The sequence below is a fragment of the Gastrolobium bilobum genome, unplaced genomic scaffold (assembly GCF_033153095.1).
Source record: "Gastrolobium bilobum isolate Gb01-03AN ecotype WA unplaced genomic scaffold, APGP_CSIRO_Gbil_v1 utg5789, whole genome shotgun sequence".
Taxonomy (NCBI): Eukaryota; Viridiplantae; Streptophyta; class Magnoliopsida; order Fabales; family Fabaceae; genus Gastrolobium; species Gastrolobium bilobum.
In genome coordinates this window covers 450-72,538 of record NW_026900101.1, presented here as the reverse complement: position 1 = coordinate 72,538, position 72,089 = coordinate 450, and the positions used below count along the sequence as shown (strand labels likewise).

The following is a 72,089-nucleotide window of genomic DNA, read 5'->3' as shown; positions in this document are numbered from 1 at the left end:
GAATATGAATAGTAGTGAGTAGTGACAAACAAACCATTCAACACTGTAACCGAAGAACTAAAGTAGATTATCATGATTCATGATTGAGGGGTGCTTGGTATCTTCATCTTGATGCAATTAATGATTCTACACCCCAATGTCACATGTTGAGAATTATATACGAAGCCTTTATTCTTTGTTGGACCCTCTTAAGATTCTAGCAAAATGGTGCCGCGGTTTAAGGTGTGATTGAGTGAAAATCTCACTCTCATTTTTTAGAGTCAACGCAAATCATACAGATAAACATCTAGAAAGCACAGCTATACAAATCAGGTGGGGGCATGAGCAATTCAATCTCATGATTTTATGATCCATATGTTGATCCGGCCTGCTTACACGCAGCCCAAATTCACCCACCGCTGATGGATGGACATAACTCTTTGTTTGGGCCGTTTTGTTTGCATAGGAAAAAATGTTACAAAATTAAATAGCTCACAAATTGATCTATTACCGTGCACAAATTCTCAATTCTTCAAAAAATTCCCAATCTCCAAAATTGCCAATCGACGGGGAGATCAACCTTTTTGTCCCTGATTAAAATAAATAGGGAAAAGTTCACCAATACCATTGTGATTTGCTTCAGAATCTCCTATGCTCCTGTGCTTTTAGAAAAATAAAAAACCACAAGGGCATACGTGATTAAAACATATCATTTTGCAAATCACAGGGGCATATGTGATAGAAAAAAATCACAGGGCATAGATGATTCTGAAGCAAATCACAGAGACATTGATAAACTTTTCCCAAATAAATATTACAAATTTACCCCCTCATCAAAATAATTTACTCATTTGTCCCTATTTGACCGTTGAGTGAGTTAAGTACTCAAATACATGAGCTTTGTAATCGAGTACTTTTCGGAACATTAAGATACTCGGATACATTGTGAGCTGGATTTTTTTTATAAAAGCCCCGTTCAACTAAAAGGGGTATATGAGATACCTAAGTACCTCTCGTACAATCGGCTCAAATTCACGCGTTTTGGGAGAAATCTAGCTCAAATCAATCGTGGGTTCGTTGTTTATCATTAACACCTCCTTATTCAACCGATTGGAATTGAATTTATGTTTGATTTTGGGTTTAAGATTTTGGTTATGAACCCTAACCTAAAATTACATTAATTTTCCTCGAATTTTTGCTTTCTTTCTTCTGTTTCTCGGTTGTTTGCTTGTTATTAATTTTGATTTTGCAATGAACCCTAAGTTACGAACCTTAGGTTGTTGCCAATTATTTTATTTTATTTTTTTGGGCAATTTCCTCATTGATTTTTGGGTTTTTCTTTTTTATTATGTTGTGTTTTGTGTTGTTGATTAATTTTATGTGTTTTTGCAAGTTTGCAATATTATTCATGGCTGAAAGACATTCCTATGTTATCAAAAAAAAAAAAAAAAAGACATTCCTCAAAGTGACCCTCCATCGAAAGAAGGTCTAAGCGTATGCATAACAGGTCATCTTCAACAAGGTAGGTTGAGGAGGAAAGGGTGGATATGTCATTTGGTTACTTGTTTGATAATGATCCGATGACACATGCTCGTTTTGTCAAGAACTTTATGAGTAGAGGCATATGAAAGCCAAAGTAATTGGGTTGCCCTTGGCTCGCCCTACACTAACTGTGTCAAAAACACTCACAATATATTCATAACTATATAAGAAAACTCCACTTAAATGAAACTAAACAAAACACACCAAGAAAACTCAATCTAAGGTTTAACTTATATAGTTCGAATCACAATTAGACCAAAATAATATGATAATATGAAGATTATCACTCAAGGCCCCTAACACAATGGTAGAGACCTATATTGAATGTGTATCCCTTTTGGTGCTTGCAAACAAGAGCTTCACCCCTACAGTCAAATGCAATCCAATGAAAAGGGAAAACAATCGTACTTCAGGTTCGGATGAGGGACAAATTTTCATGAACATTGCGTCACTAACGAAATTAGTATTCATGTTATCAAAAAAAAAAAAAAAAAATTAGTATTCAGTCTCTGATTCCTCATGCAAATACTATATTTACATATGAAACAACAGTCCAAGGCACCCCAAGAAAATCATAAACCTAAGTGAATCAAAGACATCATGATAGAAACAAATAAAAGTCCAAAAACCGATTTTCAAACCAGTCTTAGCACACAGACTAGAGTAATAGGTAGACTCAATGGTTCAATTACTGCAACACGTACACACAACCACTATGCCATGATGCTGCCAATAAAAAAGTTCCTAAACATAAATGAGTTCCCTAGACTTTTCATCAAACAGGTGGTATACCAGAACTAGAATACACCAAATCCATTAAAAATTGCAATTATGCATCATTGGTGTTCAATCATCAATATAGACAAACGTCCAATTACCTCTTTCATTCACGTTCAGAATGAAAACATAGATGGAAATAGAATTTAACAAAAAAGAACGACTTACCCACTAATTTACTTCATGTAAAATTCTTGCTTCTTTAAAGTAGAGAACTCTTAACCTCTGCTTCGTGCTCGTGCCTAGCCCGTGCTACTCTCTGCTCATGTCTCTTTCTCCCTCACCTTCTTTTCCTCTCAATGTTTGTTTTTCTAATTGGGCTTGTCCATCATCTAAATATAGTTATGCGAGGCTATGTTTTTTTTTTAAAAAAAAAAAAAGTTAAAAAAAAAAAATCTATCAATTCTAAAAGTTTTATTTCTTCAAGAATAATAAATAAATAAAAAGTTTTCTCATTTTTTTTTATAATTTATTTTGTATCCAAACGAAATCCGATGTTCACAATGGACCCGACGGAGAGCATCACCAATGGGTATATACAGAGTTTGCTCAAAATTTGCAATATCTCCATTACATACAAACTTTACTTGTTCCATTAGGTTTCTTTGGGAATTTGTCCCATCATCTGCACGGCGTTTCCTTGAAGGAAAATAGATTTTTGATACACCAAAGTACTTCGACTACATATAATATCATGCACATAAACTGTTAATTCAACATAAGCTATGGCCCTGAATCAATGGGATAAAAAGAATCAAAATCCATAGCAAGATTTTTATTGATGATCAATGTCTACAGAAATGAAGAGGGAAGTCATCTAACTCTAACCTACGTACGAATCGAGATTTTTGTTTTAACATGATAGATTCAAATACCTTCACCAATGTACTAAATATAAAAAGAGTGGGGGAAATCAGCATTGCGATAAACATTAACAAGACAATTGCGATTACTGTGTAGGAAATAATGTGCTTCCTTTAACAAGAAAAGGACTATGTTAAAGGGGGCTTCCTTTTATTATTATTATTGTTGTTTTCCTATGTTAAAGTGGTAATCAATACTAATCTTCCTTGTCTTTCCTAAGTATTGTACTCCACAAAGTCCTTTGGCCCAAGCAATTTTATTAAAGTTAGTTGGGTTATTGATTCAATCGAGGTACTAGATTACTGAGTTATTAATTTAACCAGTGGGTTACTAGTTCAACTGCATGACCGGTAAATATATGTAAATTTATAATTTATATTAAAAAAATTATAAATAATTAAATATACTCAAATATATGTAAAAAAGAAGAAGAGATAAGATATTGTAACAACTAATTAATGTTACTATCAATATTACTATCAATCAATTTCACTGTTAGATCGATTATGTTGATCCAACGGTTATATTTATTTTCATCTTTGTATGATTATGATTCCCCAAATTTAATGTGAAAACATTAAATATGGGAAATCATAACCATACAAAGGTGAAAATAAATATAAAGTATTAAATTTGGAGAATCATAACCATACAAAGATGGAAATAAATATAACCGTTGGATCAACATAATCGATCTAACGGAGAAATTGATTGGTAGTAACATAGTAGTAACATTAATTGGTTGTTACAATATCCTACCCCAAAAAAGAATACAAATTCCAAATATTTTAATATGAAAAACAATAAATTACACATCATTGTCTAATAAAAGATCAATCAAACATATAATACTTGTGATACTGATGCTTCAGGTTTAGTAAACGATATCTTTAATTATAAATCAAATCAAAATTCACTGCATATTGCATAATCAAGATAATAATTAGTGTTGTAGGTACATAACTTATATAATTCAATAAGTAACAGATTACTTAAATATTTCAAGAGAAAACAAACTATTTGTGTGTTACAGTGAAAAAAAGAAAAACATGAATTGATGAGAACAAATTAAATTTTTTTATGAACCAGACAATACAAGGTTAGCGGTTTTTACAAAAATCGGCCGGATAGCACCAGGTCTATTACATAACCGATCCAATATAAAAATCAAATCGATTATATAATCGATTCACCAATTTTCAGGTCTACCGACCGAGTCGTTCCGATTTTTATAACATTGGGCATATTGACCTCCACTTTTTATCTCTCTCTCTATCCCAAAATAGGTAGATTGTACGGTAGATTTCATTCAGGCCAAAACAATTCGCATTCTCTTAATCCAGACCATGCATTACCAATCACCAGACAATTGCACTTTGAAAGAAACCCACAAAAGAGAAAACTAATTTTGACAGACCCCGCCCATAGTTTTAGAATTTTCTTACAACTTAACAAGCTTTGAAGTGAGCCGAAGGTGTCACAAAATATACTTGATTTCTTAATGAGTGTCATGGATTCAGGTGTTCATCACAGGACAGAATTAGAACGTCTCCTAATTCCGAAACCTATCATACAAACTTTTTGAATGAAAAGTTTACAATTTTCAAAACATACTTTTTTTTTTTATCAGAATCATAAAATATCACGAGTCAAAGTTGATTTCATTCATCCATTCAAAAGTATTTAGAATAACAAAATTTTCAAAGTTAATATTTGATAAAGGAGACTTAAAAACAACAACAACTACAAATCTTCATTGAGCAAGTGTAGCATGTGGTGCGGTTAATGTGTGCAAAGTAATAAACGTTTAAAAAAATGAGTTTTACAGCACAATAAAGAAGCCACCTATTCTTAAGAATTTAAATATTGAAAGTAAAACATGAATTGGAAGTGAATTCAAAATCATTTATAGTCGAATAATGAACATGTACTACACATTATCTATACTCAGGTTTTCATAAATGGAAAGCTTGTTTTTTAATACTTTTGGAAGGAAATCATTTTAATTTTTAAAGCATGACAACCTAGAGGCAGTTATTTAGAGTCCTCCACTCCGAAGTTGAAGATGCCTTCTGCTCAGACGGAGAACCCGTCAACATGAATGATTAGAAGCTGCCACAGAGTATAGTATCATAGCGATAAGAAAGCATATTGCAGCACGAAAAATTAAGCCTCTAGATGCTAGAATAATCGATTATTAGGAAAAATAATCAATTATTGAATTTTAAAACCTTCGAAATTTTCAGAGATTCCACATTCCTTCCATATAATTCCTCGAATAAGGCCAGTTGGATACTGCCTCCAAAATTGAGTATTAATCAATTTATTTGAGTAGAACTAGAGCTTAAAAAAATAATAAATAATTTAGTTTGTTAATTTTCTATATATGACTTTAAAGAAAAGTTCAAGCACTATACACTATTAACTCTGCATACATCCTATGTGTTAATCCTACCTGTACTTGAAAGCGTGCTTTTAGGATTGCTTGATAACACTGGAAAGCTTCCCATTGGTTTATCATAGCGATCCCTGGTTGAAAACGGGATGAGATATTTCCAAAGACACTCTGACACTTATTAAGTGATTCTTAAAAAAAATAGAGATTTATGTGTATGTAGAGAATTCGAAATACCTTAAAGTGCCTCTTAATGTGTGCTTAATTAAATAAGGGTGGGAATCTTAAAACTAATGGACTTAGATTAAGTGTGCATTATTGGGCCTCTAATATTTATATTAGCATTAATACATAGAATTTTTTTAAATGAAAATGTTGATCATACAAGCATTCATAATTGAATACTTTTCTTAATTAATAAAATGCTAATTGTCTGCTAGTATATAAGATATATAATATCAAACTTAATTTGATTCTGTTATATCCTTTTTCTTATAATAATATAGATCAAGCATCGTCCTTTTCATTTGTTTTATTTTGAGACAATAAGAGGAACAACACTTTGTCATTGAAGAATATAATTCAGGCATTAGGAAGATAACATATCAAATTTTTGGGGGCATCGTACAATGAAACATTTGAAAAATGACTAATCTTTACGGCAAAAGTCACACTCATTACAGGTTTGTACTGTCTATTTGTTAGCTTCTCCTCTCTTTATTAGGAAAGTTGGCCAAACATTTTTACAAAAAACTCAAGTTAATATTTCCAACAACAATAAAAACTCAAATTAAAAGCTCCTAAAAGGAGTTTTTCTTAAGATGTATATCACTTTTTGGAGTTTTTATATTTTTTTTCCAACTTCATTTTTATTCTGAATTTGTATTTATACATTTTACCCTTTATCTAATAACAAATCATTTTATCTTTCCCTTTTAAAAATCTCATAACAATTTTATATAGTCACCAAATAGTTTTTAACTTTATTAATTATTTAATTTTTCTTTTAAATTTGACTTAAAAGTAACTTTGAGGTTTAAAAAAAAAATGCCAAACAGGCCCTCAATATTCAAACCCCCACCCCCCGCCGGCGGCCACTCAAGTGTTTGATTCTAATGTAAGCAAAATTAAAATTAGTATTATATAAAATTACAACACCAAAATGTTTAGACTTATTTGTTGAAAACATAATTCTTGATAGCTCAAAGATTGTTGTTATTACACTGATAATTTTGCAAAGGTTGAAAGATTTTGATTTTCTTCTGCAGTTCATACCATTCCTAATTCACAATGGTTAATGGGACAAGTTGTGAAATGACTGTTTAATATATTGTGAATGCAAAATAGATCGACCTAGGCAAACTTATAAATTCTAGTTTTTGTCCCATCATGAACGTATGAATTAGGCATATATTATTACTAATACTAATCAGTGTTACAATATCCAAGTTCAAACAAAAAAATCACCTAATCGAATGGGCTAATTATATAATGCACCTTGTATTAATCATGACTTAGTTCATTTTTATTAAAATGACTGCTATGGACAATAATTATTATAAAAAAAAATCTACCATCTAAAACTTTCATGCATGTATCATATAATGACAATAGGACTATAATGTGTTTTTTTTTTAAAAATATTTCAATTGGTTCATTGCTTCCAACTAATCCGATTCGAGGCGAGTCCATGATTAAAATTTTAAACCCCTCCCAAAGGTGGTACTGAGGAGATTCGAACACATACTCTCACTCCCACCTTCTTAGTTCTTAGTTCTCATGCGCCAACTGAGCTACCATCGTTTGGTTATGACGTGTCTTCTATATAACTCATGATAAGGATTAAGGAAACGAGTAAGATTAATTTAGATAAGGACTTCATTTTTGAACTAGCTTGATATTATACCCGTGAATGTTACATTGATTTCCAACACTGCACTACAAAAAAAAATCTTATTAGTGTCACAAATTTCGTCACTACATATGAAATTTCGTCACAAATTCCTGAGTCACAAATTTATTTATGACGAATTTTAATTATTTGTGACTAAAATTGTCATTTGTGACGAAATTTGTTGTCACAAATAAACTTTTTTCTTGTAGTGACTGGCCCGGCTATATTGCCCATTCACGGGGATGGTGTTGTGGGATTTGCACAGCTTATTCACTGCTTGAACCTATTCCAATACATACAGTTGGGTTATTATCTAAAAAGAATAAAGGACAAGAAAATTAGGGCGCCTGAAATAAAGAGAAAGAAAATGAGAGAACGTACAGCAAACTCGTACTCGGGAATGTTCGCATTTGCTGAAAACAATATTGAATGTAAGAGAACAAAGATGGAGGAGTATTATCTCATTAGCATCGAGTGGCGAGTCACGACTATCTTTTTTTTTCAGAGTAAATATCATTTTCGGTCTTCATCAAATTGTAGGATACCCGCTTTAATTCCTAGCAAATGAAAAGGTTATTTGTGGTTCCTAAAAAATACAAGGAAGACTCATGTAGATCTTTTTTGAATTTAGGAGGGACCGTGGTTTCAACTAAATGGGTCCATTTTAAATTTCTTAGTATCACGAATAGCCTTTTTATTTGCTAAAGACTAAAGCGGGCATCGTGAAATTTGCTGAGAACTAAAAAAGATATTTACTCCTTTTTTATTAATCATGGGTATTCTCCACGGGTAAGAAATATCTACGTCATGATGAGGCTAACTCTCGTAAAGAGAATTTTTTGCATTCGAATAACTTGAATCCAAGACTTGCTTAGACTGAATCTAATATATGTCACTTAAACCAATACCATTTGGTGAGTCACGACTAATCTAATTCTAAGAATTTGTCCAAATCTTGTACCATTTGGGTAATTTAAAAAGTAAATTACGTTATTACGGTAAAAAGAAAAAAGAGAAAGAATAAGTATCTTTTTTATTATTTTTAATATTAATAATAGAATTAGGTTATACTTACAACTTTTTTTTAAACCTCTTACAACCATATCTTAACACCGTTGATTTTCGCCAATCAACGATTATGATTTTTGTAAATTAAACTCATTAATTAATTATTAATTCACAATAAATGATAACCATTGATTGGCGGAAATCAACGGTATTAAGATATGATTGTAAGAGATTGTAAAAAAAAAGTTGTAAGTATAACTCTTATGTAATAATAATAATTAAAAAAATATATATCTTTCAGACGAAGTGAAACTATATATATCTTTAAGTCGAAGAAGATCTTTTTATTTGCTCATCTTATCAGCAATAAAGAGGGAAACATTCTTGTCTGTTCGAATCCCACTAAAAGCTGTGATGATTTAATTTATTATAAAAGCTTTAACATTTTATATTTTTTTAAAATTTTGAAGTAAAATCTCATACTGATCTCACTATAACAGCTATTAATATCATGGAGTTAATACAAAATTTCATCAAATAAAAAAAAGTGTCAGATTTTACCCCCAAAAAAAGTGTCAGAAAAAGATTTTCCTTAATTTATACTATTGAATATTCTTTAATGGTTTATAGAAAAACCATTAAATAGAGTAATTTTATATAATATTAGATAGATAATGTTTATAAAAAATATTTACAAATTAAAAATTAAATAATATTTCAATTTTTTTATTTTATTTAAACTTATAATTTTTTTTTTACAAATACGAATAAATATTATTAAATGTACATACCAATAAATGTTTAATTTATCCAAAAATTAGTATTTATGATTTTCAATAGGGGTGTTCATAAACCGATCCAAACCGATTTAAACCGCAAAAACCGAACCGAAAACCGAAATAACCGAAAACCGAAAAAACCGAAAAAAATTACTGGATTGGATCGGTTTTCGGTTTTGATGTTAAAAACCGATCCAATCCAAACCGATCCAAACTTTTTTTTACCAAATTATACCTATTACCTATCCCAAATAATAGCCGGCCCAAAGTTTTAAACACACCCGTGCGTTAGCCTATCAGTTTTAAACCCACCCAAAGTTCTAAACCTAATCCATCCAAACTCACTCTTGTCGTCCTCTTAGTCTCTCACTCTTCTCAGTCACTCACGCTCTGGCACCAGTAGCATATCTCTTTCTTCTCAAAAATCAACGTTTGTCTCTTCCGTTAAACAGCCAAATAAACATATAACAAAGGTACTATAACACTTGATTTTATTTGCATCAAGGGCATGATAAAGGTATAGCAAAGCAGATTTCTAAATTTCTTCCCGTTATTCATGTGATAAAGAAATAATATTTTCCTTCATTTTTCGTTGGTTTCAAACAATCGCCTTTTATTTTGTATGGCTGTGACATAACGTTTTTAAGATCTCTCGCGTTCTCTGCAGTTCTTCTGCTTCTAATCCATGTGAACCAATTCTGATAACTGTTTCACATAATCTTTGATTTTGTGTGGCTGTGACATAATCTTTGAGCCTTTAACTGATGTACAAGACATGTGAAGCAATTCTGATAACCATTTGAATTTTGAAATGTTTTGAAACATCGTCACTTTTTTAAAAATAATTCTTTTAAGTTTTGTTTTTTTGGCTTTTCAAAAAACCGAAAATCGATCCAATCCAAACCGAAAAAATTGGATCGGATTGGATCGGATTTGAAAAAAAAATCAAACCGATCGGATGATGTAATGACCAAACCGAAGGAATTGGATCGGATGGTTTTTTGCTTCAAAACCGATCCAATCCAGACCGCGAACACCCCTAATTTTCAAGATTATATATATATATATATATATATATATATATATATATTAATAAATGTACATACCTATAAATTATAACCGTTGGTGGGTGGAAATCAACTATTAAAATTTAGTGTAAAACTTAAACTTTTAAGTTTGACAAGGATCCTATCATATATGTGTGTGTGTGTGTGTTTTTGTTTTTTTCTTTCTTTTTGTGTGTATGAAATCTTCTTCTCATCAAATAATCCGGGAGAGAAAAAGATTAAATTTGAAGTTCGTAATCCTTCAAAAATGATCTAGCCACGGTGCATGAAAAGTTAGAGGAATTTGAAAGAGTAATGCAGGTGGTGCATTTGGTTTTATGATCTTACCCAATTATACGTGTATAATTTCCTATCTAACCTGGCCTGCCCGCCTTCTTTGGTTTGGCTTTCTACTTCACTTTTTGTTCTCTCTTCTCTCTCCTTCTTTAATCTTAATTGGGTTATTAATAAGAGAAAAACTACCGCATATAAGAGTAGTTTATTTCTTGTAGACCTATTGAAAATTATGACATTTTTTTTTTTTTTTTGTAAATAATAGACCCTACCACATGTGTCTTTACAACATGTAAGATATCTTTTCTCGTATACCATGAGATTAGATGAACTCTATTAATAATTAAATAATTTATCTTCAAGTGACTTTTTTTTGCCTCGTATGGGTAAAGGTTTGCACATTTACATTCCCACACTACTACATCCTTTTCGCCCTTTCACATTCATAACCCTTCTCTCTCACTGTCCCTCTCGCTATTCACTTTGAGTTTGACCCGTTGCCAGCCACCGGCAACTCTTTTCTTTCTACACCAATGGCGACCCCACCCTGCACTCTCTAGAGGATCTTCATCTTCTAAAGGCCTCTTTTTCTGAGCACAAACACAAAGGTTAAATAACCTTTCCATTCATTTCTTTCCCTTTTTTTTCTCTCTCTCTCTCTTTCCCTTCTCCTGAAACCCTAACTCAAACACACCCCACTAAAATAGCCAAAGTGAGATATCTACACCTCCTTCGAGGCTCTGGCCTTTTTGTAATTTATCTCTCAAGGCTTCTCTTTCTTTCCCAACCTTGCCTCTTTCCCTAGTCAGTTTTATATCATAAGTGAGATCTACATGCCTATGTGTTTTTTTCTCTTCTTTTTATAGAAAAACCTTTTTCTCCGACTGAAAGACAAGCTGGGAAAAGATTTGCTTCCATATTGCAGATCAGGGATTCGATCCAAAGATTCGGTGCTTTTTTTCAAAAGGGTGTTTTCAGAATTAGAGTTCATGGGTTATTTATCACCACCAAAGTAGGTCTTCACTCTCTGAAACTTTGCAGCTTTCACCACCAAGTTCAACTACTCTAAGGTCCTCTCACCGCCATAAGCTTTTCTATTTTTAATTCCTTTAAACACCACTTTTCTTTTTGTAGTTTTTTTTTTTTTTTTTCCCTTTCCTTTTGTTCCCCCCTTTTGCTTAATTTGCAAGCTATGGATTCTGGTAATAGTGGAAGTATCTCTTCTAGTGGTGATGAAGAATATGATTCACGGGCTGATCACACAGTACTCTCTTCACCCTTCCTCAATAATAATCCTACCCAATTTGGTTCCATCTCACACCCACAATCTTCCCTTGTTTCTTCTCATCATCACCATCCCTCTTTGTTTGATCTTTCATCAAGCTACCTCCACACTCTCTCTCACTCCCAACCAAACTCAAATCCAAATTCTTTTCTAAATTTGGATACCGGTACTACTTCTCAAGGCCGAAGATCCGAACCTGATTGCACCGATCCAGCAGGAGTTGTTTCACCATCATCAACACCAACAGCATCAGGGATAAACCAATATTTGTTTTCTCCTCAAGGCCTTCACCAAGGTGCCACGGACCCATCACTTCAATTACGCTCAGTTCATGATGACAATGCAAGAGTGCTTTCATCACCAACCAATGCAGCACGCAACTCAAAGAAGCGAACCAGAGCTTCAAGAAGAGCACCAACAACAGTTCTCACCACCGACACCTCCAATTTCAGAGCCATGGTTCAAGAGTTCACTGGAATCCCTGCACCACCCTTCTCAGGCTCATCTTACTCTCGCAGGCTCGATCTTCTCACAGCCTCATCCTCCTTAAGGTCAAGTTCCTCTCACTTGGAGACAACGGGTTCTTTTTACCCTCTCCGTCCTTCACCACAAAAGCTTCATCATCCAAACCCGTTTCTCTTATCTTCCTCATCACCTTCTCCTTCAACGTTGTTGCACGGTAATATGGTTGATGCTATAGCATCCACAACAAATATTACTTCCTCTGCCACTACCAACAACTCCTCATCTAGTAACTCCATTAACTACCAACTACCTCCTGATCTGGGTCTACCCTATCACCACCAACAAAGCATCATGCTAGGCATGCAAAATCATCAACCTATTCTCACATTCAACCCTACACAACCTCTTTATCCTTTTGGCAACCATCTCCCTGCAGGGTTTAGTACTTCAAAGTCCCAGGCAAGTTTGTCCGTACCATCGCTTGAGGATCTTGATATGAGTCATGGCCAAGTGAATGCGCATCTTGTTGCTGGTGGTGTATCGGTTCCAACGGGTCATGGCCATGTAACTTCTGAGGGCATGTCTCAGAAGAGTGCCAGTGCCAGCGATGATGGAAGCATAGTTGGAGGACCGAATGGTGGAGGTAGGAGAGATCCGTTAAGGTTCTTGGATGGGAGTTATGGTAAAGTTGCTTCAGCTGGTAGCTGCAAGCTGAACTTTTCAACTTCTGCTTCAAGCAACTTGAACCATGAGAAGAGTACCTTAGAGAATAACTCTACTAGAGGAGGTGAAGGTAACGTTGATTCGTGGATTTGTTCTTCTGATTAGACTGAACCGGTACAGAACTTGTTATCATTACATGGTAGAATATATGACGCTGCAATGAATTAAGATCGTGATCATTATGATTATGATGATAGTGGTGTTGGTGGTTAGAATTTGCAGCTAACATCTTCCTCTTTCTTCTTCTTTTTTTTTACCCCCTTTTATTTTATATTAAACATTTTGACAATGTCGAAATCGTAAGTAGCTAGTATGAAATTAATTTAATCATGTATGATATATATGTAAATTAAATACTCCTTTAATTTATATGTACTCGATGACGAAATGATCTTTAATGTTATTGCAGAAATGCTTGTTCGATCTCGGCATATGATTGTACGTATGATTAGCATTTTATAATGATACTGAGATGGTGATAATTTTATTAAGAGCATATATATTTTATGCTATTATTATTGGGACAAAAACCGTTGGGAACCATTATTTATACGATGCAGGTCATTCTCACAGCAATGCAAAAATAAGAAGTTTTTTATCAAATTTTAATCATTGATTTTCTTTTATCTAATGTTTCACATATCTAATAAATCAAAATCATTTAGATATAAATAAAATCAACGGTCAAAATTATAATTATAATTTATATCGATATAAAATAATGTCGATCCCATTTATAATAGTTAATAGCTAAAACGAACCTGGCAATAAAATCTATAATAATAAGAAAAACTGTTCCTCGTACGAACCCTTGTCTAGTGCATGCTTGCAACAAGAAAACATTAAGAAGCATACTATTTATAAAGAAATAAGTCGGTGAGTGGCTGAAATGCTGAATGCTGCCATCAACTATGAGCATCATCGATTAAAGTAGAGAGAGAGAGAGAGAGAGAGAGAGAGAGAGAGAGATATGACAAGATAGTGTTTGCATTTTGCAAAGTTGCAGGCCGTTCAAGCGGAGACCTCTCCTTGTCTGTCGGGTTCGAGTAATTGTTGTCCGAAGGTAGAACGATTGGGCACTTATTCTCTCTATGGTACTTATGAAATTTTCCATAGGCTGTACCTAACTTTTGTCTTCCTCTTTCCTTCTGTTCTGTTTCTACTACATCTTACGTGGCCCTCCAATATAAACTCATCCATTTTTATTTTATTTTTGGTTAACCCAATACTAATTATATCTTTAAGGTGAGTTTCCTCTTTTTAGTATTCTTATAAGTTTTGATTCTTTGAACTGATTATAGGTCTAATTCGAAATGCGGGACGGATTATAGATGAAAAAATTTAAATTCCTTCTAAAAGTGGCATGTGAAATCGAATCGAGATATTTTTCTTTTCACTTACTCAATTTTATTACTATCAACTGAATTACCATCATTTGATGAACTCGTCCATTTTTGTTGAATGTTAATCACCCAATTAATTTAGATATAAGACTAACGAAAAATGATAAAATAAATGTAATTATTTTTGTATTGTACTTACAAAAGTGTGCATGTTTGGGATTTTTTTTTATATAATACTTGATGGTCTCCTATAATGCTATACATAGGCAGACCTACACGGGTTAAAATCTGAAAAAAATTAATATTATTTTTGTTAATATGTGATTGTCCATCAGCATAATAAGATCAAAGAAAATAATTGTTTCTTGTGGCTTGTGCGCAGTAACAAATAAATTATCATAAATATGAATTTGAATGATTTTATGTCTTACTTTTTTAGTTATATATAATTTTGGAAATGAAAGCATTCCAACATACAAATACATCTTATCCACAAACACCTTGCTAAGGCAAGGAATATTGAGAATTTTGTCATTCTCTATCATTCTGACTAGAAACGTTCTAGTAATTTTTTTTCATTATTAATTTTATTATTTTAATATTAGAAAAGAAACAGCACATTGGTGTTAGTGTAGTGCTTTGAGAGCTCAAGGCTATTTATGTTGCTTTCGTCTTTGGATTTAAATTTTAAACACATTGTGTGGTTTTATTTTTTTAATTTAATTTAATTTTAGATTTTTGCTAGTCATCCAATTTATCCACTAATAAAAAAAAAAAAAAAAAATAAAAAAAATTGGCAAATAGTTTAGAGGTATTCTCACACAACCTCCTCCAGCTACTTTATCCTCATAGTACGGCTCTAAAGCTAACTCCTTATTGAAACAGATGATGCATTGAATCAGTGTCGTCGAAGGCAAAAAAATTGTGATGCATTTTACAAAAAATTAATAAAAAAATTATAGCAAAAAATTTATATATATAAAATAATTCTATAATTTTATTAGGTTCTTCCTAACGGGCATTTTTGTATCCTTAGCGTAATAATTCCAACCAAAGCTGACATTGTCTTTTCATAATTGTCACCCACTCATGTAATTTTCTGGATCTGCCACTAATATGCCATAGAAGCCTTATAACCTTTCCTGACAAAGAACATCTTAAAGATTCTATATTTTCACAAATTTAGTTTTGGTTTTTATAATTTTTTCAAGTTTTAGACTCTATATTTTTACTTATTTCGTTTTTCAGTATCAGCTCCTGTATTTTCTTAATTATTTAAGTTTTTATTTTTGGAAAAAGTATTTGTCATTTTAAATGACATAACACTCTGTCCTTTTAAAAGAGAGACAGACACAAAAAAAAAATTATTTAAATTTTAAATTAAAAAAAATCACTCACTTTCTCTCTCATAATTTTCATTTTTCTGTGTCTATCTCTCTCTTAAAATGACATAACTTATATTATTTAAAATGACAAACATCAAACCCTTTATTTTTATATGAGAATAATTACTAAAATTTACCTTAAAATTTAATGCTCTGCTAAAAGTAGAAGATAACAAATTTTGGCTGTGCTTTGACTGTTAATCAGTTTTTTTATTGGCTTATATAGTTCTGTTGTTAACTCTACTGCTTGGGTTTTGTGTTTTTATGTTTAAATTCCCCGTACACTCTTCTAGGACAAAATCTGTGGTGGCTTTGTGCTACTTTTTAGATATCATCACAAACGGATGATATTAATTTCCCCGCAAAATAAAATTCCACTAATTGATGAAAGATATATTATATTGTACGTCTCCATGTTACTACCCGTTCCTTGATTTCATTTAATTTGTCTTACTTTTCAACGATGAATGATATTTTCTAGTGGAGCAATTGGTGGCAAGATTAGTGGCTTCTTTTACTAGCCGCAATCATAAAACTTCACATTCTTCAACAATATATCCATGCTTCTCAAAACTGTTAGATCTGCATTATTAGAAATGGATCCGTGTTAGAAATAATCCAACTTTGATTGTTTCCGTACAAAATTTGAATTTCCCAAAAAAAATATACGTATTTTATTAAAATGTCATATATATGAACCATCAATAGTACAACATGTAATTTCATTGACAAAGAATCCGTTTATAAGATTATAAACGTATTTTATATGAATTTGATTCATAAAATTATTTCCATTCTAATCCATATATATACAGAGAGTATAAAGATATCAATTATTCGAAAATTGGTGTTTCCTTCATAATTAGTGGTATTTTACATTTTAAATTATTATTATCAAGTGTCAGGTAATTTTATCTGGAGTATTAAAAGAGTCATGTGAAGAATAGTATATTTTTATATAATAAAGTAGTCGTCTACAATCTTTTTTAAATATAGCTGTTGCTATAACTTTTTTTTTTTTTTTTGGTATGCTATAACTTTTTAGTTCTCAGCTTTATAGTTTTTAAACATAGTTGCGTGACTGAACCCAAAAAAAAATGTTAACCATTCACCTAATCATGTTTATTGGAGAAACGCCAAGAAAAAAATTAGTAGAATAAATTTATGCTTAAAAAATAATTTCCCTCAAAACAAGTTACTTAACTTATATATCTAGATGGATACTGACATATATTGACAAAGACTTTTTTGTTTTGTTTTCTATATGCATTGCTTTACTTTTTTTCTAAATGTGAAAATGTAGATAACACATCAAATAAGAAAAAAGAAAATGTATGTATTTATGCTCAGTACAAAATAAGGTCATTGCTTGATTTTAAGTAGAAACAGAACTTCAACTTTGTTAGAGAGATATAAAATAATTAATTTAGCCTCATCTAATACTTTGAGATTTTGGGTTGAAGTGGCGTTTATCATGGTATCAGAACTTTAGGGATCACGAGTTCGATCTTCATTGCCCTCTACTTTCAGGTGGAATTAAGAAAAGCACAAGGCAGAGATCAAAAATGGATTTGTGTCATATCCACGCTTCAAGCCCAAAGAGCTCTTGCATGAGAGGGTATGTTAAAAAAATATAAAATAATTAATTTAACTTTACTCAATACTTTAAAATTTTGAGTCGAAGTGCCGAACCTTCTCGCATAATTCTCCATTTGGTGAACTTTAATTAGAATTACTGAATTTGAGTACACCGTGACTTTTTCTTTTACAAGTCTTTTTTTCTTCAAAAAAGAAAAAGTATTAAAATAATTTAAAATTGTTTAACATCCGCCACTAGCACAAGTGTCATGCATAGAGCCCGTCAATAACGGAATATTTTCTCAAATTCATTCAATTTCTACCGCGCATTTCTAAATTATTAACCAACGCATTTTTATATTGGTGAACATCGATATTTTGATCAATTATGCATGCTTTTGTGGTCCCTTATTGTGTAAAAATGAAGTTAACAGTTAAATAATACAACACTTACGGATGCCATAAATAGACAAACAATATAAAGTACAAAGATTCAACACGCATAATAAACAGCTATAATTGGCAGGAGTGTCAATAAACCTCAAAGATTGTGATCCACACACGCCCCCCGTTATTTTATTTTTCTTCTTCTTCTTTTTTTTTTTTGGAAAACTTTTTTTTCTTCTTATTGGAAACCAGAAAAAGAGAAACGATTAAAGGTAGCTTGGATTAATAGATAATATATAAAATGATTTTGATATTAGTCAGTGGGGGACGCAGGGGACGCAGAAATTTTAATAAGGGGGGGTAAAAATAAAAAATACTATATCATAAATAAAAGTACTTGAAATATAATACAAATTTAATATACAAAAAATTGATAAAAATCTATTACAGAAATTAATATCACTTTACCTACTCTTTCTCTACGTATTTTCATATTATTAAACTCTTATATAATTGAATCTGTGCTAAAATTTAAAATAATTTCTTTTTTAATGTATGTAATCAAAGATAATCTATGACTATACATACATGCAATGATCTTAGGAAGGTGGAAGTTGATTTTATCTGGCTCTAGAATTTTTTATTTTTTTTTAATACACAGCCAAAATTGAATTTATACACCCAAAATCGAAAGACTAAAGAAGGAGGTTGGTAATGGACAGAACACATAAAGGAGAGAGAGGATGATATGATGTTCTCAAGGAAAAATATGAGTAAGAGTGTGGGCAGAAACATAGAGAATTGAATAAAAAAATATGTATAACACGATAATTTCATTATCACATTTTTTTATATATATTATAAAAAAAAAATATTTTCAAATTTTAGAGGAGGGCGGGGGACACCCTAGCCCCCTAGCTCCGCCCCTGATATTAGTGGGTGCTAAGCCTCAATTGTCATTCAACTTGTTGGAGCCCTAGAGAACGACTTGTGGGTGAAAAGAGGGAATACTTGTAATTATAGCACCACAACGCATTTGACGATTCAGAATTTACAGAGAAATAATTAGACAAAAAAAATAACAATGAATAAGTAGTTATTTACATAAAGGTCAATGATGAGTTTTTCTTTACAAAAACTTGATTGGCTTGCCTAGTTTTATGCTAACAAGGTAAAATCTCAAAGTAAAGATCATTGAAACAGAGAGTTGAATCATATTTGGAGCCAAAAAGTAGTGTGTTAATTAGATGAGACTGGGGGGACATATCCAATGACTATATCAAACTATCATTATTATTATAACTCATAAAAAACAAGAAAATAAATATAAGAAAAACGATATTAAAAAATGATGATTTTTTTTTTGGATACATTTAAAAAATGATGATGAGGATGATAAAAAGAGATTCTGATTAGGCCAGGGAATATCAAAGAGGACACGCTGACAGGATGTGGTGACATGTGAGTCTTTCCCAATTGGAATCAAGGTGGCCCATGACAGAGAATAATCTGGTGTCTTGTAATGATGATCCCCTACCCTCCTCCAACTTACTCCCACAATTTTTTTCTATGGAGTACTCTGTTATCTCAGTTTTCAGTGTCATGTTATGTAAGAGTAAGTGACACTGCAATCAACACATGCTGAATTGCTATAATTAATTGCATTTCCATCTCCTTCTCCTGCTTTTGCACCTTATCTGGTCTGAAAAATAAGCATAAGGGAGCATATGTAGGAACTATGATGCCCTTTCCCCTTTTATTTTGTCCTGTTTCTATTTATTTTTTAAAATATGCATTCTGTGGGTTTGAAATTCTATCTTCTTTTCTATTTCCATTTTCTATCCTCCTCGCATGTTTTGATTCCATTATTTTCGTTTTTACTTTTAGGTCAGCAGTACAGAGGTAAGTGTTAGTTGAGGAATTGTTTCACATATATATTTTTCCCTCATGAAACAATTATTGCCCCCACTAGCTACTATATTGCTTTAATATAAATTCTCTTATAGTGACTTCATGATTAAATAAAATTGAATAATTACTTCGAAAGATTGACACGAAACTATTCAAAAGATTTCTCATCAAAAATATTTCACGAATATATAATAATAATATAATTAAAAATTAAAATACTTACTTGTGGTTGTGGATCATATATAATCTCTTGTTACTCATGCTTTTTGGGTATGTATCCCCTCTTATTTTGATCTGTTTTTTTTTTTTTTTTTAATTTTCTCTCCTCACTTACCATCCACTAAATTTAATTTTGCCTCCACTTATTTATTTTTTTGAAAAGGTTAAGTAAAGGATAAGTTGCCTTATTAAAAATTCAAAATATTTACCAACCTTCAAAAAATATTTACAAGTGATACTTAAAGTTATGAAATGTATCTTATCAAATCAATTCTAAAATCAGTGGCGGAGCCAGGATTGGAGGGGAGGGGGGCGAAAATTAATTTTTTGTCTTGCATAATATCATAATTTTTTTTTACCTATTGACCTCGTAGGAACACATTTAGGTAATTTCTTACAAAAATATTAACATTTAACAATATTTGAAAGACCGAAAAAATATACTATTAGTCGAGTCCAGCAGACATAAAAAGTATTTTAAAGCAATAATTAAAAAAACAGTGCCTTAACTAAAACAATGCTTTTAACTATATTTTTGTAAAAAAATAAAATGAAAGACTGCAACCAAGCTGTCCAAAAAAGTGAATCTTTTAAGTTAGAGCAAACTAATTTTCTCTGTATGAAATCTACAAAAAGAAAAATACAACCATGCATATGAAAATAGAGCAAAAGGGTGGCAAAAAGGTCAAAGCTTTCATTAATCAAAACATAACATATGAAAATAAAAAAGAAAATGCAGAAAAGGTTACACATAACACACATATTAGATGAACTGAAGGTAGATTTCAACTTGGATCTCAAACCAGAACTTCCAAACAAACACATTTAACAGTAACAACAGTACTATATTTGGCCTTCAACTGCATTATTTTTTTTTTTTTTTCATTTTGGAGGGGGGCGGCCATCCTAGCCTCCCCATGTCTCCGCCCGGCCTAAAATGTAGACATCTTAAAAAGGATAAATTTAACTGAAGAAGTGAAAAGCAAAAACGTAGTAACATAATGTCAAAAAGATGGTATTTAAGCAAACTTCAAGTTACACATTAATGATCACCTATAAGTTATTAGATAATATCATATTTTTATTTTACTTTGGTAATTTTTTATGAGAAATTTTAGGTTTTTATTTAATAATAATGGACTTTTTTTTAACGTCGTATCATTGAATATGGACTAATTAATCAGTTTTACAAGTTAGATTACTATTTTTTTTTCAACTAAATTTATAAGGTTAATTTAGGGGTATGCAAAATAACTTAACCGAATAAAACTGAACCACATTTTTTCTTAACCAAATTTTTAGAACCAAATTGGTTTTACAATCCATTTTAAAAATTAAACCACACTAAAAGAACGGATTCGAAACCGATTTAGAAATCAATTCATAACCTGTTGAGAACTAGTTCAAAATCAGTTCAAAACAGATTTGTATACCTGAATCGGTTCTGAAACATAAATTGGTTCTGTTGTTTTTTGAATCGGTTCTGAACTATTTCCAACCAGTTTTGAATTGATTCTGAATTAATTCTAAAAAAAAAAAATTGGTTCAAAACCAAATGGGTTTAAACGATTTTGATTTTATTCGGCCAAAAATTCGGTCATGTCCACCATTTGTTACCGTTGATAATATATATATTCAATAAAAAGTTAAAAAAAAAACTTTTTGTAAAAAGACTTAAAAAGTTGTCTTTTTTAATTTTCTGAGTGTCCTCAACTGTATTTTGCTAACCATTCAATTATTCTCACTCAGTCAACGGTACTACTATTCAATATATGGACTAATTAATAAATATTAATATTATATTATTCGGCGGAAAGTTTTTTTTTCTTAGGAGGGGAACAGTGAATTAATATTTACAAACATGAATTTTTATCACAGTTAAATACGATATTTTTAATTGTAATATAGGCTACATATTCAAAAAAATGAAATAAATGGACTTAATATCCTAAGTCATAGTCTTCTCTTCCCTCCAGCCACTCAATATTTTGAAGTAATCAATTTTCTATACTGTTCGAACTTAACGTGTACGGCAACGAGTATTGCTGAAAATTATTTTAGTTAAGATTAATTTTCTTTAAAGTATCTACTTTTAATTGAGTGATTTCTTTAGTTGATATTAAGGGCAAAACCCAGAAGAAAAAAAAAGGGAGAGGTCTAGACTTTAGACTCTTCAACACAATCTTTTACATGATAGATATTGAAAATTATATGGAATTCATGTTAACTTTATTATTAGATATCGAGCCAGAAATTAACGAATAATCAATTAACCTATTATTACGCATCAATACATTAAGGTGTAGTTGAGTGCATTACTTATGACTTGAGACTAACGAGGACAAAATATTGGACTTTTTGGCAACTTTCCAGCATAACATTTAATTAAAATAAATTGAGAAAATATTGGACTTGTCTCGCCCAGTTTCCCGTCAACTGTTTTATGTTGGTACGTAAGCGATGATGAGAATATATCTAAAGCTGACGCAATCAGGTTTTTTCAAAGGAAAATGACTCCGAATTGTGTATACCTAACCTATGAAGCACCGACACTTCAAAAATCCTGACGTGTCGCGTCTGACACTTCCCGACACTATTAGTCACTCCGACACTCCCCGACACTTCAACACGCGTTATAAAAATTCAAGAAAATGATTAAAAGTTGCGTTGCGTTGAATATTATAAGTTTAGATTTATTTTTTGTTAAATTATTAAATATTAAATATAATATCACTACATAAATTAAAAATATTATTTAATATCAAAACGTGTCGAAATCTAACATTTTTAATAATTAGCGTATCGAAGTGTCATGTCGTATCGTGTCCCGTGTCGATATCGGTGCTAGATAGTACCTAATCACCTTGTTCTGTATTATAATTAACGATTGCATTTCTTTGATTTCTTTGAATTTGGGAACGAACCAAAATGGCTTAATTAACGATTGCGTCAGAATCAAGTCGATCTGTATTTAGATAAAATATAGAAATTTTAGCGATATATATAATTAAAAAGTTATAAATTTTTAATAAAAATTAAAAATTAAGAAATATTTTTTAATAATTTTAAAACAAACTATACAATACAAAAATATTATCATTTTATACAAAAATTGTTGCTATTATTTTAGTAAACTATACGTATTAATACTCAAGATCACTAATTACTAACAATACGATAAAAAGAAATACCATTGAGGTTTGTTAGCAAAGTAAAAGGTATTTAGAAGTCATATAATTTATTATTAATTTAATAAAAAAAGAAGATTTAAATAATTATGTAATATTAGGTCAAGTTTGAGATACTCTCGAATTTGCTTAAATAGGCCTGATAACTGTGAGGGTGACCCAAACCAAATTAACGTCAGGCCGAAACAAGCGTTTGAACACCGCTTTAACTTCATGCATGTCTATTTCAATTACCTTCAAATTACTGGTCACTTCTTCATTGGAAAAATCGTCTTAAGTTTGGCTGGCGGCACAGAGAAGAGGAGAATGTAGACGTTGTCTCGTCTCAGACCTAATTTTTTTTTTTTTTTTATTATAATAATAGAGGGCCTAGCCTACGGGCGTAAATGGGCTGGGCTTTGGTCTGGCCCAAGCCTACGTAAAAAAAAATTAGTCTATCTGGCCTACTGGCCTATCAAAGCTTTATTTGTAAGCCAAGTCCGGCCTATTTTTAAAAATAAAAAAGCCCGACATGACCTACAGGCCTTGTAGACCTACCACTGTAGATACTAAGCAAAGAAAATAATTGTATAGAGCAAAGAAAGTTTCATTCATGATTGCACTAGTACTTCTCATAAGAAAAAATAACAAACAAGAAAGAGTCAACATAGTACCTCAGCTTTAGAATGTATATCATAGAGGAATAGAGTCGAAGAATTGGAGAAAATAAGAAAAATACAATTATTAGGTGCTGAAATAAAGTCTACAATAGAATGTCATTCATCTAAAAATTAGGGTTGGTATTGGTACTTTGCCATGTCACATAAAATAAATATTATTTTATTATTTTATTTTTAATAAATTAAATAGGTCAGCTTACAAGGCTTTGGGTCAGGCTTGACAAAATTGGCCTACGGCCTATTCGTTAAAAAAACTTTCTTAAAAGCCTAAGCCTACACTAGTTTTCTAAAAGGCCGGGTCAAGCCAAGTTTAATGTAGGCCGGGCCGTAGGCTGAGCTGGGCCAGCCTGCCCCATTTGCACCCATAACCTAGCCCAAAGAAACTATATTAATAACTGTTGCATGTTTAAAGAAACATGCTTAATCTGAAAGTTTGCACAAAAAGACTTCCAAACATCTCAGACCTAATTTAGTTAACGAGAAAAATGTTTACCCTTTTATAGGGTAGTTATTTTAATTAAAATTAATGTTTTTTATTTAATATTTAAATTAAAAAAATCTCTTACTTTTCTCTACCATGATTTTTTTTTCTTACCATAAAATATAATAATTTTGATTAAACAGAAAAATATTTCTGCAATTATAAGTTATCTGCATTTACCTCCAAAATAATGTCGTTTTGGGATTGAAATATTAAAAAATTATAATTATAAAGACTATAATAACTCTGAAATAAATTAAAATTACAAAAACACCATAATTTTCATCCAAAATAACGTCATATTGGGCTTACTGCAGATAACTTATCTACCGTAACTGCAAAAAAAAAAACGATCCCTTGATTAAAATAACACAATTTTATATTCTTTAAAAGGATCCTAAAACTTCTTTTTTTAAAATGAGTGGATCCCAGTTTGTTGTATCTATGGTAGACAAAATTGTTTACCACTGCTAATAGGAGGGAACCATATAATTAAGGAGAAAGTGTGTGTCATTTTAAAGGATATAAAGTTGTGTTATTTTAAGAGAGAAAAATAGATAGATAAAGGAAGAGAGAGTTGATAAAAAAGTAAAGATGTGGGTTCCACCTTTTTGTGAGAGTGAAATGATATAAGTTATATCATTTAAAAGGATAAACATGTTTCCCTATAATTAAATATCTCTATTAACCAGCAAAGTGGCAGCCCTAGTTTGCTAATATTATTAATTAGAGGAAGGAAATTGTAACAACCAAATAGTATTACTATCAATATTATTACCAATCAATTTTACCGTTAGATCAATTATGTTGATCCAACAGTTATATTTATTTCTATCTTTGTATGATTATGATTCTCCATATTTAAAGTGAAAGCATTAAATATGAAAAATCATAAACATACAAAGGTAGAAATAAATATAAAGTATTAAATTTGAAAAATCATAACCACATAAAGATGTAAATAAATAAAGCCGTTAGATCAACATAATCGATCTAACGGTAAAATTAATTAGTAATAACATTAATAAAAATACTACTTGATTGTTACAATATCTTATCCCTGATAATTATACCGTAGGATATGCATCGCGTCCCAATATCTGAACACAACAATGCATTTAATTCTTTATTCAACCTCGTACTCATGTATCTACCGAAAGTTTATTATGAAACAAACTTGGACATGACGCATTCATGTATTTGTCCGTTGTAACAACTTTATTTGAAATTGGTAAGAATCTTGAGGTCATCATCTCAAAAACTAGCTCAAAGAGTGAGAATGTCCATATTAATTGTCCATACAATCGATATGAGACTATATTTCTTAACACGCCCCCTCACACGAGAGTCTACTGGGCTTGAAGAATGGACAACATACAAGTCCACCTACACGTGGAAATTCCACTATAAAGAAAGTAGGAGACGGTGAGATTTTAAATGGTCTGATATCATGTTAAGGACCTTGAGGTCACCACCCCAAAAGCTAGCTCCAAGGGTGGGAGTACCTAAGGCCTTATAAATCTCACATTAGTTGCTCATACAACCAATGTGAGACTATATTTCTCAACAGAAACAAACATTAATACATTTTCATTCATTCTCCAAAACAAAACATTAATACACTTTTCTATAAATTATATCATTTAAACTTCTCTGCACAGAAGTATTTCGTTTTTTTACAATAAATTCAACATTTGCCAACATATATCGTCACAAAACCGTAAAATAAGTAGCTTTGACTTCCCATCATTTTCAATATATAAATAATTAATTTAACACTATTCATTTAATTTATTTGTTATAATTTATATTTAACCCGTGAATTCATATTGCACATATAGGTATTGTTACTGCCATTCCCGGCTGCATTTAATGCCATATTTCTTGAAGGTATATATTAATACACAACATTTATTCTTGGATTGAAGTAGGTGATGAATACCCTTTTAGGATTTATTTATTTTTGAAAAAGTTTTCCTTCATGTATTTTATTCTGGTCTTTCAGTTTTGATTGTATCTATATTTAACATTCTTGTAATATGTTCAAGAGTGCTTTGGCAAATTATTTTAGACATTCTGAGTTTAATAGTTGATTTAAAGAATTTTCCTTATTTCTGATATTCATTTTTAATTGATAATTTTTTGGACAAATAAAATTCTTATCTTTCATAATAAGAAGAAAGAAAGGCTAATAAAGTATAAAAAAAACATTGAGAAAAAACTCATTTTAATCCCTAAATATATAGATGACATCAATTCAGTCGTCTAAAAAAAGTTAACATTAATTTAATCTTCCAATCATGAAAAATACCTTTTGTATAGTAAAAACATGTTATGGGAGCTTTTGATTTATATTTTAAATTAATGCCACTTATTATATGATTAAAGAATTGATTAATTTCAACTTTTTTTAAAATTAAATTATTATCACATGTATTTTGAGGAAGTAAAATGGTGTCTAGTAAAAAAAAAAATGGGATAAACAAAGACTTAGATTAGGGAAAGATACAACCCATGTGAGATCAAGGAAGATTATGTAATTGAGAAAAACATAAAAATCGAACCCAAGTCTGGCTATATGGGCAGAAGATTTTAGGGGGAAAAAAATTGTCTTCTCGTCCTCTTTTAATTTGGCTTAACTTAAAATAACAAATTGAATGATTCTTCATTTCGTCTGCATGTGTTATGTATCAATATGTAGATAAATTAGTCATGTCATCTCGTCGTTAGCTCTAGAATCTTGATGGCAAAGTAACATCTTTGCACCTCTCTAAGTTTCAGGGAAATTGCGGGCTCACCAGACAGTAAGATCAAAGATATTATCTTTGTCAGCCCCCAATCAATCCAGAATGGTTTTCGTAGCCCCACTTGTCCCCCACTTGTTACTTCAACTATATTTGTATACCTTTTCCTAAAAGCTGTTAGTTAAGTAAAGTGTTATGAATTAAATATAATGGTAGCTTTTTGAATCAATAGTTACTTCCCCACTATTCTTCTAGTAGATGTATATAACGATGAGGTAAAAATGGATTTTCCCTTGGAGTAAACGCTAGATAAAAAACCTTGATAAGTCGGATGAGATGAGTACGATGCTCGTATAAACACTTATATATTTATACCAAATGATGGTAGCTTAGTTAGAATTAGAGAACTGAGCAGTTGGAGGTGAGAGCATTTGTTCGATCTTCTCCAATACTTTATTTGAGAGCGGTTTAAAGCATTAATTATAGGATCCGTCCTGAATCGGATTAATCGCAAAACAATGAACCAATTGAAATATCTTTTGAAAAAAAAAAAAAACACTCATATATTTATTGCTAGTGGCTCCCACGTGGGAACTGGTAAGGTTTTAAAAGAAAGATTACCAAACAGTATGCACACAGGAAATTTTTAAATAGGAAGTTACTACTGGGTATGTATTCAAGTCAACACTTGACATACGTAAATATATTTTTTAGGTATATTTTTGACAGAATATAGCTTCACACACGACAAATATTAATTGATCATATTAATTTGAATGTATATGGTAAGTTAAAAATTGTTCGTATACTCTACTATATCCATTGTTCATGCCCAACAAAGAAATAAATAAATAGGAAGTATGTAGTTGGATGATTTCGGGTTCAACGTCATCTGGTGAGACTTAGGACAACATCATACGCAAATTGTAAGGCTAAGTAGGGCTCAGGATGTTTTCTCATCAATCCAAATCCAAACTTATTTATGATAATTGCATACATACAAATTACGGTTATGTATGTTTGATGTTAGTAATACAATGTAATTCATTATTCATTATGGTGGCAATTTTTAGTGGAATCCATAACGTAGTTTCCTTATTTGTTCACTGCAAAAACGGAGGCGCAATCTACTACGTTCATTTATCACAGCTTTCATTGAATTCTAACCAGGGGCACAACATTCGAAGGCCCAGGATTAAACTGGGCCAGAGCTCCTTTTGTGATCTATTATCTCACACATTTTGCGAATAAAGGAAGAAATGCTATACTGTACCAAAAAAGAAGAAGAAATGCTATTGTGATAATGTTGATGGTTATTCTCCTAAAGGAAGAGACTCAAAAGTCAAAACTATCTTGGATTGACCTGAATGTGGGCTTGTTGAGTATAGATTGTGAATTTGTTAAACTGTCATGGCCGCCTCTCAAATCTAAAAGAGTCATGATGTATTCGTTTTTTCAGCTTCTTCGTGGATCGAGGTCTCCTCAAATTATGTCGTACAATATTGGGCTTGTTTTTATGTTTGTTTGGATATAACTTTTGAAAAAAAGTCAAAATGCTGTTTTTTTACTTAAAAGTATATTTTAAATACAAAATTGCTCCTACTTTAAAAAAAAAAAAAACACTACATAAAAAAGAATATATAGTAATAGAAACTCTAATCTATAAATAATGTGTTCTAATCATGTCACGAGACTAGTCACACATATTATGAAGTGATCTCAACATAACTATTTTTCTGGGACTTGAGTAATAGTAACACAGCTCTTACGTCTTTTTAATCACTCAGGCATGTTTTTAACAAAATATAATTAAGAGTAAAATTCATTTTGGATCTCTAACAAAAAATATAGTCCTCACTTTAGTTCTTACAAAAACAAAATAGTCCCGATGTTACTATCAAATTCAAAATAGACCCATTTTAGTCATTTTGAGAGACTAATGTGCCTTTTTTTTGAATTTGTGAGAGACCACGATTTCAATTAAATGAACCACTTTAAATTTCTTAGGGACCTCGGGACTAATTTTTTTTTTGTTAAGGACTAAAGTGGGGATCGTATTTTTTGTTAGGGATCCAAATGAAATTTTACGATATCATTAAGGGAAAAATAAATATTATGTTATAGGAGAATTCTAATCTCATGTCATAGATACATCAAGTGTGAGATTCACTTATTTAAAAAAATAAAAAAATGAGTGGCACACCTTTTTATGATGTGTGTAAGAAGGATTTACTTTCTGATGTAACATGAGAAAAATAAACCCATGTAATTAATGTGTTTGTCAAAAGTATTACCACACTAATATAATCAAAGTCGCACTTTGACTATGTGAAACTAGCCCTGCACCTAATCCAAATACGATTGACTGCCAACGTGGTAGTCCCGCATCAAGCGTACAAGACCCTACTAGTCCTGCATCATAATACAGCCTATAAAGCTCAATGAGCCCAATGAAAATATGCACAGCCCAAGTTCAACCTCAACTGCTTCACAAACTCATGCAGTAGCTAACTCCACGTCAGATAGTAGTTGTATATGGCCAACTAATCATAACAGAAAGAAAGAAAGTTGTTAGAGTAGTTTTATGTTGAGAACTGAATTAGTTATTCTTATTAGTTAGATGGAGTTAGATATATATATATATATATATAGACGAACACTTTGTATCTAAACACTTGTAATTTTCTCTAATCAAGAAACAGAAGTATTTCATGAATTCTTTGAGCATCAACATGGTATCAGAGCTTCAATGGCTCTGATATCCGCTTCAGATTTTTTTGATTTCTTCTTCATTCCCTTCTCTTTTTGGTTATGGCTAACCAAGAACCACTTCCAACCTTTCTCACCAATCCATCTCATCCATTCTTTTTGCACTCAAATGAAAATCCATCACAAGTTCTTGTCACTCCAATTCTAAATGGCCGCAATTATCACTCATGGGCTCGAGCTTTCTCTATGGCACTAAGATCGAAGAACAAGTTAAGTTTTATTGTTGATGATGCAATTATTCCAGAAGAAGATGATCCTGAGTTCCAAGCTTGGGAACGTTGCAATGCAATGGTTTTGGGGTGGATTCATAGATCCATCTCACAAACTATCATTCAGTCGATACTTTGGATTGAAAAGGCCTCAGATGCATGGAATGACCTTCGCGACAGATTCTCCCAATCAGATAAGTTTTGAATTTCTGATTTACAAGAAGAAATGTATAAATTTAAACAAGGTGACAAAACAGTTTCAGAATATTTCACTCATCTCAAAACTTTATGGGATGAGTTAGATAATCTGCAACCTCTGCCTAATCCAATTGTCCCTTGTAATTGTGGTGCAATAATTCAAATGAGATCATACCGCGAGCAAAATCGCACAATAAAAATTTTGCGAGGATTGAATGATCAATTTGGTCAAGTCCGATCACAGATTATGATGATGGAACCAATGCCTACTGTTGTGAAATCTTTCTCATTGGTTACTCAACAAGAACATCAGTTTCTTTCTTAAGATAATCACAACAGTTCCATTGGTAATCATGCTTTAGCAGCTTTCAATGATCAAGGAAATTTTCGAAGAGAAAATTATGAAAATGCTCGTGGTGGTCTTTCATTCAGAAGAGGACGTGGAGGTCGTGGCTACAGTGGAAGAAACTCTTATTATGAAAAATTGTGTACACATTACCACCATACCAATCATACCATTGAAACGTGATATCTTCTCCATGGCTTTCCACCAGGATACAAAAGAAGCTCAGTCAACAATGTTTCCACTAATGAGGAATCATCTCATGATCAAGCCCCTACAATAAACATAATTCAAGATCAGTACAAACAAATCTTGAGTTTGTTGCAAAATTCCCCTGTTGCAGAAACCAGCTCATCTATGCACACTGCTAATGCAATTCTTGCTTCTAATTCCATTACTGAAAATCAAAATCCAGGTATCAACATGACTGAATGGATCATCGATACAGGTGCTACCGATCACATTACATTTCTTATTTCACAATTTTTGTATTTTCATAACATTCAACCTATTTCCATTTCATTACCAAATGGAGTCACAGTTACTGCATCTATAATTGGCATTGTTCACATAAATAGCACACTTGTCCTTACCAATGTATTATATGTACCAGAGTTTCACATTAACCTTCTTTCTGTATCCAAACTTTTAAACTCAAATCCTTACAAACTCATTGTTTCATTCAACAGAGAATTTCAAATTACCAGACAACGATTGGTACTGTTGAGTTACGTGGAGGACTGTATGTGGTAAAAGGTGAAGGAATGATGATCAAGACACATCAGAACATGTCATCAACTGCTGTTTTTAGAAATAAATGTAATAGATCACAAAATAAAATTCCAGAAGATGCATCTTTATTGTGGCATCTGCGATTAGGCCATGTTTCAAAGAGAATTTCTCAATCCATGTCCCTTCAATTTCCATTTGTACCTTCTTCTCATATTAAACCCTGTGATGTCTGCCATATGGCCAAGCAAAGAAAATTGTCTTTTCCTTTAAGTGAAAATAAAAGCAGTATGATGTTTGAGCTACTACATGCTGATATATGGGGTCCCTATTCTACCACTTCCATCAATGGTCATAGATATTTTTTGACATTGGTGGACGATTATTCAAGAATCACGTGGATTTTTTTGATGAAATGCAAATCTGAAACACAAAAACAGCTTCAAGCTTTTATCCAATTTGTACAAAACCATTTCAAAGTGAATGTCAAGACCTTGAGAACAGATAACGACCCAAAATTCTTCATGACAGAATTTTATTCTTTGAGAGGAATAGTCCACCAACGCAGCTGTGTAGAAACCCCTGAACAAAATGGTAGAGTTGAAAGAAAGCATCAATATATAATGAATGTGGCACGTGCTCTTTCATTCCAATCTCATCTCCCAAATACCTTATTGCCATATGCTGTTGTTCATGCAGTACACCTGATTAACAGATTATGTACCCCCACCCTCAACAACACCTCTCCTTATACAATGCTATCTGGCCAACCACCATCCCTTTCACACCTTCGAGTATTTGGATGCTTAACATATGCATCAACACTTACAGCCAACAGGAATAAATTTTCACCAAGAGCACAAAAATCTGCACTATTGGGCCATCGTGAAGCTACCAAAGGTTATTTACTCTACGACTTAACCTCCAATGAGATTTTTGTTTCTCGTCATGTTATCTTTCATGAAACTCACTTTCCTCTGGCCTCCACATATCATCCATACTCAAATGACCCACAAACATCCATTCCTTCTCAACAACCCATATTAGATCACAACCAAACCATCGACTACACAAATGATCTATTACCATTCAACTACCAAACCTTACATCCAGTTACTTTGCCCAATGAAATACCCACCCAAGACCAACCTGATCATCATATACATAATCCTCCACACAGTACTAGCAATTATCAAGTTCCAGAACATGCTCCTCGATGATCATCACGCTTAGGTTCAACTCATACATATCTCACTGATTACCACTGCAGTCTATCTACTGCTCACAGTCCTCAATCACGTCCAGTTATACTTGATAGTTCTTATGTTAATCACCCTCTTTCAACTGTTGTATCTTATTCCTCATGCACCCCATCCTACAAATTTTTTTGTCCACACACAGAACCACGTTCTTTCTCCCAAGCTGTTAAATCACATGAATGGAAGCTTGCCATGGATGCTGAACTAAATGCATTAGCCAGAAATGACACCTGGACTATTGTTGATCTTTCACAAAACAAGACTCCAATCAGATACAAATGGATTTATAAGATAAAATACCGTTCTAATGGCCAAATTGAAAGGTACAAAGCCAGACTTGTGGCCAAAGGCTTTACCCAACAAGAAGGAGTTGACTTCTTCGACACATTCTCTCCGGTAGCAAAACTTACCTCCATCAGAGTTCTCCTTGCTATGGCAGCTGCTAAGGGATGGATTCTTGAACAGCTTGATGTAGATAATGATTTTCTTCACGGTGATTTGACTAAAGAAGTTTACATGGCTATACCTCAAGGTTTACAAGTCTCCAAGCCAAATCAAGCATGTCGTTTAAACAAGTCCCTATATGGACTGAAACAAGTAAGTCGACAATGGTACAACAAGCTATCGGTTGCTCTTATTTCCCTCGGTTATGTGCAAGGCCAAGCAGATCACTCTATGTTTACGCGACAAACATAGTCTTCATTTATTGTTCTTCTCATATATGTGGATGACGTTGTCCTATCAGGAAACTCTCCATCTGAAATTGCTCGAGTTAAGGCATTTCAACATGATAAGTTTTGAATAAAGGACCTTGGTCCCCTTCGTTACTTCCTTGGACTTGAAGTGTCACAAACTTCTCATGGTGTTCACCTTAATTAGCGCAAATATGCACTCGAGATTCTTTCTGATATGGGTATGCTGGCTGCTAAACCTAGTAATACCCCAATGGAAGCTTCTTCACATCTCAGTTGCACCAATAGAACTCAGATGTCAGACTCTTCATCTTATCGTTGTTTAGTGGGTAGATTGTAGTACTTAACCACTACTCGACCCGATTTGAGCTTTGTTGTTCAGCAACTCAGTCAATTTGTGTCATGTCCTTTGGACGTTCATTATCAAGCTTCTCTTCGTGTTCTTCGATACATCAAGAGTTCCCCTGCATCTGGTCTTTTCTTTTCTTCCAACACTGACATTCATGTCAAAGCTTTTGCAGACTCAGATTGGGCTTGCTGCCCAGATACTCGTCGGTCTGTATCTGGTCTTTTCATCTTCTTTGGATCATCTCTAGTTGCATGGAGATCCGAGAAGCAGTCCACTGTATCTCGGTCATCATCTGTAGCGGAGTACAGAGCCATTGCCATGCTCACTTGCAAAATCCAGTGGCTTTAACATCTGTTTCAAGATCTTCTTCTTCCCTGGCACAAGCCTGCATCAGTCTTCTGTGACAATAAATCAGCTATTTACCTTGCACATAACCCTGTGTTCCATGATCGCCCCAAACACATCGAAATCGATTGCCATGTTACACGTGAAAAACTCCAAACTGGTCTCATTCGACTGCTTCCTGTCACCTCTTCTGACCAGTTAGCTGATACATTCACGAAAGCTCTTCCTCCCACTGCATTTTGGTCTGCTGTCACCAAGTTGGGCCTTGTCAACTTTAACGGTCCAACTTGTCGGGGGGGGGGTTAATACAGCCCATAAAACTCAATGAGCCCAATGAGAATATGCACAGCCCAAGTTCAACCTCAACTGCTTCACAAACTCATGCAGTAGCTAACTCTACGTCAGATAGTAGTTGTATATGGCCAACTAATCATAACAAAATTAAAGAAAGTTGTTAGAGTAGTTTTCTGTTGATAACTGAATTAGTTATTCTTATTAGTTAGATGGAGTTAGATATATATAGAGAGAGATGGACACTTTGTATCTAGACACTTGTAATTTTCTCTGATCAAGAAACATAAGTATTTCATGAATTCTTTGAGCATCAACACATCATTTCGTATGAGACTAGTCTTGTCTGCATCTCGTGCTCAAATTGCATAATCATTAAACACTTTCTTATAGCTTGTCCAGGAATTGTAAGATCGTATTATTGAAAGGGTTATGTTGTGCAGAATTCTCAATGAGGGGTTCTTGACTTCTTCTGTCTTTCTTATAAGAACTGAGGCTTTGTTTCAATGCCTCTTTTGAGGAGAAAGCCTTTTGCCTTGGATGAGCCACCTAAGGATTTGAAGCCAACTGAGACTTTTTATCAAATTCGATTTACAAAAGAAATATTTCGAGATTATCGGTATTCTTTGTCATTCATCCTTTTTTTGTGTTATTTTTTTGTTTCTTTTTATTTTTAATTTTCTAGATTTATTTCTGGAAATAAAGAGCATACAGTGATTTCAAATGGGAAGTGGTTAAACATTATTATTAGTTTATGGGATATAACATTTTCAACTATCTTGAAAATTCACGAATGATACTAGTCTTTAGCATTCCATTCTTGACAAGGATACTGCTTATTGTTTCTTAGCATGACTTAGTGAATATTTGAACCGAGTAAATCTATACCTTGAGAGGGTTTGGATGTGCAAAGTCAATGGAAAAACTTGCTTGACTTATAAAGAGGCTCTTGTGTTAGAAAATCGTGCAACTGAAAAAGCTCAACATTTTTCTAAAAAATTAATGGCACCTGGTCTAAGGATTATATAAAAAATGTACGGATTATAAAAAAAGAAGAAACGTGACTAGTTCCGAACCAAAATGGTGTGGGATCGGTGGGTCCCGTATGCTTGTGATGTGGGACTGCCTAGCTAATAGCCAGTTGCGTCCGGATTAGGTATGAAATTAGTCCCATATGATCGAAGTGCGACTTTGTCTGCATTGATGTGATAATACTTTTTGACAACGCATTAATCAAACTTATATTATTATTATTGAGAAGCATGTCTCATTCGTCAATAGCTGCAAAAGTGTACACAGTTGACTTAACTTTTTTCAAGATTAAGCTCTCAAATGGGAGTATATTTACCGTGCTCAAGGAGCACATGCTCCTTCTATTCAAAATGGGATACTTAGGATTAAAAATTAACTTTTTTCTCTTCTCCATACACACCTTACACTCTTTGCTTAGTTTTAATTGGTCCATCCTAATAAATAAATGGTGCTCCTAAAGCACCTTAATAATTTCCCTCAAATGGAACAAATTGAGTACTAACATAAAATTTGTGATTATAAAAGAGAAAAATTAAAAAATTCATGAGGGCTATACAGGAAGGCCCGGAAGGGAACGAGAGAAGACTACCAAGTGGCGTAAACCCAAATTTGATTAAGACAATCTGAGATGGGCTTGGACTTGCACTGGTTGATTCTTGGGCCATAAAGAGGCCCAAGACATGCGGTTCATGAGAACTGGAAAGGGGTTAATAAAGTACAAAAAGAAGATGTAAGAGTAATGGATACCAACCGAATAGACTAAGATACCAACCGAATAAACCAAGGAAAAGAGAGGGAAAAAGAGTGAGAGAGAGAAATAGAATAAGATACCAACCGAATATTAAGCGAAGGACCATTCAATGCATCTTAAAGACTTACACGTGGAAGTTTGTTTAACTCGTCTTCATTTCAAACTCCCACCTGTCTGGGATATATATTTGTTTATTTTATTACTAGAAATTAGAAAAATAGTATGAAGCAGCGCGGTGAGGGATTTTGAAGATCCACATCTGAAGACTCCTGTCCCTAACAAGAAAAAACGACTGAAGAAACGGCCATAGTTGGCTGCTGAGAAACCGCGTCCATGTCTCTATATCTCTGTCTTTCTGTCTCCGTTCATTCATTTGTGAAATAGAAGAAGAAGATTAAAATGAAGATGAAGACGATGAAGGCAGAGACGATGACGCTGGTGCTGGTGAACCTGGCTGGGATCATGGAGAGAGCTGACGAGTCACTTCTTCCGGGTGTGTACAAAGAAGTTGGTGCAGCCCTTCACACTGACCCAACGGGTCTTGGTTCCTTAACTCTCTTCCGATCTATCGTTCAGTCCTCTTGCTATCCCATAGCCGCATACCTTGCCGTGCGTCACAACCGAGCCCACGTCATAGCCCTCGGTGCTTTTCTCTGGGCCGCCGCCACTTTCCTTGTTGCATTCTCCTCCACTTTCTTTCAGGTCTTACTCTTTTTCCCTTCTTTTATTTCCAACTACATCATATCCATACTAATCAAACCAGTCCAGTTTGTAGATCAGGCTGATGTGATTGCAACGTCTATAATTAAATTTAATATGCATTGATGGGTTCCCCTTTCGGTATAGCTAGAATTTCTAATTAGGTGACAAGCGAAAGCATGTGCTGATTTGGGTTTAGGGTTTAAAAAAAATTGACCGTTACTGCTCATTTATGGCTTAATGGTGTGTACTTATTGATTAATGTGGTTTAATGTGGTTGATGAGTGAATGGAATGGCAAAGAAATGTGTGCACCAGCTTTCAAATATGTTTTTGCTTGCTTAGACGAACCCAAATAATGTAAAATGTGAAACTTCACCTTCGTTCCTTGTCTATCTTTTTGTGCACACTTAGAGGTATGATGATAGTTTCTCTAAATTGTGAAAACCCTAAATGGCCGTTGGGTTTGGGATTCTTGGGAATCATGAAGTAGACTGAGATATTTTTAACACATGTTTTGTTACTTGAGTCTTGCCCATGAAATCCATGGATGGGAGTTTGTCTAGACTTTAAGACCTCAAACTTCTGATAAAAGCAATAAGACATGGAATCCTTGTATTTTTTTGGGATTGAAACTTCTAACACAAGGGTTCATCGTATTTAGATAGTTGTTTTCTTTTATGGCTGACTCGCTATACCTGATGCCAACTCTCCTCCTTTATCTTGGCTTGGGACAAGCCATGCATGCATACTTGTTAAATTTCTTTTTATTATATTTTTAATGTTCTTTTTGTTCTTTTTTTGTTTTCTTCCTCTTAATCTTTTCTTGCTTGACATTTGGGTTCATTTGCCAACGACCTCAACTAGTTTGGGATAAAGTGATTGTTGATGTTGATAGAAACTTCTAACAAGTATTCTTATTAGCTACCATAATCCTAAATAATTGATAACTGTCTGATGGCTCTGCTTGTGAGAAAATAAGTAAAACTAGGAGGGTGGAGACTGGAGATAAAAGGATAGATATTGAAGATGGGAATAAAAGAAAGGTGAAGGTGGGTGAAGATGAAAGGAAAGTTCATCTACCTTTTTTCCTCCCCTATACTCCCTGTTTCTCTCCTTCTGAGCATAGCCTCAATCCATTTATAATGTTACATGATAAGAAGAGCAGAAAAGATTAGGCTTTATTTAATTACACAGAAGTGTGCTTCAGAAATATATTAAGAAATTAGTATTCAAGACTACTCTAATTTACAAAAACATATTTTCAAATGTTGGCATTTTTCCTTTGGGACTAGGCAGCAGGCACATTTATGAAGTTCATAAAGTAGCGGTAATGTAACTGCTACGCTATTGTAGATACACACCTGATTGTATTCATTTTGAACTTTGAAGTCATTGTATTATAGGTAGCTGTATCGAGAGCATTAAATGGGATTGGCCTTGCACTAGTTGCACCTGCAATCCAGTCCCTTGTTGCCGACTCAACTGATGATAGCAATCGTGGCATGGCTTTTGGATGGCTTCAACTAACAGGCAATCTTGGTGCAATTATTGGTGGCCTCTTCTCAGTGTTGATAGCTCCAGTAACAGTCATTGGTATCCCTGGTTGGAGAATTTCCTTTCATATTGTTGGATTAATAAGCATTATAGTAGGTACTTTGGTGTACCTCTTTGCGAACGACCCACACTTCTCAGATAATAATAAAAATGATAGCAGTCAAGCTCCAAATAAACCATTTTGGTCAGAAGTGAAAGATCTGGTTCAGCAAGCAAAGTCAGTTTCCAAAATTTCGTCTTTCCAGATTATTGTGGCACAGGGTGTCACTGGTTCCTTTCCCTGGTCAGCTTTGTCATTTGCACCAATGTGGTTAGAGCTTACTGGCTTCTCACATGAGAAAACTGCTTTCCTCATAGCTTTGTTTGTGATTGCTAGTTCTGTTGGGGGTTTGTTTGGAGGTAAGATGGGGGATATCCTCTCCAGGCATCTTCCAAATTCTGGGAGGATATTTATAGCACAGATAAGCTCTGGGTCAGCAATCCCTCTAGCAGCAATTCTTTTGCTGGGTTTACCAAAGGATCCATCCACAGTAATACCTCACGGTTTACTTTTATTCATTATGGGGCTCTTTATATCTTGGAATGCTCCAGCTGCAAATAAGTAAGTATTTTGAACCAACCATTTTTCTTTCTGTTTGCTAAATCATTTTTTCCAATTAATAATCATTATTTGGTACTGTATTTGCCACAAACATTCTGGAAATATCTTTCACGCCTTCCAACTTTGGATAAGATCATTATTTGAGCTTATATGTTATTCAATATTTCAATTTATGTTATGAGTATCTTAGAATATCTAGAGGATATCTCATACTGTTATGATTATATTTTAGAAAAGTTTAGAGTGTATTTAATGATCTCTTAGGAATATTTTCCGTATTTTTTTATCTCTTATGATTTTAGGATTAGGAATTTCATATTAGTATAAATAGAGCTTAGTGATGTGGGCTAGCCTAGAGCAGTAGTATAACACCTGTAAGTAACCACTATAAGTCCTCCCCGAGACTTGTGTCACCTGACCTTGGAATGGGGCAACCTCATTGCTAAATTTTCTTGCACCCAAAAACAAAAAAAGTTAAAGTTAGAGTAAACTGAATTGTAGCAATGTAAATAGGTATCTTCAATTAGCTCTCAACAGACAATATTATTTTAACCTTTTCAAATTTGTTTTTCAATTCAGTATTCAGTTTATGAATTATTACTAAATTGTTTGGTTTTTTCACATTTTCAGAAATAGTTTTTGTTTACTCTGTGAGCTCATGGCTGAAATAGAGTGGGAAACATAGGATGTTTATTGCTTTTGTTGTGATTCAGAACTGAAAGAAGACAGCTCTTTGTGATTGTAGTAAAACTTGTTAAAGTTATATGCTTATGCGTTGGTTAATTTGTCAACTGTATGGACATTAGTCCAATTTTTGCAGAGATAGTTCCCGAGAGAGCCCGAACAAGTGTATATGCCTTGGACCGATCTTTTGAGTCTATACTATCATCTTTTGCTCCCTTTGCAGTGGGGATGTTGGCTCAGCGTGTTTATGGGTATAAGGGCGTTCCTGAAGGGTCTAGTGAGTCTCAAGAGATTTTAACAGATAGAGAGAATGCTGCATCATTGGCTAAGTCTCTTTACACAGCAATAGGAATTCCAATGGCTCTCTGCTGTTTAATCTACTCATTTCTTTATAGGACCTATCCAAGAGATAGGGAACGAGCTAAGATGGAGGCTTTGATAGAATCAGAGATGCAGCAAATGGAAGCAGATGGTTTAGCCATGGATAGAGAGATTGTGTCTGAAGAATTGTCTATTGGGGATTATGATGGTGATGGCGTTGATCTTGATGATGAAGAGAACATATTGCTCTACCGTCAGTTGACATTCTCCAACTTAGGTGAATAGTTAACTCGAAAGTCATTACAAATATTTAGCAGGTCTGCAGCCTAATGAGATTGCTTGGCCCAAGAGATACAAGTTTCAGGTGTTCTCAGTGATGGAGAATTTTTCAGAACTACATTTTGATCAAATTTTTAGCATGAACCAGACATGGACAGTAACAAAAGAATCCGTATACGTCTTCATAGTTTTATCTTCCACTTTGATGGAAGAATTTTCCTTTGTTATATGCGATTTAATTGTATCAACTTTAATACCTGGATAACAATGAAAGTAGATTGATTTATTTGTGTATAGTTTGAACTAGGATGACCTCGACAAGAAAATATTGAAGTGAATGCTCCGGAAATCAACTTAAAATTTTTGGGCTTCTTGTGTAGATTATATTTTGCTCCTTTATTCTCAAAGTGTACCTTTTCCTAGTGTACTTTCAGGGACCGACGAAAATGAGCAAAGACTCCAGGGAATAGATGGAATTACCTTGTAAACTAATACCCCGATGAGAAGGAAGAAAATAAATTCAATAAAGAAACAGAAAAATATTTCTGGAATTGGGAAGGCTTGGGTCGGAGATGGCTGATTTTGGAATTTTTTTTTTTTTTAAGGCAAGGTTCTACATCATAATCGTAAGATTATGTTACTATTCATTTGTCTTAACTATATTTACCATAGACCTAACCTATTTTAATTCTTTCTTCCAGGCTAATGGTTACTTACAGGCTCCGTTAGGTTTGTTGAATAGTGGAACATCAGACGCGGTTTATATTCAAAGAAAAGATTTAAAAAGATATATATATATATATATATATATATAACTGGATGTAAAATTTGGTCCAGTACATTAAGTTCTCCCGCGAGTAGGGGTGTAAATGGAATGGGCTGGGCTGGGCTTTGGCCATCCTGACCCAAGCCTACGTCAAAAAAAATTCAGCCTATTTTGCTTACTGGCTTATTAAAGGCTTTATTTGTAGGTCAAGCCCGGCCCATTTTCAAAAATAAGAAAGCCTGACATGGCCTACAGGCCTTGTAGGCCTCCCACTATATATACTAAGCAAAAAAAACAATTGTATAGAGCAAAGAAAGTTCCATTCATGCATGCACTAGGATTTCTCATAAGAAAAAAATGACAAACAAGAAAGAGTCAACATAATACCTCAGCTGTAGAATGTATATCATAGAGGAATAGAGTCAAAGAAATGAGAAAAATAAGAAAAATACAATTACTGGATGCTGAAATAAAGTCTACAAGAGAATGTCATTCATCTAAAAATCTTTAAACCACCATCAAGACAAGGGAAAGAAGAGTATTATTGAAAGATCTTCATCAGTAACATCATAATCCAGCAAGGTACCCATTGCTCCATGGTATTAAGCTGCAACAACATGTAAAATTTAGAGACATTAGACAAGTTTTCCTTTCATAAAATAAAATAGCACAAAAAATAAGAGATATTGGTATTTGGTACTTTGTGTCTTTGTCACATAAAATAAATATTATTTTATTATTTTATTTTAATAAATTAAATAGGCCAGCCTACAAGGCTGTAGGCCGGGCTTGACAAAATTGGCCTATGGCCTATTTATTAAAAATACTTTTTTATAAGCCTAAGCCTACTCTACTTTTCTGAAAGGCCAGGCCTGGGCTGGACTCAATGTAGGCTGGGTTGGGCCAGCCTGGCCCATTTACACCCCTACCCGCGAGAACACAATTATAGTAAAAATTATAACTATATTCTCCTGGGATAACACCATTATAATATTTAGTGCACTAAGTTCTCGCAGGAGAATTTAGTGCACTTGACCGTCTAGTGACTGAATTTTCATTTTTTTCATATATATATATATATATATATATATATATATATATATATATAATATAGTTCTTAACAAGAGAAAGAATATACATATACATATTAAAATAACAATTTTAAGAAGACATGGTGGTACCTTGGAAAAGAAGAAAGATTTTCCTTTCGGAACTCTCCGAAAACCCTTTAGAAAGATTGAAGAAATGAGATCAAGAACTTTTTTTCAATACTTAAAGAAATATTTTATTTCACAGAGAGGGGGAATAGTACAGACTCATTTTCAGAAGAATTCTTAAGCATACAACTCTTGATATCCTTTATATATATTCATTATTCATATTTATAGTCACACCCAATAACTACGTACTTGAAACATAGATTTCAAAGAATCTTCTTTACTAAGACTAGTACACATTATGGGCTCCATCGTTGCATCAGTTTTAAAATAGATTTTTTGAAAAATACAATACGACAAAACTAAATAATACACTTGGCATGAAGAGAAAGATTATACTTACTACCTATTTTTTTTATTACCTCTCAATATCATTTTTTCCATTCTCAAACTCGAACTCAAAATTCTTGATTAATGAAAATAAGTTTCTTGCCACTTGAACTGGCCAGTGATTATTGGTATAAAGTTAATTATTTATGTAAACTAATAAGAAATTGTTTATGAAATTCTTGGTCTTACACTTTACGAGTCATTAATTTTATTTGCATATATCAACTCTAATTCATTATTGATGTGCTTGAGATCATTATAAATATTAACTAAAATTGAGTATAAGACATATTATTCTTATACTGATATGATATGGTATAAGTTGATTAGACGACAGGACAGACCGACAGAAAGAACAGGAAACTCAACCATTAGCTGGGTTTTGTGGCCAAGATTTTCAAGAAAGGACAATTTCTTATGCGTGAATATCCAAACAGCCCACATCCCCTGTGGTTAGATCTTCAAGTTCCCAATCAGAAAGAAAGGTGTAGTAGCTCACTGATATTTACCTTGTACTCTACAATAAAGAACAAGTTACCTACCCACTATCAAAACTGATACAAACTTTCTATATCAAATTAAACATTTCTATGTTAATGCAATTTGCCATTCGAGAGGGATATATAATATTGGGCAGTAAAGGCTTGTGCCTATTAACAGTAACTTCAGTCACTAATTTATTGATGAAATCAACCTAGGGATCAACACAAGGCGGGTCTCATTCACCTACTTAATATCAGTGGTGTTAATCACTATGTGTTGGTCAAACTCGTGAACACTGGGACCCACAGTACTCCAAGAGTTCCTGTAAAAGGTTGCATAGAATCTGTCTAGTACAGTGGATTTTAAGGGAGCTTGTGGAGATTGAACTAAGTTCGCATTTCAGACTTCTTGCTTAGTAAACAAGTCTACCATGCTAAATCATCTTCTTCCAGTGTAGTGTAGCTGAAGTTTAGTTTGGTTGATTAAGAATAGGATCCTCTCCATAATCCTGAAACATGTCCGTGTAAAAATTCATGGCAATTGGTTGAAGGGTAACAAGCTCCTTCCACCAGTGGTCGTCCTGATTCATAATCCTAATTATCAAAATTCTGTTTCTTCAACTTCTTAGCTTCTCTTTTGCTTCAATTTTATATGGTTTAAGCTTTTCATATCCTATTTTCTGTCTCGTCACTGAACCATAAACTTGGATTATTGTGAGAAATCGCATCTGCTTAATCTGATCGTGTGAATTCCTAACCTATCAAGATCCTCGAGTTATTCATAGTTCTTCAAGAACTTTTTCAATGTTTATAACAAGATTTTCTGGGACTACTTTTTGTTTGGGCTATTTATGCTTAATTGTTAAGTTTGCTTGCTGCGTTATCCTATTTGAGTGAACTCTTGGAACCAATTTGTGTTGAATTTTATATCATTCTTACTCCCTTTGAGTGTTCTTGGCCTAAACCAACAAAAATATTTAGCAAACTTTTCATTTTAATGGAAAAGAATCTACTACTATTATATGCTAAAGAAAACATCGAATTTTTTACTCTTTTTTTGGAATTTAAAGTCTTAAATTATTCTTAGTACATTTATTTATTCATCACAAATTAGTAAAAATATAAATTTTAAACAATTCAGATCAAAATATAAATTATAAATAATTAAAATTTATTTCAGATCAGCACATCTTATGCGTTTTCCATTAGATGTCAATTTTTCTGTATGAGACAAGAAACTTTATCACTAAACAAAGATTATTGATTTAGACTTCTTAATGAATGCCCGTCTAGCTCAGTTGGTAGAGCGCAAGGCTCTTAACCTTGTGGTCGTGGGTTCGAGCCCCACGGTGGGCGTTTTGTTCTTTTCAATACGTTACAGTGCATGTGCTCCGGGAAATATTTTTGGGACTGACGCTTAGAACTCTGCTTATTGCCATCTTTTTTTGAGTAAATGTGTATTGTCACTTCTTGTGACGAGACTAATCCCTTGTGTAGATTGGAGTGACGAGAATTTCTCCACTGACCCCAAAGTGCAGCTCCTTTGATTCGAACTTTATATTCTTTAGACACACTTTGATTCGAACTTTATATTCTTTAGACACACGAGCCTGAATACTTGGAGCTCAGTCCACTACCGATTGAGCTACATCTTGGGGTTTGCGTATTGTCATTTTTGTCGCGTTATTTTTTATTTTTTGTAAATTTGTCGCCTTTTAAGGATTTTAAGATAACAAGTTGTAGGGACTTTGATCAAAGTAACACCTTTTGACTAATATTTTACTGGTATGCCACCTTACATTTCGAATTTTTCAAAATGTCACGTTTCAATCTCGCTACACCAACCAGCGATATTGTCAGATGACACGTGGCGGTCAGCCATGGTGATCCATTCCCGCTGGTATGACAAGCTAGAATGGCTTGTCAATCAACCAGTCTGCACACTTTGATTCGAACTTTATATTCTTTAGACACACGAGCCTGAATACTTGGAGCTCAGTCCACTACCGATTGAGCTACATCTTGGGGTTTGCGTATTGTCATTTTTGTCGCGTTATTTTTTGTTTTTTGTAAATTTGTCGCCTTTTAAGGATTTTAAGATAACAAGTTGTAGGGACTTTGATCAAAGTAACACCTTTTGACTAATATTTTACCGGTATGCCATCTTACATTTCGAATTTTTCAAAATGCCACGTTTCAATCCCGCTACACCAACCAGCGATATTGTCAGATGACACGTGGCGGTCAGCCATGGTGATCCATTCCCGCTGGTATGACAAGCTAGAATGGCTTGTCAATCAACCAGTCTGCACACTTTGAAAAGCAAGACACGTGTCACCCTCTCACCATTCGCGCCGGTCAGCCTAGCTATATTCGTTGTACTTTCTGAAAAGCAGGACACGTGTCACCCTCTCACTATTCGCGCTAGTCAACCAAGCTAGATTTGTTGTACTTTCAGACACGTGTCAGCACCCCCTTAATCGCGCTAGGCTGCCTAGCTGGTTTGGTGCGTACTTTCACGACACGTGTCAGCACCCCCTATAATAAAAAAAGTACATTTTTATCCTATAATTTTTTATTAACACTACTAATAAAAAAATATTAAATATAAATACAAAACCTAATTACAAATTACGATAATTAACAATCCTTAAATAATATTAAACTAATTATTGTAATTAACAATAACAATGTCTCTTATCCTATAATTTGTTTATTAATAAATGTTAATAATCACAACAATATTAAAAAAATACTACCCAAATTACTAATTACAAAAATTTTACACCGTAAAATTTACTTATTCTTTTTTTGTGTGTGTGGAAATTTACTTATTCTACTAATTTATATAATAAAAAATAATTAAATTTTTATCCTATAATTTTTTATTAACAAATGGTACTAATTAATAAAATAATAAATATAATTACAAAACCTAATTACTAATTACGATAATTAATAATCCCTAAATAATATTAAACTAACTATTATAATTAACAAAACAGGTCCCTAGACATTGTTAATGTTAATTATAATAGTTAGTTTAATATTATTTAGGGAAGGTTAATTATCATAATTAGTAATTAGGTTTTGTATTTATATTTATTATTTTATTAATTAGTACCATTTTTGTTAATAAAAAATTATAGGATAAAAATTTAATTATTTTTTATTATATAAATTAGTAGAATAAGTAAATTTCCACACCAAAAAATAAAAGAATAAGTAAATTTTACGGTTTAAAATTTTTGTAATTAGTAATTTGGGTAGTATTTTTTTAATATTGTTGTGATTATTAGCATTTATTAATAAACAAATTATAGGATAAGAGACATTGTTAATGTTAATTACAATAATTAGTTTAATATTATTTAAGGATTGTTAATTATCGTAATTTGTAATTAGGTTTTGTATTTATATTTAATATTTTTTTATTAGTAGCGTTAATAAAAAATTATAGGATAAAAATGTAATTTTCTTATTATAGGGGGTGCTGACACGTGTCGTGAAAGTACGCACCAAACCAGCTAGGCAGCCCAGCGCGATTAAGGGGGTGCTGACACGTGTCTGAAAGTACAACAAATCTAGCTTGGTTGACCAGCGCGAATAGTGAGAGAGTGACACGTGTCCTGCTTTTCGGAAAGTACAGCGAATATAGCTGGGCTGACCAGCGCGAATGGTGAGAGGGTGACACGTGTCTTGCTTTTCAAAGTGTGCAGACTGGTTGATTGACAAGCCATTTTAGCTTGTCATACCAGCGGGAATGGATCACCATGGCTGACCGCCACGTGTCATCTGACAATATCGCTGGTTGGTGTAGCGGGATTGAAACGTGGCATTTTGAAAAATTCGAAATATAAGGTGGCATACCGGTAAAATATTAGTCAAAAAGTGTTACTTTGGTCAAAAGTCCCACAAGTTGTAATGTGATATTTCTTTTTATAAACTTTTCTTATCTATTATTAATATGTTGAATAAAAATCTTTATTTATTGAATTTAATTTGCATACACTTTCAAGTTTCAATGTAAATGAGTTTTGTACATTTTCGAATCGAGAACTTTAATTAAAGAAACAAAAATCTAACTAATACTTATTAGCATATTACATTATTCTCTGAATCTCTAAGTTATTAAAATAAAGTAATAAATTATAATGTTTCAAATATTAATGGGTATCAAAGTACAATTCTTGTATACTTGTTGTGCATATTCAATATCCATAAGCTATTTAACTGAAAATGACAACTAACGTAATTTGATTACAATTGTAGAATTACCATAAACATGCATCGTAAGTGATAATCAAAATCCTGCTCCTGAAAAAACAAATGAGAAAGATTTTCACCATCCTTTTAGGAATGTGATGGTTTTCACCTTGACGTCTTAGCTATAATTTGTTTGAAGAAGCTTGTCCGGAAAGTTTGGCTTTGTTCTAAGGGCCAGTACCCGCAGAGTCAGGTGTGCTTTGAGCCTTTCACATTGTTTTAATTTTATTTATTTTTTAATGGTCCACGTAGATAAAGGAGTTTGCGCTCTATATAGTATAATCCTTTTTAGTTCTTAGCCTCGAAAAGAATTGTACTAATAGAAATTACCAGTGGTTGTACTTGATTAATTTTATTTATCATTGTATTTACTTGGGGAAGGGGATTGGGCTCTAGAATTAAGAGTCAATTATGAGAAAAAAATAAAATCAAACAATAATAAGAGCCAATATATGTTATTATATATTGACTGTTTTCTGAACGAATCCTCTCTTATCCCCTGCTGTCTCTAATTTGCATACCAACTTAAACATAGCGCAATTTTTATTCTAGAACGGGACGATTGGCATGACGTGGATAATCACGTCTTCGACATTTAATGTTCAACGAGAGCTTATCTTACACCGACACTGACACGGGACACAGGATACGATACGAGTTACGACACGATACTCCGATACGTTAATTCTAAAAAAATGTTAAATTTCGATACGTTAGGACACGTTTTGATATTATTTAATATTTTTAATTTATGTAATGTATATTATATGTAGTATTCAATAATTTAACAAAAAGATAAAGCTAAACTTATAATACCCATCAATTTTGTAAAGAAACATAATATATCCAAAATGTTTATATTATCGTAATTATACTCTAACGAATTTAATAGTTGGAACTCAAAATGTAACGCAACGTAATCTTTGAACTATTTTTGAGTCTTTGCAACGAGTATTGAAGTATCGAAGTGTCGGTGAGTGTCGAAAAATGTCAGACACGACACGTCAGAATTTTTGAAGTGTCGGTGCTTCATAGACGAGAGAAACCCCTCTGATAAGCGCGAAGCAATAGAAAAATGTAAAGTTGAGTTATGAAACTCAACACTCAAAGATCGGCCTATAATTAATGAGGTCAGCCTAGTATTAGGAATGAAGAAGAGGGAAAAGAGAAATGCACACAATATAATTTTTAACATGAAAAATCTTTCAAATGATGAAAGATAAAAACCATAGATCTTGTTATAAAAAAAAAAAAAAATCATAGATCTATTCTAGGAAATCTTTCACTATAACAAATTAAAATAAAAAAATCTTTCCTAATATATCACTAGAAGATTACACAAAGTTCTTCACCCAAACAAGGATGCAATACAACTTATCTCTCCATAATGGAAGAACACTCTCTCTTTCTTGAAGATAAATTTTCAATCGATCTAACAATCTAAAAACAATTTTTGTTTTTGATTTCTTCACATTTTATAGATAGAGTAGACTCTTCGTTTCTTCTTCCAAAATCTTTTACATTTATTGGGACTGTTGTTGAGACATTGAGCTTTGTGCATTCAATGCTCACCAGCCAAAGCATTAAAAGAGAAACAACACCTAACAAATCTTCCCCTTTTGACTTTAACTTGGCAAGTTGTCACCCCGGCGTCAATCTTCAAACTTCCTTGTTCGCACTCATTTTGTTATCACTTCATTAATTCACCTCGTTATGAATCTTGTTGAGCTAAAGGTGCTTTCATTATATTACATCCCAGATCCAGAGATAATTAATGAACATCAATGTGTTTTCACAAGGAAAGGAAAGTAGAGTTCTTTATCAGGTAAATGATGGCTTTTTGACCCTTATAACCTTTAATTAATAATTAATTACCAATTTGACCTTCATTTAAAACTAATTCAAAAATTTAACCCCTTCAGAAAACATAACACCAATCTGCCACTGTTTGACCGTTGACCATGAAGCCTACCCGGGTACACCCCTCCCTACCTGGTATTTTTTGAAATTTTTATCTACCCGGGTAGAGAGGGGTGTACCCGGGTAGAGTTCTTGAATCTGGAAAAATGGTTGAATTAGTTACCCGGGTAAGAAGGGTTGTACCCGGGTAAACATCCAGAGTAGCGTTTTTATATAACCGAGATGCTAAAAAGTTTCTTTTTCCAATTCATATTCTCCTCGGATTTATATTTCTATCAGGTTAATGAAAACGCAAAAAATTGAAGCACCTTCTGATTACAGAAAACAAAATGAAATTAGTAAAAAATTAATACAACATTACCATGTAATTGTATCCCCTAGTTTCTCTAATCTTCCTTAACTCTTCATCGTTCTCATAATCATTTGGATTCAGCTTCCAGTATAAGAGTCCCAATTCTGCAAAACTCACCATTTTTCTGCAACGTCACAACTAAGTAAAACTATAGATAGATAGAGAGAGAGAGTAATGACCTGCTAATTGGTTGATGGAAACAAATTCATTAGGGCTGCCATGGTGAGGAAGCCTTGGATCTTCGTTGCTATCGTCCATGAACCATGCCTGTCACAGTTTTTTTCATTTATATAAAACCCCTACTCTGGATGTTTACCCGGGTACAACCCTTCTTAACCGGGTAACTAATTCAACCATTTTTCCAGATTCAAAAACTCTACCGGGTACACCCCTCTCTACCCGAGTAGATAAAAAATTTCAAAAAATACCAGGGTAGGGAGGGGTGTACCCGGGTAGGCTTCATGGTCAACGGTCAAACATGGGCAGATTGGTGTTATGTTTTCTGAAGGGGTTAAATTTTCAAATTAGTTTCAAATGAAGGTCAAATTGATAATTAATTATTAATTAAAGGTTATAAGGGTAAAAAAACGGTAAATGACACTTTGGCTGTCACACTTCAACATGTATCTGTCTTGCCTATGGATAATTTCAACTAGGAAGTTCTTCATCCACATAATTTCCTTATTTGCTTTTGTTGGTGCGATATACTTGGCTTCGATTGTTGATATGGCAATATATTTTTTGTTTTGATGGTCATGAAATGACTTTCCCTGCAAAGTTAATCAGGAGGCCTTGTCATTGACTTCCTTGAGTCAACATCTCCTTCTAGATTGGCATCCAAGTAGCTTTCTAACATCATATATATTCAATTAGTAATGTTAACTAACATGTCATTTGTAAAATAACTGGATGGTTATTTTTAGGGAAAAGTTCAAAAATTCCCTTATGGTTTACTCTTTTATTATTTATCCTTTATGCTTTTTTTCTCATCACTTACCTCTTTGTAGTTTTTTTGTAATCAAAATCAACCTTTTAACTCCATTAAAATTTAAACTAACTTGCTTATTTTACCGTTATTTTGCCTACATTAAAAGTATTAATCTATCATAAAAACCTTACATATAACGACCATCTTCTTTAATGGTACATCTTGTTTGTTTTTGTTTGTTCTCCTCAAGAAATTGATTATTTGAAGAAGATAATCAAGATATTTGTATAACACAAAAGGCAAAATAAGTGTGAACATCACAATATACAAAGTAATTATTCGACTGTCTGCCTTCACAATATAAGACAATAAGCTATCATCTTTGTTTTCATTGTTGGAAGAAATTGACTTTTTTTTTCGTTGTTGGAACAAAATTAACTTCGCAGAATTTTACAACTTTGAAGAGTATAATAATATATGAGTCCACTTCCTTCCAAACTAAGGGAGGGACTAACTATATGATGTGGATTGATGGACTCTTAAATACAAGGCAATTTGGTGCTTGTGGCCTAGATCTAATATGTCAGGGTAATAACTTTTTAAGTTGGTAAAATAGAGTAAAATTTACATGTTAATTTAATTATTAACTGTGTTAAAAGTGGATTTGGATGTAAAAAATAATAAATGAGATAAGTGATAAGAAAAAATAAGAAGCCACTAGGGTCTAGTGGTGAGAGTTTTGAGTAAATTTTTTTTTTTTTTTGGTAAATGGGTTTTGAGTAATTTATATTAAGTTATGTGTTGAATTCCTATCATTATATCCAAAAGAAAAAAAAGCTATAAGAGATTAAATGATAAAAGAATAAATTACCGAGTAATTTTTGAACTTTTCCCTTATTTTTATACACAAAACTAATCTGACTATTATAGTTTAGCTAATGGTGTGTATGTAATAATTCGTGTTTTTTGGGTTCAAATTATGGCACTCGACAATCATGTACGTTACATAGAATATTGTAAAATCAATTGAAATATAATTTATTATAAAAAATTTAAATTTTATTTCAAAAATATTTTATTTTCTATAAAAATGTTTTAATATCTAAATAAAAGTACTTTAGTATTTAAATCATAGAAATAAATATATACATCATACCTAGATGAACCTTTTTTATTACTATATTTAATTTTTTTTAATATTCCTATCTTAAGAGAATGAAAATTAGTAAAAATGCATATGAATATCTAAAGCACAACGATAAATATATATATCACTCAGTGATAAAAATTATATAAAATAATATTAATATATAAATTGTATGGATAAATACTTAAATAACTCGAGGATCGAAACTTAGTATTTACATGTAATAGCAATTTTACATGAAATCATATTAATATTTAAATTACAGGTATACGATCTTTACATATAAAAATGTGTATCCAAATTATAAAAAAATATTATATTAAAATACATAAATATTTAAATTATAAGAGTAAATATACATGAAAGCATAATAAAATCAATAGATGTTTTTATTACAAAATTATTAGACCAAATTATCTTCACTGAAAATATGAGGTTTTCTTAAAAATATTTATGTAAAATGCAGATAAAAAACCTATTCATGCATTTGATGAGCAACTTCAAAGTGGTAGGTTGTTTTTAAGTGTTTCTTTATATAGTGCATAATTTATATTTTATTATCATTTTCATTACTTATAAGTGAAGGTGATCATGTATGATAATATCATTTTGATAATCTTTTGCATCAATAATTGTCACTTGATAAAATTATTTGATATAAAAATACTATCTTATTATCATAAAAAAATTTCTCTTAAATAATCTTAATGTTCATTTTAAGCATTTTTTAAACATACAGAATTGTATTGTGTTTTGTTTTGATAATTATACTCTTAATGATTCTCAAAATCTCTTATTTAGTTATCTTTCCGCAAAAAGAAAAATGAAACTTGAAAATAGGAAACGAAATGTGGACCCCCAGATTCATAAGAAGCGTGAGCAATTCACTTTTTCCCTTTTTCGATTTGGGTGTGCTTAAAATAATAATGATCCTCCTAATTTCCTTTTTTTCGTTACGCTGCTCGCCCAAGAATATCCCTGTTATGGGAATCTAAGGGAAAGAAAAGAAAACAACAGATTTAAAAAGATTTTTCCGTAATTAGTGGCTACAAGCAACTGTTCGATTTTGTATTCTAAGGATAACTTTATCCCAACGCTTGATTAGATGCTCTTGCACTCCCACCATCAATGCAAGTTACATTCTCAAGGACGAAAACGCCCTTGCATACAAACTAGTGCGCTTTTTTTTTTTTTTTTGATGCTTAGAGTTAGAGGCTATAGAACGACAACTGAAAATTATGTTTTTTTTTGTTTTTTATTTTATTTTATTTTTACTTGTTTGTTTGACACCGCTTCTGTTTTTGCGTTTTGGGGTCTCAACAGGAAATTTTCCCAAATGAGAAAAGTGAGAGCATGTGAAGAAGGGACTTTCGTCTCAACTTTAATGAGAGACAAATAAGAACAATCAGATAATTACGAATCACCATATTTTTTATGAGAGACGCCCATTTGTCACACTCGAAACTTCATATTCTTGCTTCTGTCTCACGAATGAATTTGATTCAGTGAACAAGAAAAAGGAGATTTTAGCCTCAAGCTCGCACTTTATTAAAGTATGTGAAAGAAAACCCACCTAGACCCCCACGTTGTTAGGGACAGTGATTAAAGTGTCATGCTTGGACAAAAAAATTATCAGACTACCATACCAACAGTAAATTTTGCCAAAATGCCACGCGGCATAATTCGCTACACTGTGTAGCGAATTATGCATGCAAGTAATTCGCTACACTGTGTAGCGAAATATGCCACGTCAGAATGCACAGAACAAAAAATGCCACATGTCAAATTTTGAGAAATTTGCTATATAGGGTAGCGAATTTCTCAAAATTTGACATTTGGCATTTTTGGTTCTGACATGGCATATTTCGCTACATTGTGTAGCGAATTACTTTCATGTATAATTCGCTACACTGTGTAGCGAATTATGCCGCGTGACATTTTGGCAAAATTTACTGTTAGCGTGACAGTTTAGTAATTTTTTTTGTCCAAATGTGACAAAATGGTCACTGTTCCATCTTGTTACCATTCGTTAATTAGAACAAAAATATTGTGATTTTCAAAAAAATATATTAAAATATGATCAAAATACATGGATCGAAGGAAAATATATAATTGCGTTGAAATTTTTATAATGATAGCTATGCAGTTCTTATCCAGTCTAACTCAAATTAAATTAATTCGATAATTAATGAATTCATGGGAAATAAAAAAAAAATTCATTAATTATCCAATTAATTTTGTTTGAGCTTTTGTTTGATCCCTTTGAGGGAAATTCTACCAAAACTATTTTCTTCGTTTCAGGACACAAACTCTAAACTTGTGATTAAGAAAGAGAAACTGCACACCACTTAAGCAATGGTTGTTAGTTGATATAATGCATTTCTGTTTGCTCACTCCTGACAAGATCGCATTGCATGGGACTTTTGTTATGTTGTATGGAACGCTTTCTTCTTGATTAGTTAGAGTCGCGGAGATAGCAGAAACTATGAATATAGTATACAATTTGTAACGTTGATGCATTAATGAAAAGTTAATATTAATATTAAAGATAATTTATTATTTCTTACAAATAATTAGTATTTTGCGTAGATTAACATATAATTGTAAAACTCACCAACAAAAAGTTACTAAACCAAATTGATGGGAGAAGTGCGAGGAAAATGTGCCATAACTAGCATATATAAAGAAGAGTTTTATTTTTTTAATGTTGCATGAGATAATTTGTCTCATGCAACACACACAAAAATGAGTGAGACCTATTAAGAAAGAGAAAAAGAAGAAGAAAAATAGTGAGTCTCGTCCACTTCTGTGTGTATTACATGAGATAAATTATCCCATTGCAACATGAGAAACACGTTACCCTATAAAGAATATCCATTCATGTGACTACTCAGCAATTTTACTTACTTTTATATGAAAGGGCATGTTATCACGTGGGATAACATCATGTTACATAGAAATTTATAGAATAGTGTTTTATTTTTTCTAAAAGAACTATTCTAGTTTTTAGCCCTTATTAATCATCTGCTAGCGCTTACCTTTAACAACCGACATGTGGCGGTACATCCGGTGCACGTGCATCCCAACCATGATTAAAAAGACGATGGAAATTTTTTTTTTATTAAGAGGCGGTATTTGATTCAAAACTCAGGAACACAAAAATAATTTACGCGTATCACACAAACATAAAAAAAAAAAAAAAAATTATAGTAGAGAGTCAAAGAGAGAGAATGTAAATAATAATTAAAAAATTTAAAAAATGAAAACTTGAAAGAAAAAGAATACGAACGGTTTCGTGGAGCTTGCTTTGTTTAAAACAGAAGAGTAGTAGTAGCTTGGCGTCTACTGCTACTGATGTGTCTGTCTGTACCTCTACTTTTGTACTACTACTTATTCCATTCAAAACTATACCCAACCAGAGAAAAATAGTAAATCACAAAAAGCAAAGAATCTTCGAGATCGGAGGGTCACGGTGGTCATTTCGAGAGTAAACTGGAGATGAACATTAACATACCAAGAGGCAAGAAATCCCACAGCACACAACAAACAACCTCGTTGTCCCCTTTTTGAGTTCCAATTTTTGTTGTTGTACTTTGTTGTTGTGTTGAAAGCCTAAAAAGTGAAAAAAGAAAAAAGAGGCTGAAGAAGAGTAATCAGCGTTGAAGAGCGTGCTGCATTATTATTATTATTATTATTATTATTATTATTATTATTATTGTCGTTGTTGTTGATCGGTAAATGGAGAGAAGAACTCCGGTGAGGAAGCCTTATACTTCTTCTACTGCAGATCTTCTTACTTGGTCTGAAACTCCACTCTCTGATTCTCAACCTCCTGCTTCTGCCCCTCGTTCTCACCAGGTAACCATATTCATTCTCCTCTTCCTGTTTTTCTTTTTTCTTCTTTATATAAAAAGATTGTTTTTTGCATTCCTGAACCATTTTGTTTTTTGTTTCTTACGTTGATGATTGAAAATTTTGTCTTTTTTGTTTGGGGTTGTTTCCTTTGTGTTGGTGGTGGAATGTCAGCCGTCGGATGGGATCACCAAGGTCGTGTTTGGGGGTCAGGTCACTGATGAAGAGGTCGAGAGCTTAAACAAACGGTGAGATCTACTGCTGCCCCATTATTTTTTTATTTTAGCTTGAAAGTATTTTACGTTATGTTCTCTCTTCCTAAAATCTATAATTAATTTATGGCGATTTTAATTCTTCATACTTGCTTTTTTTTTTCCTTTTCTTTTTAATTATTATTTTTTTCTTTCACAATTCAATCAAAATCTGTGTGTGTAATGTTTTTACTTTTTTGTCTTTGGGCTAATATATAAAGTATTTAACTAACGACAACAATTTCAGCTCCCTTTCTCTGTGACAGTTTGACGTGCTCTCTAGTGGTCCTTGCTTATCTATTAATACCATAATAGAAAGTGATTAATGGGTCAAATCACGAATGGACTGCATGAGTTGTTGAACTTGGATGAATGACTCTTAACATTTATACCATATGCATCCTTCCTTGTTTTCGTTCTTGTTCTTCCTGATTTCTGTCTTTCAGAAACAAATTTGATTTCAAATTTTAGATAATGAAGTGGTCAAATTTGATACTTCAGTCTCTGTCAATTACATGTTATGCATACCTACGTACGACACCTTCTTAGCACTGATGTAGGCTTCTGCTTGTGCATGTGTATTCTCTCATTTTGTGCTATTAGTATATCTTCTAGCTTTTGTGAAAATGGCATATCACTGCCATCTGTTATGTTATATCTGGGAATGCAGAAACACTTCTTCTCCAGGGAAGGAAGGATTGCTATTCGTGAGCATGAAAAAAGTATAAAATAAAAGGAAGTATCACTGCGAGTGAAGGGGTAGAATATTTGGAAAGTTGCTTTCCTCAATTATTTGTTACCTTGTGGTTTTTGGTGTCATGTTACATGTGATTCCAAACGAGTAGGATATGAATTCAATATTAGAATTTGAATTTTGTTATGAACTAAAGCTTTATCGTACCTATTTATCTTACATAATTAGATCATTTTAATCTGTGATTTTATATACGGCATCTGAAATTGTCTAGCTATGAAATTTCCAGAAAGCCTTGTTCAGATCATAAAATGAAGGAGATCACTGGGAGTGGAATCTTTGCTGCTAATGGAGAAGATGACACTACAGAAGTTGGCAGTGTCAAAACTCCCCCAAACAAAACAGGGCTACGCATGTACCAGGTTTAAATGGATATCTGTGGTCTGGAATTGTATATGAACATGGATTTTTACATCCTGTATTGATTTGTGTTTTGTAATGGGTCTCTCCTAACTTGTATTATGATTTTTTTATTGTTCCAAATTTGTAGCAAGCGGTTGCAGGAATCAGTCATATCTCTTTCAGTGAGGAGGAGAGTGTTTCTCCTAAAACGCCAACCACTTTGCCTGAGGTTGCCAAGCAGCGGGAGCTAAGTGGAACACTGGAAAGCGAAGATTGTAAGATAAAGAAACAGCTTTCTGATGCAAAGTGCAGGGAGCTTAGTGGTCATGACATATTTGCTCCCGCACCAGAAATTAAACCCCGGGCGGTAACTCCTCGCATACACGAGTTAAAAGGGAGCATAGACATTGGAGAACCTGCTGCACTACATGTATGCACTGCTCTAAATTGCTAACCCAAATTATTTAGGTGAATATTTTTCAAATTTTGATCTCTCTCTTTCCCCTGCACACACACTCGCACACCCACAAATACAACAATATTTGGGTTGTACTCCAATTACCTCTGTGGGAAAACATCATATAGGACTTTGTCTAGACAAACATGTTTGAGTGCAATAATTTGACAAGAAAGGAAATTGAACATATTGCATCATAGAATTAATCATGCAAATTGTGGACATCATAATTTGGGAACCTTGAGATGTACTTTCCGAATACAAATTTGTGGGTATTTGACCACAAAAAAAAAATGTACTGCAGGAAATCTAAAAGTTCTTGTGTGTACTGCATTATGCATATGGGTTGTTTTACGTAGCGTCTGTGAGATTAATCTTTGTGCATTTTAAGTTTTAAAGTTGCTTGTTTTTGGTTTATAGACTGATGGAGATCAAGGCATTATTAAGTCCACTGAGGAACCAGTTATGAAGACAGCAAAGAAGATTTATGACCAGAAATTTGTAGAACTTTCAGGAAATAACATATTCAAGGGTGAAGCTCCAAATTCCTCTGCTGAGAAATCATTAAGTGGGGCTAAACTGCGAGAGATGAGTGGCAGTAACATCTTTGCTGATGGGAAGGTAGAATCCAGAGAATACCTAGGTGGCATACGGAAGCCACCCGGTGGCGAGAGCAGCATTGCCTTGGTGTAACTTAGGTTTAACAGAACTGTTGTCATTACTGTCTTGTTTTGTTTAATTAATTTTTAATGGGATGTGCTATGTTATTTGACTTTGTATTCTGAGCTTTTGGGAATTCATATTTTAGGTTTCTTAACCAAAAGGGACCATCTGCTAATTGGTTGTACGTCCATAATCCTGTGTGGACTTCAGTGTTTGCTTTATTGAGGTGATTTGTTCTGTTTACCTGATTTGATATTTTGTTAATTGCTCTACATTCTGCATCTCATTGAATTGACTTACGGAAACCCAAAATCCTCTCGTTTAATTGATAACACGCGTGTAATTAAGCATCTCATTCACAACTTTCATTATTGAATCTTGATTCATCATCGCGTTAAACTGGTAACCCTTGTTCTTTCGAGTAGCCACAATAACAAACGCAAGAACACCAAGAAGTCCAATCAAGGCAGTAACCACTGAGGTACCTAGACAAACTGTAAGCCACAACATACAGGGGCTATTTGTGACGCGACCCTGCCCCTTAACGCACCTCATTTTAAGTGCAATCTTGCTTCATTCACGCCCATTTGGGGCGCAACTAGTTCTGCTCAAATTGGGGAGCAACCCAATCGCCCTAAAGCGCTTGATTTTGGGCGCGATTAGTCTCGTCCCATTTGAAGCACGACTAGTTGCTCGCAGACTGGTAAATATGTTTCAAATTGCAACAAAACATCTTTTTTTTTTGCCAATGTGCATGATAAAGTGTTTATTTTGTTTATTTTCATGGAAAATTGGCTTGGCCTTTTAATGGATTTGGAGTCTAGATGGTTGTACAAAATTATCCTTTTCTAAAACTGGGAAAAGGGCGGGGAAATGGGTTCATGAATATCCCGTCACTCCATCAACGTAGATTTTTTATGCGAAGTGTGATTAAATATTAGCTCCCGAATTTCCTGTATGATTAACTAGCAATATCTTTACTGATAAAGAAAAGAAATGAAACAAGGTGACTAATGAATCCTCAATATTAAGGCGTGCTTTTAAAAAGTTTAATCTCAATTTTAAAATAAAAATAAAAATTAAAGGATCAACCCGTACACATGTATTATTCAATAATGATTGTGCAGAAGGAAAAAAGAAAAAGAAAAAGAATCCCAACCCCAAGGATACGCTCTGCTCAATATGCCGCACCCCTAGTCGAGTGCCCTTGCGCACACTATCATTGACAGTGACATTATCCTAGCATATCAGCAACAATTATGTCCCTATATATGTTCTACTTCAAATGCAACTAGCTGTGAATTATCCATTTTACCCTTCACATGCTGCATTGTATTTGTAGGCAGACTATTTGTGCTAAACTTTCATCGTTGCATTGAAATGGTTCAAAATCAAACAAAATTTGACAGTCTATTGCAAGTAGGTCTTCTCATATACACTGAATTTTTAACCGCGTTCATAATGGATATGATTGCAGTCTTGGGTTGGGGATTTTGAATAAGGTAAAGTTCTGTTTTATGGATGACAAGATGTTCAAAATGAGGTTTAAGAATCTATTTGTAAATGAATTTGAATGAATCCATATATTTGAAGGAGCTCGGTGAAAGAAACATCAATCAAAGTATACCATGATTAACCAGCAGCATATTTAATGAAATAGTTCCTGAGTCTCTTGGAACTAAGTTTTCCCTTCATAGAACGGGATATTTTTTTTAATAAGTCTGTCTTATTTATTTTAATAAAGGTTCACCTTTTTTTTTATTTTTTTTAGAGAAAAAAACTAGAACTAGCCAATAACACATGTATTACTATTAAGGGCAAGTTATATTTACAAACTTTTTTGTTTACAAACTACACTATGTAAGACCGGTCTTACATTAATCACACAGTGTACGACCGGTCCTACATTAGTGTAATTACAAAAAAAGTTTGTAAACGTATCATGTCCTTTACTATTAATCTATTATTATCGAACTGTATGTGTACGGGAAATAGGTCTGTTTTTCTCTTGGATAAAGTATATCGATATAACAATGATTTAGTAAGATAAAAGTATGAATTTAAGCTAAAAAATGAGAGACAACGTAAGTGGGTTTCCCGTGAAGGCTGAGAATCAAGAGAGAATGTTGGGTACAGTGGCACTTGAGTCTATATTTCAGCAACATAATAATAAGGTGATTATGTGTGCAAAATGCATAGTTTCAATGGCAAAAGAGAGATATATATAAGTGGGGAAGATTTTCCAATGATATATGTGAGAGAGAGTTATAATTGTTTCTGCTCTTGTGAGCCCATTAAACGTGAGACAAATTTCGGCATGAGATGCGTATACAGTCAAGTGAAATTCAATATGATGCGATAATATTTGTTTCACTTTAAAAATATAGGAATATAACCCCTTATATAAATCTTAATAGATAGTCTATTGAAATGAGTTTGAGTGGTCAGTCTATAACAATTATTATTATTAATCCAAGGCAAATGTTAATGCTAGAATTTGAGATTATTCAATAAGCATTGTCCAACATATGCATAAAAAAAGGGGTTTATTAGTGGCAAGTAACTGTAAAACCAAATTTGGTTCCTGCATACTCATTCTAAACGGGACCCACTAGGTGAAAAGAAAAAAAACAAAAAAAGAAAGAAGAGATCACTTACCGATGTGAGAGCGGGAAATAACATAATTTTGCTGTTACTTGATACCAGTGTTTTAAAACCTCACCCCGCCTCCCGGGTTGACCCGGGTCAATCTTGACCCTCCCCTTTGACGGCTGAGGTCACAAGTTAGACTCTATATGCATATCGACCCCCAAAATTCGACCGAGTTTCAGTGACTCCCGGATAAGAGGGGTCGCTGCATGTTTTTTTTTTTTTTTTTTTTAAAAAAAATCCATTAAATAATATCACTTTATTAAAAAAAATAAAATAAAAATGTTTGCAAACCTAAATCTAATCGTTATCTTCTCTCCTAGCGACCTAGACGTCTCTTTAATATTCACCTCGCTGCCGTGAATCTTTCAGAAAAGGTAAGAATTTTACCCATTCAAATGAAATCCTTACGGTCGTTGACGGAAATTAAACAAAATCTCATTCTTACTTGCTTTAAATTTTTCTTTGTCAGGGAACTTCTCAAAAGAGACAGAACCGGGTCAACGTAGTGACCTCATTAGAATATGAGTTTTGTATTTTGGTATCTTGATACTTTAATAGGTTGTGTAATATTGACTTGTGATTGTAATTGGTGAATTATGTTAAGTATATTTTGAATCATTGATGATTGGTGGTTTGTTTTTTAATATTTTAATATAGGATATATATATTTTTTATTTTTTTAATATATAAAACCGGGTCAGCGTAATGACCCCATGACCCCTCGGTTGAACCCGTGATCTCGTGACTCCTGACTTCGGCTGGGTCGATGGCTGGGCTAGATTTTTAAACACCGTTTGATCCAAATAAAACCCATAAAAAAAAGGTTCAATTCCTGATAATCGAAACTCTTAGAAATAATGGAGAGGTTTAAACACAAAGTCGAATAAATTAAATCTCTTAAAGCTTTATACACCGATTGATATAAAAAATAAAATAAAAATAAATCCCAACTCTAAAGACACATTTCTTAGTATAGAGTTTTGTTTTACGTGTGATGTGACTGAATGAGGAGTGTGAAAATTATGTCTACCTTTTTTTTTATTGTTATTAAATCGACGAGACATAAATATTTTACATGAAATTAGTCATGTAAAAATTTAGCATGAAAATATAATTTTCTATCATATATACCCATATACCCACTACACTAGCCCCTCAAGAGAGTGTAGGTGGAAACAGCTCAATTGAGTAGCTATTGCAGAATTGTAGTGATTTGCAAATTTGCAACAGGTTTGCACCATATGCCACATGCCAAGTGGAGTGCGCCTTGCGCGCTTTACCAGAAACAGTAGCATCATCATCAGATACAAATCCGCATTTCATTCCTATGACCGTATCAGCTTTTATGTTTCCCTACGTACTATCGCTAAAGCAATTTGCCACATTATCCATTTTACCCTTCATATGGTGCGGTGTGAGGAGACTATTTGTGCCAATCTTCTGTCCTGTTGAAATGGTCTAAACAAAATTAAATATTATTTTGCAAATAGCTCTTTTCATATACACGAAAATTCCACTTAACCAACAACAACAAAAAAGTTGGTAACTGAGTTCCGTTTGAGTCTGGGTTCAAATCCTGTTTCAATTAAATTTTTGAAAAATTTTTGGAGACCAGAGGATGTGCCTTCCTCTTCGATTGAGGATTAGTCTCATCCTCCATTCGGTAGCGAAACTCAATGCACCCGCTGTTTCAATGAGGGACTATCCTACAGGATCGTATCCCGAAGACAAGGTGACCGGAGGAGGTTGAATGAGAATACCTCCAGATTATACAAAAAAAAAAAAAAAAAAAATTTCAGCTTAGACAAAATTTCGAATTTTGATACAATTAATAAGGTTAGGTTAGATGTTCAATATTAAATATTTAACATAATTAATAGTAACTATTTTTTTTTTTTTTGTCTTGTTTAACAAATTCTCCACATACTTAAGAAAAAAACATATTAAGAAATCATTAGTATCACTTTTAATTGATAAATATCTATTATTTTTTATAACCACTTATCCAGATTTTTTTTTTCCTTAACTTTTTTCACAAATCCAGATACCATTTTTTATATTTCAAATGGTTGAATTTTCCTTAACAAACAGAATCCCTTAGCGATGCAGATGCAGCATATCCTGCTCTGCTCTGAAAAGTGGGCAAGGTAGGTTATAGTCTTGATTTTGGGTGAGCCGTTACAAGTTGTACAACGCTGGTGGCAAACCCACGAGTATCAACATAAAAAATCCCCTATATGATTATGATATTCTGTTGATCCTTTTCTTTCTCACAAAACAGAAATTATCGGATAACAGATTCAAAAGGCAATGCACGCACCACACTACTAGTCTAGTACATAACCGACCACCTCTGACACTTGTCGACACAAACCATTCCTAGAGTTTTCAATTCTTCTGTTTTCAATTCTTCTGTCACCTTATTTTGCCACTCTCGATTTTTTATCTCTAGCCTTTGCTGTGTCTCTCAAATTTGAATCCCTTTTCTTCTTCTTCTTCGTTGTTTATATTGTTCAAAATGAACGCGATGAGAAACGAAGAGCTACGGACGTGGTTTAACAGGATTCCAAATCCTAATGCACCAGCACCACCGTATCCCAATCTTCACCATGGTCACGTGGTCTCTCTCACGTCACAATCTTATCCTTCGAGTCCTTTTTCCAATGGGTTTCGTTTGCACGGGGATAAGAGTAAGAGTACTATGGATGATAATGATGATGAAATTTATGTGCGATTGTCTAAGGAATTTTCTGGAATGAATATTTTGGATGAACATGCGCATGCTGCCAAAACCAGGGGATCATATGATGTTTTGGACTCACCATACTCGTATACATATACACCTTGTTCTTTGGATGCACATGCTCCTGAAGAAACAGGTACCCTATCATATCAACAACACACCCCATCATCTATTTTTGGACCCCCAATGGAGTCTTCTCTCAACCATGGGAGGAGTACTTGTTATGGACAAATTCAACTGCAGAAGCCCCCTTTTGCTTCTTCTTACTCTGGTGATCGTTTTCTGTGCTCACAGAGGGAGTCTTTTGGAATGGATCGTGATACATGCTGGGATGTCAAGAGTCCCTTCGCATTCTCTCAAACCATGCAACCCAAGGTTGCTTTGAATCTAAACACTCCATCATCACATTATTTCTCTGCAACAAAAGAAAGGGCAAGGGAAGCTGCCAATGATGAACTTTCCCAACGTCTCTCTCCCAGGAGAACCGGAGGGGACCCTGTGGCGTTTAAATGTGATAATAGTTTTATTATACAAGAGAAAGATATAAGATGTTGTGCTAACAATAGGTGCAATTCTTTGTGGGGTTGCAAAAATAATTCCCACCATGAGGTTGCAATTCAAGTTGTGAGTGATGAAGTTCCTAAACTCATTTCTCATGTTCCTGCTAGTCATGTGAGTAATAGCACTCTTGCAAGTAATTCCCCACAGCCCATGCTGCACAATTTTTGTTCTTGGGCTGATGTCCAAGGTTACATGTGTCACCTGGCAAAGGATCAGAATGGTTGTCGCTTCCTACAGAGGATGGTTGATGAGGGAACCTCTAAAGATGTGCGAATAGTGTTTAAGGGAGTCATAGAAAATGTTGTTGAACTTATGATGGACCCTTTTGGGAATTATCTTGTGCAAAAGTTGCTGGATGTATGCAGAGAAGATCAAAGACTGCAGATTGTGCTAATGTTGACCAAAGAACCAGGGCTGCTAGTCAGAACCTCTTTAAACCTACACGGGTATATCCTCCAGTTCAACTAAAAAATTGTTCCTTTTATTAATAGGACAATGCACATTATTTTCTTTTTGGAACACTAATTTAATAGTATTGCTGTATCAGCACTCGCGTGGTTCAGAAGTTGATTGGGACACTGAACTCTAGAAAGCAAATTTCATTAGTGAGGTCCGCCATTCAACCTGGTTTTCTGGATCTTATTAAGGATCTGAATGGAAATCATGTCATACAACGTTGCTTGCAATGCTTTAGCTGTGAAGATAATGAGGTATAACACTTCTCTCTTTTACCTTCAGTATCTCTTTTTTTAACTTTTGTTACTTTTAATGTGAACCAGTATTGGTGGTTCTTGTACACTTAATTGAATACTATGATGTCAACATATTGCAATGCAGTCAACAAAGGCAAGATAAACTATATTGTTAGTAGCATTCCTTATTACACATTTGTGGTCAAGTGTATTCCTTTGGCAACATTTCCTAGATATGTTATGCTTAACTATGAAGCACCGATATTCCTTAAAAAAAACTTCAACGTATCGGATACGCATATCGAAAATGTATCGGACACGTATTGTATGGTAATCGACATCCTGTATCATCGAGAACATATCGAAAACGTATCGGTGCTTCATAGATGCTTAAGAGTTGTGACCTTGTTATATGATCACGATATCAACCTCGAGCTCACATTGCCTGGCATGAAATATATTTTTGGAGAAGTGTCTCAAATCTTTCAATATGTTGAACCTTTGTTGCTAGTATGATAGTCTCCGAATCTAAGTTATATATTCTACTTCAAAATATCACGATTAGAGTTTACGAATCATGTTTTCAAAAAAAAAAAAAAGAGTTTACGAATCATAATGGTATTACATACCATATGACATCATAATTCTGTTAATTTTCAAATTTAGTTTCATTATTCAATACTTCCCAATTTGATCAATGCCTCGATTCTAGGATTTGCATATTCATATAACCTATGTCTATCACTGGTCACTTCAGAAATTATTAAAAGGTAAGTCAGCTGTCAAACAAAGTTCACCATCTATTGAGGATGTTCTTTATGAAGAACATAATGGTGAAACCATTCTCTACCAGGCCTGAATATTTTCTTCATTTTCTCCCCCCTGGCAAAGCTTAAAAGGCTAATTCTCTACATTAAAAGAAGCAATGGTGATTAATGTTTTGCTTGAGAAAGTGTTGATGATTACCATTGGAACGGGGCTGAAAATGTTAACAGTTATAGCTGCGGGTGATTATTTTCATTTCACCTTGCAGTTTTCATTTTGTGCATGCCATTAATCTTTTGAAGTGTTTGATTTATATTGCCAGTTTACCACTAAGATGACTCTGTTTTATTTGTTAATTAATGATGAGGATAGAGTAATGCACTCTGAGATCCTCAATGATAAAATATTATGAAAAGATATCCTGAATTCTTAATCGAGTTCACACAATGGATATGATTGCAGTCTTGAGGATTTTGAATTTGGTAGAGTTCTGGCAAACAACCTTGTAAGATGCTGCTCAAAATGAGATTTAAGAATCTATTTGTAAATGAATTTGAATGAAATCTTTAAATTTGAAGTAGCTAGCCGAGAGAAATTTGCCTTAATATTTGCTGATTTGCTCCCTTATCTCCTTTATATTGGACTTACTATTTCAAAGTTTTCTAGCATTGTACTTTTATATTGGAATTCCAAATTTCTCAAGCCTGCACGTGGCTTAACATCTGATCTGTTTTCTCTTGGACCTGCTCATTTTGACAGAAACTAAGTATGAAGTTTCTTCATTCTTTCTTCCCTCTATCATTTCTGGCAGTTTATTTTTGAGGCTGCTGCAAAGTTTTGTGTTGATATAGCTACTCATCAGCATGGGTGTTGTGTACTACAACGTTGCGTTGATTATGCAATGGTAAAGTATCAAGATAGGCTGCTCAAAGAAATATGCAGACATGGGCTTTTCCTAGCTCAAGATCCATTTGGGTAATCTGCCTTTGATCTTGTACCCGTAAATATATACTGTTTGCTTTTTTTATATTTCCTCAAAGAAACCAAGTGATACATTCAATTTGTTATCTTTCAGAAATTATGTTGTTCAGTATATTATTGAGATGGAGAACCCAAGTGCCTCAACCAAACTAATTTCTCAGTTCAAAGGGAACTATGTAAACCTCTCCATGCAAAAATTTAGCAGTCACGTGGTTGAAAAATGTCTCAAGCATGTTGGAGAGAGCAGATCGAGGATAGTCCGAGAATTGCTGTCTGTTGCTCACTTTGAGCAGTTGCTGCAAGACCCATATGCCAACTATGTTGTTCAACGTGCCCTCGGAGTGACCAAGGTTTGAAACTTTATACATATGTGTTGAGATATATAGTCTCACATTGGTTGTATGAGCAACTAATGTGGAGTTTATAAGGCCTTGAGCACTCCACCCTTTGAGCTAGCTTTTGAGGTGGTGTATCCCAAGATTCTTTATCTGGTATCAGAGTCTCGCCGTCCCCCGCTTTCTCTTGTGGAATTTCTTAGCACAGATAGACTGGCATGTTGCATCATCTACTCTTCAAGCCCAATGGGCTCTCGTGTGAGGGGGCGTGTTGAGATATATAGTCCCACATTGGTTGTATGAGCAACTAATGTGAAGTTGAATAAGGCCTTGGGCACTCCCACCCTTTGAGCTAGCTTCATACAACTAATGTGGAGTTTAATAAGGCTTTGGGTACTCCCACCCTTTGAACTAGCTTTTGAGGTGGTGTATCCCGAGATTCTTTATAATATGTATAGCTCTGCAATTTAGCATGCTTTGTTACTCATTTCAGGATTGCGATGCTTCCTCTCTTATCCCTTTTATTCTGAAACAGGGCACTCTGCATGCGTCTTTGGTTGAAGCAGTTCGCCCCCACAAAATCTTGCGCACAAGCCCATATTGCAAGAAGATTTTCTCACGAAATGTGCTTAAGAAGTGATGTTTGACATGCAGACAAATTATGTTGTTGTTCTCATAGTGAGTTACTACTATTCTCCTAATTAAACTCCTTTTGTTTTATGGCTAACTTAGCTACTAGTATATGTTGTATGTAAGTGTGTCCTCCAGAATCTGAGACTAATATAACGAAAACACATCTAGCCTCTATCCCTCGTGATCCAGAGTCTAAAAGTTCCAAAGGCAAGTTTTGTTTTCCAGATGCTTATGATGCAGCTGTATCTTGTATCATTTTGTTGTCCTATGGATGTGTGACTGGAATTTTGATAGATTCCTACTTTCTGCAAAATTTATCATATGGAGGTGAGAGGTTTGTCTTATGTTTGAATATCCAACAATAGGTGTAATGGAATAGAAAATGATGCAATGGTTTAAATGGAATGGAATCAAATTATGGCACTATTGTTTGAATATTTTTTATGGAATAGAATGAAATTTCTATTTCATTGTTGGAGAAGCAAGTGATTACATTTCATTTTCTTCTATAATCTTATCATCGTATATGTTTATATTTCCTTTAATCCCAAAATAATATTTTAACCAAAAACTCTCTTCACCATATTTTGATTATATACACTGATGAGTGATGTTTTCATTAAACTTAAAGAAAAATGTATGATTGTTGAAATACTTCCGTACATTAACTTTTTTTACGTTAACAAACAGCGTAACAATGAGGAATTTGAATCTCTTTTAGTCGCCTTTTTAATTGTTATAATAATTATCATCACAATTTCTCTACTCATGTTTCTGAAATTATTATAAGTTGGGAAATCAATACCTTTATGATTATTTAATAATTATTCTTTTATATTTTTAGTTTTGGCTGTTGGGTTTAATTGAGATTAATTGCTAATATAATTATTTTACATTATCAATTAATTATATATCGTTATATCATTAATTTTTTTAACTATATTAATAACTATGCAGAAAGTCATATACTTCAAAGGATTTAGTAACAAAAATTGAATAACAAAACAAAACAAAAATTTATACATTAACGTTCTATCAAAGTTAAATTCGTGGTTGTTCAAGGTCGAATGTACAATTTCCTAGTTCCAAGGCGAAAACAAAATCAAAAGACTGGATTGCTTCGCTTCACTAAACTTTATGAATGAAATAATATCGAAAGAGAGTTGGGGGCACTTGGGTTAAAGTTCTTGAGCCATTATCTTTATATTTATTTATGGAAAACATATAACTCACAATAACACAAACCATAGCTTAGAGAAAATCCTATATCTAAAAATGTTCAAAAACCTTACAGGGAATTCCAAGTGTAGATTGAAAAGATGTTTGCATGATCGGAAAAATAACATGCAGGAGAGTTCAGGTGACAAACACAACCACGTTGTCTATATATTTAACTTAGGAAATCTAAATCACACATATGTTGCAGCCTTGCAGGATTCCAAGTATATGGCCCTCAATCAATTCTGAGGATTTCAAAACCCACCCGAGCTAATGTTGTCAATTATTCAACATAATGTTGTCTATTATGTTGTGTATTATTTCAAAAACACATGAAACCATCAAACCAGCACGCCATAGTAGTTCTGTTATAAGCATAACCATACACACACAAAGGAATAAATCAAGCATCATCATGTCCTAACAGTGCCAAAAGCATTTTTTCATAGTCACCGGTTGTGTCCTTGGCAATGGCTCGTTCAAGAGGTACACTGTTCCTCCTTTGATACTCATCTGCTATAATTTTCAAATCAACCTCCGCCCTTGTGGCCACCACTCTTGTAAGGGCTCCTTCATCTGTCCCTCGCTTGTTGATAGCCAAACGAACAATCTTCTCAAAGTACTTCTCAGGACGGATCAAGCACTTGACAGTGGCTCTCAGTAAAGCCAGGAACTCATCCTTGGGATCAGCTTTCAGGTCCTGCAACATTGGCTCACAAAATTAAGTTCAATCTAATCAGTTTCCATTAAACTAAAATTGGGTGCTGTTATAACTCCTAAGGCTAATTGAGCTGTGGCGTGAGCAAGTCAAATACATAGGTTCTTTTTTTTGGTTGCAAATACATAGGTTCTTTAAGTGTCACAAAAGTAAGATGAAAGGATGCAATTTAGGTAGCATCTAATGATTTGAAAGAAATATAAGATGAACTATTTACCTTGTTGATATCTTTTCCAAATTCATTTTTGTAGTGATTCAAAGTAGCATTAATCTGGGCTTTGCTCCTTGTGGCCAAAATCCTAATGAGGTCGTCATCATTATAAGCCTTCTTTGAAATCTTCTCGTGCAGTAATTTTGCCTCAGTTTTTGCAAGAGTCATGTTGACCTCATCTCCTTCATATCGATAAGAACTAACCAGAGGTAGTAGGTGTAACATCCCCGTCTCGAGCCGGTTCAATTAACATACATATGATACAAACAGAAACAGCGGAAGACTTAACTTACGAAAATACGAACTAACTTTTTCTTTTTCTTTAATCCTTTTTCACATGACATATCACATTGCATACTTCTTCTAATTTAATTCTTATTTTACAGAGACGAAAATCGGACAGAGTAACCTCTGTAAATCGGACAACTGGGGATTTTCCAATCCCACACTCAAGAGTTCCTGATAGACAGTTTAAACAATATATATTTCCAGAAGTACCAATCATGCAAATATACTCAGATACCCATCTATGGGCGCATGCTGAACTTGGCTCCGTGCCACAAATCTAATAGTGTAACATCCCCGTCTCGAGCCGGTTCAATTAACATACACATGATATAAACAGAAACAGCGGAAGACTTAACTTCTGAAAATACGAGCTAACTTTTTCTTTTTCCTTTTTAAATTCTCATTCGTCGTAAACGAAAATCGGGCAGAGTTTCCTCTACAAATCGGACAACTGGGGATTTTCCAATCCCTCACAGAAGCATTTCCTGATAAACAGTTTATACAAATATGATCAAATGCCCATCCATGGGCGCATGCATAACTTGGCACAGTGCCACTATATCTAACAGCATGCAATCCAACACGTAAACATATCTGAATACTACCTCATCATATAACGTGCCTGAATACCCAAATGTACATGCATCAAAGCGACAGACATGTACAAAACATATACAGGCCATATACACAATAAAGGATCAATATCATGATCCATCAAATGCGAAAATACTAAAATACATCAAACACTCCAAAAAGGTAGTAGCCTACAGCCACTCAAAATCCAATCTGTCAACTGCCTCAGCCACGTGTCGTGTCCCTGCCTAGTGAGGACTCACCGGGAATCTGGGCACCTGAAAATATGTCCCCAAAGAGGGGTGAGATTACAAATCTCAATAAGCTCCAGGTTTATAGAGAATTCTCCATACCCCTGGCTCACTCCTGCATGAAAGTCAGATACAGAGTATACAAATACAACATATAACAGATATCATAACAGAACAGAGCATATATCCATATCATATCAGAGATGTGCGCCGTCATTCCCAAGGGAGGACCCCAAGCGGAAATCAACGCACGTGTTCCCGAGGGAGGACCCCAAAGCGGAACCAGACATATCAGAGGCGTACACCATCAGTCCCGAGGGAGGACCCCAAAGCGGACATCCGGGTACTATACAATCAATGGCCAGAGATTGTTACAGAAATCATATTACAGAAGTCATATCAGAGCAAAACATATCATGTTATCAAATAACTCTATATGAATGCATCTATACAAAGCATCTAAATCACAGTCATAGAGTCCAACCATAGTTCACTAACCATGGTGGAGCACTCAAGCAGGAAAAGACTCCTTAAACATAGAGCTTACCTCTTGAAGCTTTACCAATACGCTTACTTGTGGAACAAGTTACTTTTATCACTTCAAGAGATTTCCGATCCTTCTCAATTCCTAGGCACACCTAGAGAATAATTTACAATGCATCAATAAAATGATGCAATACCATAAATATTTCATAAGCATACATTTTATCGCTTATTTTCCTTTCTTTGCATTTTTGCCAATCCTATGCCAATACACAAGTCTAGACCCCTTTATAACCGTTGGTGTTCTTTAATTTAATCAACCATTCCCTTAGGAATTTTCAACATAAATCATGCTACTTTTCTTCAAAACTCATCACTTTTATACAATTTATTACTACACATTTTATTTAAAATAAAATGTACAAATATATCCCTAAATACCCTATAGGTCGAATCCTATAAGGGGGATTTCCAAAGATCCATCTCTTTTACAATACATTTTCTTTACTTCCTTACAACTTGCAAACACCTAGGCATGCATCCACTAGGTTCCTATTTTGAGTTTAGACACCAAGTCCTTCACAACACATCAAGGTCGAAACATCAAGGTATGTTTCCAAGGATTTTCTTTCCAATGTAATATTCTTACTAATTCATCCAAATTCTACTTACTTGAACAAATAAAACCCCTCTTAAAGCATCAACTAAATTGGCACAATAAATCCTATTAACTCTATCAAAGGCCGAACATAGAGAGGAAATACATGATTTTTTCTCTAATTTTTTTACATACTTACAAAGCTTCTTTTCATTTCATACATCAAAATATCAACTATTCCTCATCAATGCATATTCTAACACATCATGCTTTCCCACCCAAGGCATATACACAATTTTATAACTTAAATTATCAAAACAACATCATGTAAATAGAGGTTTGTTACCTCCAATCAACTACCCAAAGCCTAGAAGACCTACACCAAGAGAATCTCCATCAAAAACTTCATTTTGCCCTCTTGATGAATAGTGCACGAATTTGGGGAAGGAAATATCTCCTCACACAACCAATGATAGCTCAAATAAATGGGTGGGATGGATTCATTGAGTGGTTTCCAATCAATTTCATGTGGTGGATCATTGGATATTTTCTTTCGACCTTAAACGGAACTAACTCAAAGCTACAAACATATTTTTATTTCCTAAAA

At 33.5% G+C, this 72,089-nt stretch overlaps 5 protein-coding genes and 1 non-coding gene across 9 annotated transcripts; 5 read left to right on the top strand and 1 right to left on the bottom strand.

The window, feature by feature from the left end:
- The first annotated feature begins 11,770 nt into the window (after window positions 1-11,770).
- Window positions 11,771-13,156, top strand: LOC133295302 (uncharacterized). Its single transcript, XM_061494108.1, has 2 exons — window positions 11,771-12,984; window positions 13,033-13,156. Exons 1-2 carry the CDS (start codon window positions 11,771-11,773, stop codon window positions 13,154-13,156), a joined length of 1,338 nt encoding a protein of 445 aa, XP_061350092.1.
- Window positions 13,157-36,185: 23,029 nt separating this feature from the next.
- On the top strand, window positions 36,186-40,415 carry LOC133295306 (uncharacterized). Of its 2 annotated transcripts, none has more exons than XM_061494112.1 (3): window positions 36,186-36,615; window positions 38,018-38,769; window positions 39,576-40,415. In XM_061494112.1, the coding sequence occupies exons 1-3, from the start codon at window positions 36,313-36,315 to the stop codon at window positions 40,057-40,059; spliced, it is 1,539 nt and encodes a 512-aa protein (XP_061350096.1). In that variant the 5' UTR covers window positions 36,186-36,312; the 3' UTR covers window positions 40,060-40,415. The 2 variants fall into 2 exon arrangements, with proteins under 2 accessions (XP_061350096.1, XP_061350097.1); XM_061494113.1 differs by having other exon boundaries at window positions 36,539-36,615; window positions 38,004-38,769.
- A 3,716-nt stretch (window positions 40,416-44,131) lies between these two features.
- Window positions 44,132-44,204, top strand: TRNAK-CUU (transfer RNA lysine (anticodon CUU)). The gene has a single exon. It is a non-coding gene; the product is annotated as a tRNA-Lys (tRNA).
- A 10,636-nt stretch (window positions 44,205-54,840) lies between these two features.
- Window positions 54,841-57,947, top strand: LOC133295307 (uncharacterized). 3 transcript variants are annotated; one of them, XM_061494116.1, is made up of 5 exons: window positions 54,841-55,319; window positions 55,488-55,561; window positions 56,548-56,680; window positions 56,809-57,081; window positions 57,565-57,947. In XM_061494116.1, the coding sequence occupies exons 1-5, from the start codon at window positions 55,200-55,202 to the stop codon at window positions 57,808-57,810; spliced, it is 846 nt and encodes a 281-aa protein (XP_061350100.1). In that variant the 5' UTR covers window positions 54,841-55,199; the 3' UTR covers window positions 57,811-57,947. The 3 variants fall into 3 exon arrangements, with proteins under 3 accessions (XP_061350100.1, XP_061350099.1, XP_061350098.1); XM_061494115.1 differs by having other exon boundaries at window positions 56,809-57,090; window positions 57,574-57,947; XM_061494114.1 differs by having other exon boundaries at window positions 56,809-57,090; window positions 57,538-57,947.
- Window positions 57,948-62,959: 5,012 nt separating this feature from the next.
- Window positions 62,960-67,149, top strand: LOC133295301 (putative pumilio homolog 8, chloroplastic). The gene is made up of 5 exons (XM_061494107.1): window positions 62,960-64,182; window positions 64,284-64,446; window positions 66,005-66,168; window positions 66,269-66,524; window positions 67,045-67,149. The coding sequence occupies exons 1-5, from the start codon at window positions 62,960-62,962 to the stop codon at window positions 67,147-67,149; spliced, it is 1,911 nt and encodes a 636-aa protein (XP_061350091.1).
- Window positions 67,150-68,752: 1,603 nt separating this feature from the next.
- On the bottom strand, window positions 68,753-69,514 carry LOC133295300 (annexin Gh1-like). Its single transcript, XM_061494106.1, has 2 exons — window positions 69,296-69,514; window positions 68,753-69,060 (listed from the first exon to the last, which is right to left on the bottom strand). Exons 1-2 carry the CDS (start codon window positions 69,512-69,514, stop codon window positions 68,764-68,766), a joined length of 516 nt encoding a protein of 171 aa, XP_061350090.1. The 3' UTR covers window positions 68,753-68,763.
- Window positions 69,515-72,089: the final 2,575 nt, after the last annotated feature.

Excerpts from the sequence above, each read along its gene's own strand:
- LOC133295302 (XM_061494108.1), top strand. The coding sequence starts at position 11,771 with ATGGATTCTGGTAATAGTGGAAGTATCTCTTCTAGTGGTGATGAAGAA. Across the intron at positions 12,985-13,032 it reads GGTGGAGGTAGGAGAGATCC|CTGCAAGCTGAACTTTTCAA; the intron begins GTTAAGGTTCTT and ends TTCAGCTGGTAG.
- LOC133295306 (XM_061494112.1), top strand. The coding sequence starts at position 36,313 with ATGAAGATGAAGACGATGAAGGCAGAGACGATGACGCTGGTGCTGGTG. Across the intron at positions 36,616-38,017 it reads TCTCCTCCACTTTCTTTCAG|GTAGCTGTATCGAGAGCATT; the intron begins GTCTTACTCTTT and ends ATTGTATTATAG. Across the intron at positions 38,770-39,575 it reads AATGCTCCAGCTGCAAATAA|TCCAATTTTTGCAGAGATAG; the intron begins GTAAGTATTTTG and ends TATGGACATTAG.
- LOC133295307 (XM_061494114.1), top strand. The coding sequence starts at position 55,200 with ATGGAGAGAAGAACTCCGGTGAGGAAGCCTTATACTTCTTCTACTGCA. Across the intron at positions 55,320-55,487 it reads CTGCCCCTCGTTCTCACCAG|CCGTCGGATGGGATCACCAA; the intron begins GTAACCATATTC and ends GTGGAATGTCAG. Across the intron at positions 56,681-56,808 it reads CAGGGCTACGCATGTACCAG|CAAGCGGTTGCAGGAATCAG; the intron begins GTTTAAATGGAT and ends CCAAATTTGTAG.
- LOC133295301 (XM_061494107.1), top strand. The coding sequence starts at position 62,960 with ATGAGAAACGAAGAGCTACGGACGTGGTTTAACAGGATTCCAAATCCT. Across the intron at positions 64,183-64,283 it reads ACCTCTTTAAACCTACACGG|CACTCGCGTGGTTCAGAAGT; the intron begins GTATATCCTCCA and ends TTGCTGTATCAG. Across the intron at positions 64,447-66,004 it reads TTAGCTGTGAAGATAATGAG|TTTATTTTTGAGGCTGCTGC; the intron begins GTATAACACTTC and ends CATTTCTGGCAG.
- LOC133295300 (XM_061494106.1), bottom strand. The coding sequence starts at position 69,514 with ATGTTACACCTACTACCTCTGGTTAGTTCTTATCGATATGAAGGAGAT. Across the intron at positions 69,061-69,295 it reads TTGGAAAAGATATCAACAAG|GACCTGAAAGCTGATCCCAA; the intron begins GTAAATAGTTCA and ends CCAATGTTGCAG.